The 72,089-nt window shown below is 39.9% G+C and overlaps 1 protein-coding gene across 3 annotated transcripts; it reads right to left on the bottom strand.

Moving 5' to 3' along the window:
- Window positions 1–2,095: 2,095 nt before the first annotated feature.
- On the bottom strand, window positions 2,096–60,615 carry VRK1 (VRK serine/threonine kinase 1). Of its 3 annotated transcripts, none has more exons than XM_006123752.5 (14): window positions 60,457–60,615; window positions 50,434–50,595; window positions 48,271–48,326; window positions 40,853–40,922; window positions 39,969–40,056; window positions 37,827–37,935; window positions 37,588–37,680; window positions 36,395–36,527; window positions 33,710–33,830; window positions 31,279–31,337; window positions 29,561–29,739; window positions 15,634–15,733; window positions 15,254–15,335; window positions 2,096–2,330 (listed from the first exon to the last, which is right to left on the bottom strand). In XM_006123752.5, the coding sequence occupies exons 2-14, from the start codon at window positions 50,588–50,590 to the stop codon at window positions 2,243–2,245; spliced, it is 1,335 nt and encodes a 444-aa protein (XP_006123814.2). In that variant the 5' UTR covers window positions 50,591–50,595; window positions 60,457–60,615; the 3' UTR covers window positions 2,096–2,242. The 3 variants fall into 3 exon arrangements, with proteins under 3 accessions (XP_006123814.2, XP_075782728.1, XP_006123815.2); XM_075926613.2 differs by lacking the exon at window positions 60,457–60,615 and adding an exon at window positions 60,197–60,358; XM_006123753.5 differs by lacking the exon at window positions 15,254–15,335.
- Window positions 60,616–72,089: the final 11,474 nt, after the last annotated feature.

The following is a 72,089-nucleotide window of genomic DNA, read 5'->3' on the forward strand; positions in this document are numbered from 1 at the left end:
TACCACACTTTTCAACCCAATCTTCTGCTTACTACTGTTGCCCACACTTAAAGTACCATGTAAGTTCACAGATAGCACATAGTGAGCTTCTTGACCTGTCGCTGCTTTTGCACCCTGGTCACAAAAAAGCTAAATAAGAGCAGAGAGTCTAAGAAGTCATTCACCTAGAGTCTAAAGCACCTTCACTTCCTAGAAGACTTTGAAATAACTACCTCACCTCAGAGACCATTCTTTTTTATTACAAAGAAATTAGCACAAACAAAAATATATTCATAAAATGTCTTTGTGAATGTAAATTTGATGTTGGTTATTACAAAATGAAAGCACTGGTCTTGACTACTAAGGAGAAATAGAAAATTAAAATTTACAAGTGTTTCATTCGATTTTTTAAAAAATGTTCAATAATCAATAAAGAACAAATGCATAAATAAAGCTAGCTTTGCACATTCCAAAATAGCAACAGAGATTAAAATTTATATTTGCTTGCCTGTAATATTTCTCTGGAGGGATTTTTGAGTGCTGTGCTTTTGAATTATTACTTTAGCTTTCATTTTAACTTTGGATAGTAAACTTTAATTGGAAAAAAGATTGAAATGTAAAGGCTGCCACAGCTTCTTACCTTCACTTCTGGAAAGATGCTCTCTAGACATTGAGGAGGAAAATCTGAGCTAATTAAAGCATTATCACATGGTGGTACTATACCTGACTTTAGCCACGTACCCATAATACATATGCACAGCAGAGTCCTATAAAAGCCTCATGTTTATTTCTTCCTTTACTCACTGAGAAAGCCACAAGTAAGAAAGCAGTAAGTGTTAAAATCTTGTAATTTCAAACATTAATTTCCCGGTTTTAAAAGAAAATCTTGGTCAACACCTAATCAATGCACTCTTGGCACTTTGTGTTAACATACCCATTTATTTCAGTATATGGGATACCTGGACAACTACTTCCTACAAGCATTTAAAATGGCAGAAATAAATAAAGATATACAGTACAGTATTCATAACTACTATTTAAACAGGTTAGCACACCACAATTTCCTTCTTGAGAACTATGTCTATGCCAAATTAAGAGGACTTTTTTGAATTACCCTAAATGCAAAAAAAAAAAAAAAAAATCCAAATAAAGCATACTCTTTTATTTCACTTAAGCTTTTTTTGTTTTGTTTTGTTTTGTTTTGTTTTGTTGGAGCCAAGAATCACTATGAGGAAATTTAGCATAAAAATACAGCTTTTTTTTAAAAAATGGAATTTCAAATGAGAATGTCATGTTGCCTATAAGCAAAAGTAAAACATCATTCTGATGTGACAAATATGAGAGCCAAGTCTTTCCAAGTAGAGGAAAAATGAATTTATACCCTTTCTTACTTCCATATGATATAAAAAGAAAGTCTGAGGAGTGTTTGGTTTGTAGGAGCAAGAGAGGTTACATCAGAAATTCTAGTCTTGCTTACCCACTCTCCAGGAAGACAACGAACAACAGAAGAACTGATACAAATACCATTCAAATGATACCTGATTAACTAAAACTCATCTATATTATAAAATGTAGACATGTCTAAAAAGGTTTTCACCAATGCACACTAGCTGAACACAGTTTACCTATAAGATGAAACAGCTAATGTGATTGCTGGAAATTATGTTCAGACTATTACATTTTGTTGTGTAAGACTTGAGAAGGGAAGTGATGTTTGTTCACTCTTTAAATGCTTCCGCTGATCCTATTTAATTCAAACACTCAAGAAATACTTGGAAAAAGAAATGTCTATACAGTGATTCAAAAAGCCCCTTCCTTCTCTTCCAATTAATGCTACGTCCATATTTTATACGTCCACAAAGACTTCATGCAAAAACAGGGAAGACGAGATGCGACAGTGCTATTTTTAAGGTAACAAGATGCAAATCCACAAAAACATTTTAATATAATTTCCGATTTTCTTGCTACAACAGAAAGGGGCAAAAAAGGCACAATTATCTCTTCTCTTCAAGTTCCTTCAAAAGCATGAAAAAATGCAAGTACTAAAAACAACCTTATTTCATAATTTGAAAACTTCTGCATTTATGGGTAGTGACTTGTACATGGAGTACACAAATGAACTTTAATAAAATATTTATTCTTCAAAATAAGGTACAAACTGCAATAGAGTCATTTTTCAGAGCCTGTAAAAATAAACATTAAAAGGGGGAGCAAAGATTCCAGGGCTACAGTAGCCAAACAAAGCAAAGCAAAGAGGGACATCTTATTCTGGTTCATCTATTTCTGGACTCTCTTTCTGGGTCTTGTGCTTTTCGGTGATCTCTTCTTCAGCATTTGGGTGGCTTCTGAATCTGTAGGTTTAAAAAAAAAAACAGAATCAAATTTTATCTTGACATAAAGATAGAAGTTTTATGAGAAGATAGTTTACAATATTAGCATTTTAAAAGGATAAAAACTCCAATTAGTTTGGATCTACTCTACAAATAACGTTTCCAATCCCAGGCTGTGGGCATCCTTCACAATCTCTTTAAAAATAAACAGTATTCAATTAAATGCAACTCTCACATTTACTCCCTGATTGCATCAGTTACTTTGCAATACTTTGGTAACAGTAAAGGTAACAAACACTGCCATCTACACAAGATTTAAATTTCCTGAAAATTTACTTAGTTTAATTTTTCTTTCAAAAAGCTCAGCCTTAAATGATAAAACAAGCCATGATAGTCTCTCAGACAGAGGCTCCAGCGCCTGTTTGAAAGCAGGAAGCAAACTGGAAAACCAGCTGGTCTAGTGTCAAAAGGAGCAGAACACAATGCGGAACCACTTCTGACAGCTTTCTTCCTGATGTACAGTGGTCAGGAGCTACATGCTCATGTGTGCTAGTAGTAACCACGACAGGAAAATAAAAGGAAAATAAACATACAGGCAGTCCCCGGGTTACGTACAAGATAGGGACTGTAGGTTTGTTCTTAAGTTGAATCTGTATGCAAGTCGGAACTGGCATCCAGATTCAGCCGCTGCTGAAACTGACCAGCAGCTGACTACAGGAAGCCCGAGGCAGAGTTGCTCTGCCCCGGGCTTCCTGGAATCAGCCGCTGATCAGTTTGAACAGGCTGAATCTGGACGCCAGTTCCGACTTACATACAGATTCAACTTAAGAACCCCAGGCGTCCCCAAGTCAGTTGCTGCTGAAACTGATCAGCGGCTGATTCCAGGAAGCCCGGGGCAGAGCAACTCTGCCTTGGGCTTCCTGTAGTCAGCGCTGGTCAGTTTCAGCAGCGGCTGACTTGAGGACGCCTGGGGCAGAGCAGCTTAGGTGCTGTCGGGTTGCTCCAGTAGCGCCGAGGAGCGGCGCTACTGGACCAACCGGCAGCGCCCCAGCTGCTGTACCACAGGCGTCCGGAGCAAAGCCGCGGAGCACGGGGGCAGCGGGACAGCCCAGACGTGCCGCGGCTGCCCTGCTGCCCGCGTGCTCTGCGGCTTTGCTCCCCGTCTCCCTGGTCTGCTGGTCTCCAGCAGACCAGCAGACCAGGGAGACGGGGAGCAAAGCCTCTGAGGATGCCGGCAGCGGGACAGCCTCAGAGGCTTTGCTCCCCGTCTCCCGGGTCTGCTGATCTCCAGCAGACCAGGGAGACGGGGAGCAAAGCCGCGGAGCACGTGGACAGCGGACAGCCCAGACGCGCCGCGCTGTCCCGCTGCCGGCGTCCTCCGAGGCTTTGCTCCCTGTCTCCCTGGTCTGCTGGAGACCAGCAGACGTGGAGCAAACCCCATTCATAACTGCGGATCCGACATAAGTCGGATCCGCGTAACTCGGGGACTGCCTGTAATTTATCTTTTCCAAAAATGCAGAGACCACCCACACTCTATATTGTTTTGGCTCCCAAGTCTCTACTACAACCCTTTTGAACATGGTCCTGTCTTCTTCCCTTGAGTTCCTACAAGAAACTAACTATATACCTCTGGGCCTTTCTAAAGAAGCAGAATTACCCACGTTGTCTCAATTCCTGTGACTGCTTACTGATGCAAGAATGACTAACCTAGTTCAAGCTGGACTTTGTGTGTCCACTGAAAATTGTTTTAAGAGAATGGCCAACTGTTAACCAGAAGAAGCCAGTATTATGAAGTTAAGTTAGCTTTGTCTGCCCATCCTGGAACAGAGCAGTGGCCATTTATTTCAGTATCCCACGTGAAGTCAATAACACCTGCTTTAGAAGCAGGTGCAAGCAACTCTGAAAGGGGAAACTATGGAATTACCCTCCCATTATCAATCCTTCCTTCCTAACCCATCAGTGAAAAGCTGACTTAAATCCTGGGAAGGGTTTATATCCCTTTCAAACTTAACAACATATAGCTTATGTAATTGTCTATGTTCTCATTAAACACGTGTCCAAATTTTTTAGGCCTACAAAGTTTTTAAATTGAATGATTATCTTGTGGCAATGAGTTAAAACAGAATCAGTGGTCTATAAAAACAATTCCTTTTATCAGTTTGACTTCAGGTTCACTGAGATTCTTTTAACTTTTGTATTGTGATGAAAGGTACACAGGAGTGCCTGAATCATGCCGTCCTTGGCAGGAAAGGGAGGAAAATAAACTAATCTTCACCCTTCCAGTGACAGACACTGAAATCCCACCCCAGATTTAGCTGAGCAGCTTCCTTTACATGAGTGCCTTGCACAGAAAGGAAAAAGAAATGGGAATATTTTCTTCTACTCAAAAGGTGGGCTGGCTGGCTGAAATGCTGCAGAGAACATCCATTCATCCATATCTCAATATTAAAGAGGGCCTCTCAGCATGAAGATGTTAAGTGGAAAAATAAACTTTTTGGAAAAGATACAGGAATTCCTAACCTCTCCATTTAATGAGTTCAGTTGTCAAGGATTTCTAAATTAAACAAAAAGAGGAGGTGGGAAGAAGTTTCTTTGTCATGAAGTCCTAAATATCTGTCTTCTAGGAGCCTAAAAAGTAAAGCTCATTTTCATAACTAAGAAAATTTAACATCAAAGAATACATCTTGCGGGGATACTGTTGAAGAAGTTGCAACACGTTTCCTGAAAATGTACCATAGGGAAATACCCTGAATTGACAATAATGAGTCAGTGGTGTAATGAAAGCTGGTTTCAATCAGAGGCAAGGTGTCTAGAAAGTAAACTTAATTGAGCAGGTCTGGGACACAAAAGCTTACAAGAGAAAGAATTTTATGTGCCAAAGAAACATATGCATATTACCAAACATTCTGTTCTCTCTGACACAGGGGCAACAAGTACTGAATGCACCAGAGAATTTTAAGAAGCCCTAAGATGTATTCATAAAGGGCACTACCAATAGCTTTTTACCTGGGTTTCCTGGGGAGCTCCTTTATCTTAGACCATGGTAAAAAAAAGATGACTACCAGGGTAAAATGGAAGGGAACAGAACAGAAGAAAATGAAACCCAAAATGCAAGAGAAGCAGAAAGAGAAGGCCTGGAGTCAGACAGCAAAGACTTGGGAAGAGCTGAAGCCAAAGCGACACTGGACCAAAAAACTGCACCAGAATTAGACATACCGCTAAGACTGACCAATATGCAATCAAAATAATAAGGCAGATGGAGTAAGGGCCATTTTTCCTCTAAAGAGAGGGAATACAAGAGCTCTATTCTCCTTGGAAGAGTTCTCCCCCAAAAAAGCGTCCTTCAAAGAAAGCAGCATATTAATATAGAAAGCGTTGCAGTGCAATATTTCTTAAAAATTCCTGAGACAATGGAAACCTGTACAATCAAAGTAGGATCAACAGACCATATTTAGTTTTGCTCTTCTCTAGTAGCCATCTCCTAATGCTTTTTACCAATTACTAGAGGAAAAGTTGGAACTGGATTAAAAAAAGTGGGATAATGAATCCATGATTTCAGGAGGACAGAAGAAAGAAAAACTAAAGGACTGAGGAGCAACATTTCCTCTAATCTTTTCCTTCCATATGTGGATTTTTTTCCATCTATTGTGGGATACATTTTATATGTGCACTGAGGCATGTGAATGTGCACTACCAGTAGAAATAAAAAATACATAGATGTGGGCACTCTGCCAATCAGCTGGGTGGCATGTGAATCTATTCTGAGTGGTCACAAAAGTGCACAACTTACAGGGAATACTGCTGAGGAGTCTTGCTTTTATATACTCTTCTTTTCATTCGTCTTTTCTTCTGTGCTTCTTGGTAGATGATCCCATAACACAGAGAGAGTGGAATTTTTCATAAAATGAGGATATTGTGGGAAAAGGAGCACAAGAACAAAGTATGGTTCCATGATCCTGTCCTGTATATGCTATAGGACTATGTCTGGGGTTTCAAATGTTTTATTACAAAATGAACTAAAAATATTAAGCTGCTTAAATCTAGCTACTTTCAGAATTGCAAACAAAAAAAAGCCCCTTTATTTCAGTTATAGTATTGAAAACATACCAACCAATTCTGCTTCTGACAGTGATCAATATCAAATGTTTCAGAGGAAGTGACAAGACCAATAAACCCAATTATCGGGAAAACTATCCATTTAAAGAGTTACTTCCCACATCCTATCAGTTAATAGCGCATATTCTGATATAGGCCCAAGAAAGAAAAGGATCACATGATCTATCTTCTGCAGTACCTTGTGGATCACCAAATTCATGTCCATATTACTTAAATGTTGGAGAAATGTAAGTCTAAGCTGAATGAAAATAATATCACCTAAAGATTTATAAGACAATTCAGTATCTATTTTATTTAGTGCTATGCTGTACAAAAAGCCAAAAGCTAAGTTCCTTTTAATTAAGAGAGGCAGTTGAACATGCATTTTTGACTTCCTAGTTAACTATTTATTTGTATAATCTTATTCTTAATGTCACTAGTATAGGTTGAAACTCCATAATCCCTAGTTTCCTAGTCCGGCAACACCCCGGTCCGGCATTGTCAGGGATAAGCCAGCGGGTTCAGACTAGTACTGTTTCCAGACTAGAAGGCCTAGAGCACGGGTTCCCAAACTGGGGGGCGTGAAGAAATTTCACGGGGAGTGTGAGGTGACCCACCCCTCCCCCTTAAGTTTTGCTGCTCAACAAGTTTTGATGCTAATGGAGGGGTGGGGGAAGGGGCATGAGGGTTTCTCAAAAATCAAAAACTGGGCGTGATGCCAAAAAGTTTGGGAACCACTGGCCTAGAGAGTGGAGTCCCAGGTGGCAGCAGCCCTTCTCCACCCCCCAAGTGGCAGCATGGGAGCTGCCATAGAGAGCCCTGAGCTCCAGGCAGCAATGCGCCCCCTCCTCCCCAGAGAAAAGCAGAACCACGGGGGAAAAGCAGTGCCTCCCACCTGTAGGGAGAAAGCAAAACTGTGGAGAAAGGGGCTCTGCTTCCTGAACCCCCCTGTCTGCTGTGGGGAGGGCAGAGATCCTAGTGGCAGGAGGACAGCAAGGAGGAAAAATGGAGTCCCTAGTGCACTGAACTCCCATGGTCTGACAAATTCCCAGGTTCAAAAACTGTCAGGTCCCAAGGGTGCCGGACCAGAGATGGTCAAAGCTGTAGTTGACTATGTCTTCTCAGTTACCTTTTAAATATTTATAATTCAGGACACACCAGAATCAGGATCACGACCTCCCTGTGCTAGGCGCCATATACAAAGACATGATCCTAGCTGTTATAAGATGTACAATCCAAAAGACTTCTCTAAAGGAAGAGGGGGAAACTTTCTTATAGTAATTTCATTATCACAACTCAAAATGTGTCAGGTGTTTTGAGAGATTTGCATACTTTACATTCCTTAGCAATGCTCACCATTTTATTAATCTATATAAGCAATACCAGCATTGAAGATAGAAGTATTGATTTTTTTTCCTCCTGAACTATTAGAAATCAATAAGAAAAAAAATTAAGCTATATGACAAGTCTTAATCCAACACTAGGGATGTAAAATACTGTTTAAATGGTTAACCAGTTAAACATGTTTAACTGATTAAGGGGCATGGGCTCCCCCCCGACCGACATACACACACATACACACGTACGTAAGGGATGCTCCAGCCCTCCCCTGACCATAGTGGGCTTCTACTCCAATGTCAGGTGTGTTATATTCCTTGAAAGAACACATGTTAAAACACATGGTTTCCAAAGAAAGTATCTCTGCATCACATAAACCCAATTAGTTAAAACTATAAGAAAAAAAATAAAATTTTGTTTTCTCATCTGCTAGCACAGCCCATACACCTTCTTTTAGCAGGCTAGCAAATTAATTTTAAAAGCTTTCAGAATACATCCTTATACAACCACCCTCTAATTACTACAATAGATTTATGCGCACATTTCTTGATACATATAATATAAAAGAAGTTACAGTTAAATACAAAATCTAAATACTGATCTTTAACATCCTCTTCAAGGTTACCATGTTGTTAAAATTCAAAGCTTCTAATACCAATTATATGGTGATAATATTAGAGATTTTTCTTTTTTTCTTTAATGCGGGTCCAAGAATCAGAAGGCAACTGCTACTTTCCCTATAGTAACTGTGGTTACAGATGTTGCAGTCAGCCTGGATCTCGTACTATGGGGCCTTACTGCATGACTTGGTAAGAATGCTGATGCTGTTGAGCAGTCCCTATACACGGGGAGCTTGGATCCCCTTTGGACAGCAGCTACTCCCAACCTGCACAACTGTCTCTGTATCAGAGGCAGCAGCGTGGGGCGGCAGGCAGGTGCCAGTCTGCACAGGAAGCTGGTTTGTGTGGGAAGCCGGTTTGTAGAGGGAGTGGGGCCAGAAACGTACTGGATGCCAGCCTTGCCCCTGGGGACTATCAAATTGTGTAACTACTAAAATTTGATGCGGTTACACGACTATTTAATTACACAATATCTAACCTCTCTAGAACTTGGTAACTTTTCTAAGTAGCAATGTCTCCCAGGACAGTACATGCACTGTGTTGCCTCCTGCTCCCATAAGAGAACATAAAGGGTGAAGTGGTCACATCTTTCTCCTCTGTTCTCTTGCAAATCAATGCCCCTGACTGCTGAATACTCCAAGAAGCAAAGACGATGTGTCATATCCACACTGACTACATCTCCTGAAAGAACCAATTACTATAAGGTAAGCATTCTTCCAGTACGTGTCAACAGTAAATCCCACTGTAGGTGTCTGGCAAACTGTATCCTGGATTGTGGAAATGAGTGAAAATGCATAGCCCTATGAACAGCAAGAGACTGCCACAAAAAGACCAAGGAACAGTAAAAAGATTTGGGCCTGTCAATGTAATATTGAAGAGTTCTGGATAAGTCTAGAACATCCATCTTCTCCCCTTACATGGAATACCTCTTTGAAAACACAAGTTAACTGATCAGTTAAGTGGAACTCAAATGATCTTGGGAAACTTTTGCATGAAATTTCAGTATCCTTATGGAACAAATTATAGAGGGGCTCCACCATGAACAACTGAAGCTTGTTTATCTTCTTGGCTGAAGTAATGGTCTCCAAAAAGACCATTTTGAAGGTGAACTACTAGAACTCAAAGAGGGTGAAGGATGATCTTTGAGATCACATGGGAATATGTTCTTTGACTGATACATCAAGTATACATTAGGCCTTGGAGAAACCTGAAAACTGTTGGATAAAAAAAACAAAGAGGAAAATCAACCATACTGATGGATGATATGCCTATACGTCTGCCAGATGTAGCTCAACTGAACTCAAGTAAAGCAAAAAGCATGCTTGCTGTAGCAAACAATTGAGATTCTCCAGTACCAGGCTGTGCAGTACAGCTAAGCAGTGTTGTGCAGCCTATATTGAGAACTTTTTGTATTTTCCTGCTCTGTAATAGGATTTTCTTGAACTTAGAAGTAGTAAACTGCTTTAACCATGCTCGACCAAACAGCATCCAGTCCATCAAGTGTAGAGATTATGGTCTAGGTACTAAGCACAATGTCTGGCTGGTCACAAGCCCAACTGGTGACTGAATACCTGTTGTATTTACGTCTATCAACTAGAACTGACTCAGCCAACGGGGGAGCTATTATGATAAATATGGCTCAGTCTCACCTGACTGAGAATCACTTTGAAAGTTAGAGGAATCATTGGGAACGTACATACAAGTTCTCGATTACACTACAGAAGGAAAGCCATAAGTAACGAACCCTAGCTAGCATACTTTCTAGAATAGGAGTTTAGACACCTGGCAATGTCCTTGGAGGCAAATACATCAACAGCAGTGTCATCCAATAATAAAATATCAAATATGTGACTGAATCCTGAAGGGACCACTTGGGGCTGTGCAAGACGCCTGGATCACTGGGTACTTTCTACAGCTTGATTGTTCCTTTCAAGGGGGAAGGAGAAGGTATCCCCCTTGCTTCTTTATAAAATGCATACCCAGTATATTGTTTGTCAGTATCTGCACTATAGAATGCTGTAGGACAGTGAGAATTGTCTTTTATAAGCTTCCTTCCACCCTATATAGCAGAGCAAAGGATGTTCATTTTGACTAGGCCCATTTGGATCATGATGAGTCACAATGTTCTGTTTTATAATTAAAAGCACCATTTCAGGGCTGCAGGGGTGGGATGAGGCCACTGAGACTGCTGTAACTCCTCGTTGAGCTGCAAGAAATGGCCTCACTTTACTATCACTTCCAGGTCCAAGAGCTTGCTCAGTACCAACTCCCTACTACACCAGTCCATTGACACCACTCCACTGCTGGCCCATGCCCAGGCTACTGGTCCAGAACTACCTCAGAGAGGTGAGAGGCAGTGAGGAAGCATGGGGAAGGGAGCAGTGAGTGACGTACTGAGGGAATAAGGAAGGGGTGATGATATTCGGAATGAGAATTATAGAGAAGGTAACTAATGTAAGCTCAGTAGCTGTCAACCAATACCTTGTCTATTTTAGAGCCACTTTTCCCCTCGTCCAAGGAATTCAGTATCTCTCTCACCAATCAGCTATTGAAAGTGATGCTTATCTCCTCACTAGTAAGTGTCCCATCTACACAGTAGTATGATACCATAGCAAAACTATGGTGTTTATGCCTTCTCCTACTATGATGGAGGTGGCGCTGACACATTGGAGAGACTCTGTACCATCTCACAATGCATATAAGCAAGTCCATATCAGAGAAGGATGTGATTTCACAGTAGTCACTAATAACTGCAGCAAAAAGACATAAGAATAGCCGTAACAGCTCACACCTACAGTACATCTAGCCCAGTATCCTGACCTGATGGTGGACAATGCCAGAGGCTTCACAAGGAATGCAAAGAACAATTATGAAGTGATTTATCCTTAATCATCTACTTCCATCTTCTGAAAGTTAGAGGCTTAGAGCATCAGTTGAATCACTGGTTTTCTTATCTAATAACCATTGATAGACCTATCCTCCATGAACTTACCTAGTGGATTTTTTTTTTTTTAATCTCAGTTACAATTTTGGTCTTTACACAAAACTCAGTCAACATGTGGAAATCCTTGCCAGAGGATATCTGTCTGTTTTACACCTGCTGCTTAATTTTGTTGGGTGACTCCTGGTGTTTGTATTATGGAAAGGGACAAATAACACTTCCTTAATTACTTTCTACACCATACATAATTTTATAGACCTCTATCAAATCTTCCCTTTATTCATCTTTTCCAAACTGAGATGTCCCAGTCTTTTTAATTTTTCCTCATGTACAAGCTCCTCCATCTTCCTAATAAGTTTTATTGGTCTTCTCTGTACCTTTTCCAATTCTAATCTATCTTTTTTTTCGAGAACTGCACACAAAATATTCAAGTCATAGGCATACCATAGATTCATAGTGATATTATAATATATTCTGCCTTATCACTTTCCTAGTGGTTCCTAATACTCATAGCTCTTTTAACTTCCATCACACATTGAGCAAAACTTATTTTTCCCAGAGAACTATCCACAACAACTCCACATCTATTTCTTATGTGGTAACAGCCAATTTAGATCCATTATTTTATCTGTATAGTTGAAATTGTTTTTCAATGCGATTTACTTTAAAATCTCTCAAAAGTCAGGAAGACTCCCCTTACAATAGCGCCTACCAATTTGCAAAATAGCTCCATTCCCTTGAAGGATCCATAGTTGCCTGGACTTCTCAGAAACCCAGATAGCTGTAGCCACAAGAGACATCTTATTATGATTGCCATGGACGTAATCTAGCAGCTGTAACAGACTAATCCATTTGCTGCTATCTGGCTCTCTTCAATAACATCTCTGAACACTGATCCATAGTACAGTGGCTTAAATGGGAAGGAAAAATATCTTCAGCAAGGCCTGGCTGTTTGTGATACAGAATTGGAGTAAGGCAGATGAATCCAACTTCTGACAGAGAAGATATAAGGATCACAAGAAATTTTCTTTCAAAGTACCCTTAATGGACTGGGCTTTTTCTGCATCAGGTACTATCCAGGTGCTTATGTTAGTAATCCGGGTGCTATGCCTAGGAAAGTGTTCAAAGCGCTTAGAGTATTACTTGGTACTTTTCTACTTTGAGTCTAGTATACTCTTGTTAACTGGGGGGAGGGGGGAAATTCTTGATAGCACAAAGCAGCTGAGAACAACTTGTCTGTATTCCCTAGGATCAGTGTCTCCAAAATCAAGGTTTCAGATATCTTTGAGGAGCAGGTCTTGGAAGGCCCTAGCTTCAAGGGTTGGTGCAGGGGCTGAAGTGACTGTCTTATAAAGGAGAACTTAAAGACGTCTTTAGCGGGGAGGGAAGTCTCCACTTGCTTATAAGGGACTTCCTCCATTTCTGGTGAGAGGCCTAGCTATTTAAGTCAATGATGATGAAAACCACTGCCTTTTCCTGGCAACATGTGACCAGAGTATGCTCCTTGACACACAGGAAGGTATCTCTTAGTACGCCTATTAAAGTGAAGATGGAAAATTAAGGGTACTGGCTAGATTGGCATTGGACAAGTCAACACCAGTCACAAGAGTGCCCAGAATGGAGTATTTCCAGGACTCCCCCTCAGATCCTTTTATGGTCTAACAGGACAGGGTTCCCTAAGTGATGTAGGGGAGAATGAGTGAGTTGGAGATGGTGAAATGAAGTATTTCTCTGGGAAAAGAGACTCTGAGTAAATCCAGTGCCTGTCCTGGTAATAAGGAGATAGAAGATGGCAGTAACTCAAAAGGCATATATCAGAACTAATAATGGTTCTGGTGTCAAAATAAGCAACAGTAACATCGTATCTTGAATGATCTTCATAATCATTACCATGCTCCCAGCTCTCACAATCAAGGAGGACTTGGAAAATGAGTCTTTGGAGAAATGTTTTAATTCGTCCTGAAGGATGAACCCACTATATACTGTAACCTGCAATTGCATTTGTTGTGGGTCTGCTGCTTGGCACTCTGCGAAGCAGATGACATGGGTCTCTTTTCCTGGAGTCTGTACCAAAGCAGTCAGTGCAGAGTTCACGATGTCAGAGTGCACGTGTCAGGGCAGTCAGGGCCTTAAGTCTTTGTGTCAATGGCCTCGATGCCCTTTTTGAGGACTTCCTGCTGGAACAAGTGGTCAAGTGCCTGCTTTCTACAACACTTGCTGTGGATAATCTCCTCTATTCAGACTCCGTGAATCTCTCCTGTCCAGAATCAAATACGCTTTCATGGATTGCTCAAAGAGCTGTAATTTGATTCTTCTCTCTCTCGATATTTAAAATGTGGGCCAAGAAGAAACAACGGATTGAGCATCTGTCTTTTAAGGTGTGCCCCTCAGAACAGAAAAATCATCTGTGTGCCTGCTGATTAAGGGCAAAAGATCAGTTCACAGTGGACAGAGTTTAACCCAGATGGGTTGAGCCTCCACCATGACTGCTAGCATGAAATGTCTGAAGCCTCAAAGGGGTTACCCCCTGGCTTTTGTTTTAAATTTGTTGGAACATCCAAATCAATTAGAAACATGCAATAGAAGATGGTTTTCTTCATAAAATATTCAGATGCAAGTTTAAAGCTCAAGGTAGAATAGCAGATCAGACATTTGCTCTGATTTGTCTTTTTGGCACATTTGATAAGGAAGAGGAAGTTGAGGGAGTTTCACAGCCACTCCATTCTTTAAGCCCTTACATAAGAGCATGTAGTGACACAGGACACATATAGCCCCTGACAGAGTTGTTACTCATTCATAGGACACGTGCACTTTCAGAGAGATTCAAATCGATGCACACAAAGAACAACTGTTTATTACTTAACTCATATTTTAGAAGGCAATTCAATAAAGATATGCAGTAGTCATAAAAAAGATACCATGAATATTTTAACTAGGAAGAACCAAGAACAATCTTTTCAGATTTGGATCTGGTTTAGGCCAATACCTGGGGCAGTGACCAAACCACAGTTAGTGTACAGATTTGGTGGTCACAAAAATCATTAAACATTGTGTAAAATGATCTTAATTAAAATCTATTTAAACTAGAGAATAAAAAAGTCAGCATAAAACTAAATTATTTGGTGAATTCATAAAGTGTAATCTAGTTAATTAACAATCTTTCAGTCACTGAAGGACTGGAAAAAGTTACAAATAAATTGAAGTCAACAATACTGAAACATTCATATAAAATATGCACAAATAATTTTTACATTATCAGATTTCTCTGTAATGTAATCAGCTGAAACACGAAGGGCCATGTCAAACTTAGATATGAAACTAGTCTGACTGCTGTAGTTCATACTACTTAGGTATTTATACCAGGCTCAATTCATAAGCTACAAACAATTCTACTTCAAAGTGTAGCGTCATTTTTTCCCCTGCCTTCCTTCCTTTACTTCTGCATTTGCTATAAAATCAGTCTTGCTTGTTAAACCTCAAGTGTGTCTGGCTTTCCAGCCCAGCTCATATGAAGAAGCGGGTTTTGTCCATAGAAGCTCATTATACTATTTATATTTTTGTTAGTCTCTCAGGTGCCACAGGACTACTAATTGTTTTCCGTTGTTTTGTTGTTGTTGTTGTTATTATTATGCTTAGCCATGGACACTGCTTGCACTTTAATTTATAAAATATAATCCGAAATAAAAAATTCTTCAGAATAATGTACTAATTTTCCCCCTTATCTATGTGAGGGATGAATAGCATAGGCCAAAGCCAGAAACAGCATGAATACACACTACACAAGTTTTCCCAGACAGCTGTACTAGTGAATCTTAATCTTGGCTTATAATAAGTGTTTTTTCTCCTCTACGTAAATCAATTATGCCAAACTATACCAAATTATTTTAATTATATTTTCATAATTATCTAGCCTTAAGACTACTCCTTTCCTTTTCTTTAAATCCACTCACTGTTGTAAGCTGCTGCTGCTGCTGCTGCTAGCCTCTGGCTGTAACATGTTGTGATGAATTGGTCCTGAGGAGTCAGTGTTTCCTGACAGTGAATTGGACAAGATGGGAAGAGAAAAATGAAAAGGAAGGGGAGAATGACCAATGGCAAAAGGGGGAAGTGAGCAGCTTCTAATGCTTATCAACAGTCCCGTTAGCTTTATATAACAAGTAGCCACATTGAACGTATTCATATAATTCTATACATACGACAGATAACTTTGGGATGGGGGGAAGAAATTGAGACATATCTGCCACAAAAGCCAAAAATTTAAAGGTAGGAGTAATTCTCATCAGTAGACTGTGAACACCACAGATTAATGGAATTGTAGCTCTTGACTTACTACAACGAGCAGATCTCTTCTTTCGTGGACTTTCCACATTCTCCACATCTGTTCCAGTGCTCTCCTCTGTTGTGGCTGCTGCTGCAGCCTTTCTTTTCTTCTGTGAAAGAGTGAAGAAAAGTGGTTGAGACAACAGCAAAAATTCCAAGTATACAGACTAAATAAGATTACGGTAGAACCTATATTTACATATGTTACTCCATGATTCTAAGTCACCTAATCTCATTTTTCCCCACAATCTCTGTAACACCTGATATGAACATTCACTATACTCTATATGCAGAAGGCAACTGACTCAAAAATATTAATCTACAAGTTAGACACAGTACTAATCATAATATACAATTGCAAACAGTTCAGTTTTGCCTTTCCGCAAAAAGCTATCCATTCACATTTTAGGAATGTTTTTATTTTAAATTATAACAACAATCCACATTTCAAAAATCAAGGCCTAATTTTAGTAATAACTTAAATTGAATTATCACTACAGAGAAAGGATCCATCTTAATGTCCTAAAATAATATAGAAAATATTCTTACCAAAAACTAAAAATTAATTATATTTTAGCAATGAGCATGTACTGTATTAAATCAAACTTTATCTGAATCCATGTACTTGCTTACAGCCTTTTTTTGCACAGTATCTAACACCCGCGGACAGTGCATTTTCCATTGAAAAAGAACTTAGATGCCATTAAAGAGAAAGCTCAAGTTTATCCTAAACACATTATCTTAAAACTTCTGAATATACAGAACTGTTATCTATGTATTACAATTAATCCCATTGTTGCAAAGTATTCTTAAGATGCCTATATACACTTTTTTTTAAAGTCACATTTTATATAGGATCTGTTGGCCCACATACATAACTTTGCTAGTTTAACTTGCTTTTTTAGTAACTGAATAAGAATGAAATGTTTTATTAAAGTATTTTTTAAAAGTAGTATTACAACTTCACATAGCTGATAGAAGGGGAAAGCGCATTACATCTTTCCTTTCCAAAGTGTTGCTTCATGATTACCATCTAAACCCTGCTGGGCTGAACAGATTGGTTCGATAATTACATACAATAACTGCAGTGGGCAGGTAACCCTCAGCTGGCACAGGGCAGCTCCCCTGTGAGAACTTCCATATGCAAACTGCACTGATGGAGTGCATTAGGTACATCTTTCCTGCCGGTGCACAGGCCTGATTAACGCCAGCCAAGACTCCAAGGTTAGCATGTCAGCAGATTTGTGATGCATTAGGCAGGAATAAACACAGACACTTTTGTTCATTCTGACCAAAATTAAGGAGGAATATTTCAATACTGCATTGCCTTTATACAGGAGATAATGCATGCCTCCTGATTGTACAGTGAGAGATTTTAAATGCTCATCGTAAAAACAGATATCAATTACATTCTACACAAAAGCAAAGTACATTTATCTTGTTCCCAAGATTATTTAATAAAAAAAGCTCTCAATCTTGATGCAGGTGAACTGCATGGCAACAGAAATCAGGCAGTATTCATCTCACAAAAGCAACACCTGTGAGTTTGAAAAAGAATGGGAGAAGGAAGTCTGAATCACTAACCCATATTTCCACTTTTTATTTTCCAACAGTTATGGAGTGCCATCAGAATGCTAAAGCTCTGAAAAAACAAAGCATGGCCCTTACTCCAAGGGTGCGTCTAGACTGGCAAGATTTTGTGCAAAAGCAACTGCTTTTGCGCAAAAACTTGCCAGCTGTTTACACTGGTTGCTTGAACTTGCGCAAGAGCACTGACTTTGTAATGTACAAAATCAGTGCTTCCTGCGCAAATACTTTCACACTCCTGCTCGGGAAAAAGCCCTCTTGTGCAAGAATACTTGCGCAAGAGGGCCAGTGTAGACAGGGAAGAACTGTTTTGCGCAAAAAAGCCCCGATGGCTAAAATGGCGATTGGGGCTTTCTTGCGCAAAATCGCGTCTAGACTGGCCACGGATGCTTTTGTGCAAAAGCGCTTTTTGCGCAAAAGCATCCGTGCCAATCTAGACGCACTTTTGCGGAAATACTTTTAATGGAAAAACTTTTCCGTTAAAAGTATTTCTGCAAAATCATGCCAGTCTAGACGCAGCCCAGGAGTTTAGTTTAACAGTTATGGAGGTTTCCAATGGAATATAATGCTAATGCTGATAGCTTCTCATTATGCTAAAGCTGGTGGACAGAACAGAGCAATTACGGAGTGATCTGCCTATGTCTTCCACTCCCAGCATCTGTTGACCAGAGATTTAGGGTCACCCCAAGCATGAGTTTGCATCCCTTACTGTTTTGACCAACAAACACTAATCAATCTATCTTTTTATCCAGTTCTTTTTTTAAACTAGTTTTACTTTTGACCACAACAGTTCCAAAGATTAGTTGTGTATTGCGTAAGTAGTACTACCTCTTGTGTGTATTAAATCTGCTGACCATAAATTTCTTGGGGAAACCTCTGGTGTTTGTATTGTGTGAAAGAATAAATAACTTCTCTTCTCACTTTTTCCATGCTATTCATTATTTTATACACCTATCATTTCCTACTTTAGTTGTCTCTTTTCTGACTTGTGTGCACACCAGGGATTTATATAGTGGCATCATATTTTCCATCCCTTTCCCAATAGTTCCTAATATATTGTTAGTCTTTTTTTGAGCAGAATTTTTGTAAGAACCATTCATGATGATACCAAGATTTCTTTCTTTGAGGTTACACAGCTAATTTAGAACCCATCATTGGATATGTGTAGATGGGATTATTTTTCTCCCAAATGTGAATAATTTTACACTTAACACTGAATTTTATCTGAGTTTTGTTACCCAGTCATCCAGTTTTCTGAGATTTCTCCAACTCCTTGCAGTCTACTTTGCACTTACTATTGTTAGTTTGTGTGTCTTTAGCAGGTTGCTTCTCAAATGCTCTGTTTCTCTGACTTATAGTTTTATATTTTACTTGGCAGTGTTTGAGCTCCTTTCTATTTTCCTCATTAGCATCTGACCTCCACATTTTAAAGATGCCTTTTAGCCTCTAATGACCTCCACTACTCTGCTGTTTAGCAACTGTGGAATTCTAAGTATATAGAATCATAGAACACTAGGACTGGGAGGGTCCTCGAGAGGTCATCGAGTCCAGTCCCCTGACCTCCTGGCAGGACCCAGTACCATCTAGACAATCCCTGATAGATGTCTATCTAATCTGCTCTTAAACATCTCCAGAGATGGAGATTCCACAACCTCCCCAGGCAACTTAGTCCAGTGTTTAACCACCCAGTTAGGAAGTTTTTCCTAATGTCTAACCTAAACCTTCCTTGCTGCAGTTTAAGCCCATTGCTTCTTGTCCTATCCTCAGAGGCCAAGGAGAACAATTTTTCTCCCTCCTCCTTGTACACCATTTTAGATACCTGTAAATTGCTATCGTGTCTCTGGGCTTATCTAGACTATGCTAAAGTGTAGAAAGAGCATATGCAAATTCAGCAGGAGTTTGCATGTCTTCTTCCGATCTCACTTTCGAAAGCAGAGCTTTCAAAAGTGAAAGCAGTTTAGACGCAGCTTTTTGGGCGAACCTCCCTCTGTCGAAAAGCCGCGTAAACCTCATTTTTTCAGGAAGAGGCTTTCTGACAAAACGGGGGGAGGGATTCTCCAAAAAACACGCGTCTTAACTACTTTCACTTTTGAAAGCTCTGCTTTTGAATGTGAGATCTGAAGAAGATGCGCAAATTCTGGTGGCATTTACGTATCCTCTTTCGACACTTTATCATAGTCTAGATAAGCCCTCTCTGTCTTCTCTTTTCTAAACTGAACAAGCCCAATTCTTTCAGTCTTCCTTCATAGATCATGTTCTCTAGACTTCTAATCATTCTTGTTGCTCTTCTCTGGACCTTCTCCAAATCTTTCCTGAAAGGTGGTGCTCGGAAGTAGACACAATACTCCGAGTGAGGCCTAACCAGTGCAGAGTTGAGTGGAAGAATGACTGCTCGTGTCTTGCTTACAACACTCCTGTTAATGCACCGCAGAATCGTGTTTGCTTTTTTTGCAACAGCATCAACACTGTTGACTCAGTTAACTTGTGGTCCACTATGACTCCTAGATCCCTTTCTGCAGTACTCCTTCCTAGACAGTTGCTTCCCATTCTGTATGTGTGAGACTGACTGTTCCTTCTAAGTGAAGCACTTCGCATTTGTCCTTATTAAACTTCATCATATTTAGCTTAGACCATTTCTCCAGTTTGTCCAGATCATTTGGAATTATAATCCTATCCTCCAAAGCAGTTACAACCCCTCCCAGCTTCATATCTGCAAACTTAGTAAGTGTACTCTCTATGCCAATATCAAAATCGTTGATGAAGATATTGAACAGAACCGGTCCCAAAATAGACTCCTGTGGAACCCCACTTGTTATGCCCTTCCAGCAGGATTGTGAACCATTAATAACTACTCTGAGAACGGTTTTCTAGCCAATTATACACCCACATTATAGTAGCCTCATCTTAGTTGTATTTGCCTAGATTATTGATAAGAATATCATGTGAGACCGTATCAAATGCCTTACTAAAAACTGGGTATACCACATGCTGCGCTTCTCTTATCCACAAGACTTGTTATCCTATCAAAGAAAGCTATCAGGTTGGTTTGACATGATTTGTTCTTTACAAATTCATGCTGGCTGTTACCTATCACCTTATTATCTTCCAGGTGTTTTCAGATGAATTCCTTAATTACTTGCTCCATTATCTTTCCTGGCACAGAAGTTAAACTGTTTGTTCTGTAGTTTCCTGGGTCATTCCTATTTCCCTTTTATAGATGGGCTCTGTATTTTCCCTTTTCAGTCTTCTGGAATCTCTCCTGTCGTCCATGATTTTTCAAAGATGATATCTAATGAATCAGATACCTCCTCTATCAGTTCCTTGAGTATTCTAGGATGCATTTCATCAGGCCCTATACATTTAGCCTATGCCTCTATTAGAGTATTTTTAAGTCGTCTCCATGTTGTTTTTGATGGCTATTTTTAATTTCCAGTTAAGCAATTACATTACCAATTCTTGTTTAGGTTCCATTTTAGTTTTTGGTTGGTTGGTTTTGGTAGCATCCTATAAGTATGCTAAATTTATTTAGAGTATAGGCACTATTCCCAAGTGGTTCAACTACAAGTACCTTTTGGACGAGATCCTGTGTTTCACTTGGGATTAAATCAAGAATGTGGGTTCTAGGATTAGATTGCTATAAGCAGCAGCCATTTTTAGGGTCTAGAAACATTATCACTGAATCACACCGTAAGGTGACCTTTAACCCATCAATAAAATAATACATCATCTATTAGTGTGATTTCTAGTTTTGCAGCCACTCTCACTGCCCTTAGCATTTCAGAGTCATTATTACCATCATGGCCAGATGGTCAATAACATATTCCTACTACTGTATTATTTAAGCATGGAATTTGTTTCCCTCTAGAGATTCTAGAGTAGTTAAGATTCATTTAAGATTTTCACCTATTTACTGTACGTTTAAATACAAAACTAAACTAAAATCAGGGCCAGGTGGCCTATCAACATAACATATTTTGTATTTCCTATATATTTTGTACTCTGGTATCATTAAGTGTCTCATTATTTATCCTAATTTCACCAAGTTTCCATGATGCCTAATACATCAATGTCCTCACTTAATGCCAGGCATTCTAGTTCACCCATCTTATTATTTAACCTTCTAGCCTTTCTATATAAGCACTTGTACATTTTGTCAATAACTAGTTCCTTGCCTTCATGTGTTATGTTTAAATGAGACTTACGTGACTGTTACACGCTAGCTCTGACCTGTACCTTATCACTCTACATCTCCACTTGCTGTGCCAAAGATCGATCTTTTGGCATTCCATTTAGCAGGTCTAGAAAAGACCCACTAAACTGAATGCTGAGGGTACCCTGGTCAGCACCGGTACTCCTCGCAGATGCAAACGAGAGAGTTTGCTCTTGTCAGCCTCCCACTGTGCAGATGGCGCCAAGCTTAGCTTCAGGTACATCGATTCCAGCTACATTATTTATGTAGCTGGAGTTGTGCATCTTAAGCCGACGTTCCAAGTCCAGCACAGACCTGGCCTCACTGTCTTTTCTGAACTGCATACCAGTATACAGAGTTCTCCCTTCAATAAATTCATCATGAAATGTGTTCACCTCAAATATTAGGCTCCTCTGCACTTTCTGGTTTTCCTTTGGCCACTAGTTTAAAAAACCTCTACAACCATTTTAATTTTGTGCACTAGCAGCATGGTTCCATTTTGATTAAAGTGGAATCCACCCATCCTGCCAGTATAGACTCTTCCTTCCCCAGAAGGTTCCTACATATACGAGGACCACTGGTTCCTCCTCAGCGCTACCAACTAGCTATCTACCTGTATCAGGAGTGCCACTATCTTTGCACTCAGCAGGCAATTCACCATGCAGTTCTACAAGCCATTAAGCACACAACTTTCAGTAAAGGGGGACTTGCTTGCTGAGAACCAACCACTGCAATCTGTCATGCAAACCTTCTGCCAGTAGGAGTGGCACAGTCCTTTCCATTTCATCCTGGAGCCAAAGTTGAAATACTGGACCTAGAATCTAACATAGATGCAAGAGCTTTTGGGCATGGTATGTTACTGCAACAGAAAGCACACTTTGCCATACAGGTCAAATCTGAGTGGCAGTATGACCCTATGTGCCAAAGTTGCAATGAAGGAAGTAGGTGCAGCCATGCAGGACATGGGCTCTACTGCTGTGGGATTAATGCAGCAGGCTTGCTTTCTAATTCTCCCCGTCCCTGAAGGCTTCCTTTCTGAACTGGGCCAGGATTAGAGTTTTAGTGCTGTGATGCTAGTGCCCTGTTGGCAGAGGTGGTGATAGCAAAAGAGAAGGATGATGGCCTATCATTCTGGTCCACATCCATGAATCTGGACCCTGGGTGGGTTGCAAAAAACCCTGACAAAATGAAGATGGTAGGTTACATTAGTAAAAAGTTGGGAACCACTGAGCTAGAAAACCTATAATCTGCTCTAAATGTGTACAACAAAACCATGGCAAATGAATGAAAGCTGACTGTCCTATGGTATCCTACAAGACGACAAGACACAAATAATAACCTAAATGCTTGCAAACAAACTATAGTTAAGTAATGTCACCATCTAGGGAACATAGCTTAAAGAAAATACCTTGGGTTTTAACAGGGGCGACCCTAGACTAGCTGCCAGCAACTGGCGCCCTAGGAGAACCATGCAATTGGCGCCCCCACCTCCAAATGCCTCAGTGATATTATGTCACCATTTGGCGCCCCATTTAGCTTGGTGCCCTAGGCAACGGCCTAGTTCGCCTATATGGACGGACCGCCCCTGGGTTTTAAAAAACTAGGGCCTGATTCAATGGGAAATATATACAATCTGCTGTGCTGGACAAGGACAAACAAGATTCAGAAGGTCACAGATGTTGGCTCTGTAGCGGGCCAACCTAACACAGCAAAGTCAGCCAACAAACAAAGATTTTGTTCAGCATACAGATTCAAACCATACTGATCCACAGGGGGAGGAGAACTCATATTAACAAACTGTCCTTTCTGGGCAGATCTTCACACCTGATTGAGCAGAAATATTAAACAATGAAATTATGGTCATGCAATTTTTAACAAGGGCACTAGTGCTCATGCAAAATCATAGTTTAGGTCGGGTTGCCACTCAAGAAATTATGTTGCGCAGGCATGTGAGAAAAAAAAAAATCACCTCTGAGTGAAATAGCTTAAAATCGACCTAATGTGGTGGCTCCATTGTGCTATGGGAAAGCATCTCTTGCTGACAACTTACCTTCCACCTTTCAGTGAGGCAGAATACTGGATTAAATGGGAAAGTGTTCTGCTAATCAATTTATCATGTCTTCAAAGCCGCTAAATCAATACTGCTACAACGATGTAGAGACAGTGATTATCGTGCCACTGTGGACAAGCCCTTAGAAAAGCTTACAGTATTACTTACCGGAAACCTACCAACTGCTACACTTACATTCATGCCTCTAGCTTCCATCCAAGACACATTTTTCAATCTATTTTTTACAGGCAAGCCCTAAAACAGAACCAGATTTGCTCCAATCCCACAGACAGAGACAAACACCTACAGCAGTGGTCTCCAATCTTTCTAAGCACAGGATCACTTTTTGAATTTAAGTGCAATTGAAGATCTACCTCACCAAAATATCCTTTCCCTGCCTTCTTTGTACCTCTTCTCTGAGGCACCCCTGTCCCTGCACACTCCATCCTCCCTCCCCCATCCTCCCTCACTTTCACCAGGCTGGGGCTGAGGGTTGGGGTGCAGACTCTTGTCTTGGATTAAGGGATCTTGAGTATGAAAGAGGTTCTGAGCTGAGCTTGGGACAGGAAGCTGGGGTGCCGGAGGAGGTTCTAGGAGCAGGCTCTGGGAGGGTGTTTGGATGCAGTGGTGCTTGGGTCTGGGGTGGGGGACTGGAGTGCAGGAGGGGGTTCATGACTAGGGTAGGGTTTCAGGATGTGGGCTCCGACTGGGCCCTGCTGACCTCAGGTGGCTCCTGGGTGGTGGTGGTGCAGTGGGGCTAAGGCAGGCTCACCCCAGCCCTGGGCCTGGGCCTGGCCCTGGCCCTGCACCGCTCCCAAAAGCAGCCAGCAAACTCCATCCCAAGTCCTGTTGTGTCCCCTTTCTGTTCTGTGAAGATAGGATACAGAATGTGGAGGGGCACCCTGACACTGGCACCCTTCTCTCCCTCCCCTGCCCAGCAAGCAGGAAACTCCTGAGGGGACAGCTCCAAGGCAGAGGGCAGAAGCTGCACCACGGTGCAGGGAGGGGCAGCTCAAGTGCTGGAACTTGATAGCCTCTTGTCCAAACCAGTCAGGATCACCTGTCAGAGGCTCCAAGATCTACCAGTAGATCCTGATCTACTGGTTGGTGACCACTGACCTACAGGATCTATATAGAATCTTCTTACAAATGAAATACCCACCCAGGGAAGTGAAAAAACGGATCAGAAAAGTACCCAGACATGAGCTACTTCCAGGCATGCCAAGAACAGAATTCCACTTGTCATCACCTTTAGCCCATAACTTAAATCCCTCCAACACATTATCAACAATCTATAACCTATCTTGGAAAATAACCCTTCACACTTACAGGCCTTGGAAAAAGGCCAATCCTTGCCTACAAACAACCCCCTAATCCCAAACAAATTCTTTCCAGTAACCACGCAGCACATCTCCATCATAATCATTCAAGAACCCAACCCTGCAATCAGCCCCGGTGCCAACTCTGTCCATACATCTACACAGACGATTTCAACACTGGACCCAACCACATCAGGGGCTCATTTAATTGCACATCCACTAATGTGATCTATGCCATTAAATGCCAGCAATGCCCTCTGCCATGTATATTTGCCAAACTGGACAGTCTCTGGAAAGAATTAATGAACACAAATCAGAACTTCAAAAAGGCAACACACAGAAAGCTGTTGGAGAACACTTTAACCTGCCAAGGCACTCATTAAAGGATCTCAGAGTTACCATGTTGTTTCAGGCCAATTCCCCAAGCCAAATACACAGGGAAGCGTTGGAACTTAACTCTGTTTACAAGTTTGGGAGCCATCACAAAGGTATGAATAAAGATATTACCTGGCTAGCACACTGCCTTCCACATCCTAATGACTTGACCAACCAAACAATGGGTACTTAAGAACAATTTTCATCTTCTCTATCAGCTTCTTGTAAAATGATCACTCTAATTCACTATTTTTTCCCTTCTTTCCCCCTCCAAACTACCACCTATTTATTTTGGAACTGGACTTTTAATACGCCATTCACCTGAAGAAGTGTGTTGTACCCACAAAAGCTCATAATACCATCTACATATTTTGTTAGTCTTTAAGGTGCTGCTAGACTATTTGTTGTTTTTTAAGTTTTTCCAGTTACAGACTAACTCAGCTGCCCCTCTGAAGTAATACTGAAGTAAGAAGAACTTCAACCTCCTTAGCTTTTGATTTTGTTGTATACTTTTAGCATGACAACTAATGTATGGCTGACTTATGAGTTAATATTAGAAAATACCTTGTCAATCAATACTTGTAGAGCAGCATGTATACATACAATTCTGTTGAGATCAGAGCAGCCAAAAAATCCAATCTGCAAACATAGTGGTCTCTCCTTGATTTTACTGTCGTAAGTGGAGTCAGCATTTGTCTGTTATTTATAAGTCACTATTTATTATTACATTAAATGCAGTTTTAACATACTGCCACTACCATAAAGTGAAAAATTCTTAATTCTAAACTAACTTACAGGCAAAAAGGTATGTTTTGGAATAAAATTGCTTTGTATGACACAGGTCTGTACAAATGCATATGAGAATGATGTTTTAGTACGTAGGTCCCTCTTTCAATCACAGAAATTTATTGCTGAAAGGGACCTTGAACATTCATCTAGTCCAACCCACTGCACTAAGGCAGGACCAAGAAAATCTAGATCATTTTGCCCAACCTGTTCTTAAAAACCTTCAATGACAGGATTGCCAAGCACTCTGTGGTTAGCTACCCTAGCCAGTCTGAAATGGTGAGACCACTTTGGGCAGGAAAGCCAGATGTGGCCATAGCTAGGAAACTGCATAGGGTGGTTCTGAAGTAAGCACCCTAATCTCAGAGACAAGGTGGGCAGATGAGGGCAGGAGAAGAAGCCAGAGGCTCAAAGGGTAGGTCCCGTGAGCTGTGATAGCATGGGATTCAGGTCCCCTGGGTTACGGGATCCCTGGAATGCAGGTGGAGGTGCCTGAGACTCATGTCCAGTGTTCCCTGCGCGCTCACAGCTGGCAGCATGTATTTCTATTGATAGCGCACATCTGCACATACCTCAATGTACATAACACAATTTATTCCTCAAATGGATGGAAAAAATTATTGGGAACACTGGTCACGTCCTGGGTGAAAACAGAACTACTCCTGAACAGACCCGGACAGTTGAAAGGGACAGTCTTAGAGCCTCTGATGCAGAAAGATAATTCAAGATCAACTGCAGCAAGGCTTGCTCAATCAAATACCTTTGTCCGACGACCAACAATTGAACCACTTCCATTTGGCCATATGCACTGTTGGGCTATGTCTACAATACACAGTTATTTCAGAATACGTTATTCCGGAATAGTCACTCCGAAATAGCTTATTTCAAAATAGCACATCTACCCTGCAGGGAATCCTCAAAATTAGTCTGAGGCAGGCTTCCCTAATGTAGACATGCTATCTTAATTTAGAGCTCCATGAGGAATAACTTACAATGGCCCTGGGAAGGGACTATTTCGAAATAGCAGAAGTGAAGCGTCTACACACGCCTTATTTTGAAATAGCTGTTTTGCAATAGGCATTTTTCATAGAATGAGGTTTACAGAAGTCGGAACAAGCCATACATTATTTCGAAATTATTTCAAAATAACAAAATTGCTGTGTAGACACTTTCATAGTTATTTTAGAATAACAGCTGTATTCTGAAATAACTTTGCTGTGTAGACACACTCCAATTGGAGATTTTTGCTTTAGTGGTGTCCGCAGGGTCAGCTGCAGCATCCCCCTTGCTAGATGTAAGGGGTCTCATTTTGAGTCTCAGTCTTTCTGATTTGCTCTCTACAAGCTGTAGTAGGGTTTTGTATGTATTCCTCCAAAGCAATTTGTACTTGATTCTACATTCTGTAGGACTTCTTTCTGAATTTCAGTTAATTAAAGAGCTCCTAAAGGAGCCACAAAGGCCTCTTGCTCTTATCTTTCTTTTGCTTGGAATAGTCTGTTGTTGCACATTTAATCTCCTTGAGAAAATGCCAGCTCTTCGACTACTTTATCCCTCAGATTTTCTTCCCATCAGACTTTACATACCAGTTCTGAGTTGGTTGAAGTCTTCTTTTTTGAAGTTTACTGCCCCTATTCTACTTCTCTCATTCCTTTCTTTCCTTGGAATTATGACATCTATTATTTCATGATTGATTTCACCCACATTGCCTTCAACCTTAGCTTCGCAACCAATTCTTGTTAGTGAGAATCAAATCTAAAAAATGTCCATCTCCCAGGTACTTGCCCCAGCCTATCAAGTTTTGCCCTATTCAAGCAGTAACAGTAATACAGGCAGTCCCCAGGTTACGTACAAGATAGGGACTGTAGGTTTGTTCTTAAGTTGAATTTGTATGTAAGTCGGAACTGGTACATATTGTAGGAGAAACTCTAGCCAAACATTTCTCCAGAGCTCAGTTTTATTCTCCCACACCTCACTTCCCTCAGTCCTTTATTCTCAGGCTGAGGTGTCTGCTGAGAAAAGCCGCTCCGCGTCTCCCCGGTCTGCTGGCGGGGGGGGAGGGTGCTAGCTTCGCGTCTCCCTGGTCTGCTGGGAGGAAGCAGCTAGTGCGGGGTTGCCTCACCCCGTCTGTAAGTAGGGATCCGATGTAAGTCGGATCCATGTAACCTGGGGACTGCCTGTACTTTAGTAATCTAGCTTCAGTTGCATTTGTATTAGCTCCTTGGTATCACTCTTCATAAGATTAGCCACATTTTAACTTTTCCCACAAATTTAGGGTGAAGTTTTTATCAAATGATGAAATTTACATCTGTAAATAAATTTACCAGTGGCTTGTATGCATATGTATAGTACTTTAGCTTTCACTAAAAACTGGTTCCACTAGCATATATATCTTTTGTATAAACACACACAAGCAGTTGCATACTTACAATTGGAAATCATTATTCACAAGTATAGGATTAATACACTAAGATCCTTTGCTGAAATGTGTTAATTATAAAATCTCTTACATGGTGTAAGTATGATTGTACATTTTACTAATTGAAAAAGAGCTTCATGTGCAAGTGTTCTGCACAAGTTTTCATATATGAGAAAATTTAGAGTTCACTCTACTGAAATACAAGTACCTCTGTAAAGATTAAATTTGTGTCAGTAAACATCTATTTCATCATACACATAAACCAAAAAAAATATTTCAATTGATAATCTAGATGTACAAAGAAAAATGCTGCATAAGAACTTAAAAGTTCAATTTACAAAAATTTACTTTGTATCTTCTGATATGATACTAACAATCTGAATTTTAAGAGTGTAGTTATAAAGCTAATTTGTTGAATCTCAAAATCTACTGTCATTAAATAGTCTGCCACATCCACAATATCAATTTAAATGTTTATAGTCGGGAAAAAGTAAAAAATACTTAACAAGCTTTGATATTATTCATTAAAATTAATCAGATACAATTTAAAACTGCCATGCCTAAATAAAAAGATTAATATATTCCAATCTAGTATACAGTAAGTGTACATAAAGAATATCTTTGTGTTTTGCATCAGCCTACCACAATGCAGTCCTGGTCCATGACCGGTCTCCTAAGTGCTACAAAATACAAATAATAATAATACTGTACACAATATCTGAATTCTAGTAGCAAAACTGATGAAATAAGGATGTTCATTTAAAACTAAGTAGTTAGGATTAGTTATGTAAAGTACGAAACATGAAATGAAACCAAAAGGCTAACTAGATTTCTCATCTTACCTCACACTTTGGCCCATCTGGAATTTTTTAGACTCTTGAAAAAAAATGTGTAAATTAACTGAAATGTTCATCTGTTCAAATGTCATTACAACTAAATATACATTCTGTTTCTCAAGGTATTTACTGCATGTGAAAGTATACCTGCTAACATCATGCTATATTAAAAACTTTCAGAGCAATTAGTTAAATTAAAATTAGTACATGTGTCTGCTTCTGAAATATGCTGTAAAGCAAACAAACATTTAAAACTAACTTTCCTTTTTCTTTACTTCCCTCTTTGGGCTATGTATGACATCCATTTTCCATCTTATTTAATGTTTTTATTTAGTTTAATAAGATCCATTAAAAGCTGATTTAAAAAGTAAAAAGAAACCTTTTGTACAGGCTTGGTTTGCAAGTCTCCGTTCTCTGAAAAACTCAAGTCCAGTACTCCATCATCCCTTTGCCCAATAGCCTTTAGACCTTGCAAAAGTATTTCTCTGAAGTGCTGATAAAGAGGTTTCTCTTCATAGCTCAATAACTTCACCTTTTCCATGTATTTGGCTATTTCACCTGAGGAAGTGGTACATAAAATCAATTTCTATTTAAAATAGTTGGTAGTTAAGAAATTATCTAAAAATGAGATAAAATTAAGCATACATCCTTTTGAGGGTTCTTTGATATGGATATTTAAACATAACATTAGCTGCTTAATACAACATATTTTAGAAATAAGAAAAAAAAAATCAAACTAGGGTTCGCTAACAAATGATCAAAGCACCACTTTCCACATTCATTACAATGAGGGACATATTCAGCCTTTAAAAACTGGTTTTGAATATGCTTATCTTCTCTTCAGTGAGCCTTTTATTCAACTGATATTTCTTCCCAGCATTTAAGATCATCAGCTACATATGAAATAAGAGCCTGAGCCTAGAACTTTGCAAGGTAAGTCAAGAGGAAACCATTTTTCATTGATTTTAGTTTAATCAAATGCAAGCAATTTTTACCATTTCACCTTTCAAACTATGGTTGGTAAAATACTAATGAACAGGAAACAATCCTGTATTGACAATAGGATTGGATGATCAAAGAGAATTTTTCCAGTTCTAATTTCTGCAAAAAAGCATTTATAATTAATGTCAGGACTTTGAAAATCAACTAACCAACTCTCACATGGAAGTTATAAACTTTCCCAAACAAGTGCTTCTTGGGAATCTAATCTGATTACCAAAAATAATTTCCAGCCCTTACAATAGCAAAGATGTGTTTTCAAATATGAAATAAGCATGATCCAGTGCAATGCTGCCTTCCAGTTTGCAGACTAAACTAGTGATTACTACTTTTCACATCCTTCGTATAACAGAAAGAAAATTTACCTGCCTTGTAAATTTAACTACTGCTTTCAAAATTTTTATCAGTTTTACTTTACTGTTATCTGGGAAAGCAGAGGCTTCAGTCATGGGAAAGAACTTAAAAAGAGTGTGTCTACACAGCAGCTGAGTGGTAGGATACAATAGACAGACTCCATTAACATGCTAAAAACATTAGTGAGAACATTGCCACCAAGGTGCAACCCAGACAACCTGTGTCTGAGCTTGGGCAGCTAGCCTAAGCCACTGTACGTGCTGAAAAATCCACCCTGTTATTTTTGGCATACTAGTACAAGCTGAGCTAACATGAGTCTGTCCACCATACCAGGAATCACACCTAGCTGCAAGTGCAGATATAGTCAAAGAGGCAACAGGAGGAACAGAATAGCAGAAACACTCCTCCCAGATGGACTAGATGCTGACAACAATCTGATACCAACTAAATCTTTCCAAACAGCTGAATTGTCATCTGTCTGTGTTGGTATGCAACTCCATACAGAAGAAATTACTATACATACCCAAATATTGAAGTAGTTACTGCTGCATGAAAATAGGCACCTCAGATATGCTGTGAGTGCATTCCTGGGCCTAACTGAATAACCTGCCCCAATCAAAGTTAGCTGTTGCATGGTAGAGGTGGCAAAAGGTGGAGGTTTACCTTTTTTGAGAGAAACTAAGGATTAAATGTTCGTCTCATGCAGTAAAGCCGTACGTAACTAATATTTAAAAAACCTCTTACCTGGTTTTTCTGTCTCAGGAAAGCACTTGTTCATCAAATCTGTAATATTCTCACTATATCTGAGGGGAAAAAAGTGTATAGAGTAGATTAAACCACAGATAAATTATATTTAATGACAATTGCAAAATTGCCAATTTGTCTCTTTCAAAATATATTGTATTAAAACATTTAAAGAGAAAGTTTTAAATGCTGTCGTAAATAAAAAGGAGTTTTAATGTTTTATAATCCTTTTCTGATAGTTCTTTCGTTTTGATTCTGTAACCTTTTATTCTCGTGTCTGTGATTATAGCAAGGAACTTGAAAATTGGAATGTTCAATTTTGTTTCTATGTAACTGGCTCTTCGCACTACAATACCTGTGCCAGTCAAGGGAATCCACTTCTGTAAAGTGCTTTGAGATCTTTGAATAAAATGTGCAATACAAGCTCTTTAAATTCTACAGGATTCTTGTGACCACGTGATCTTCACTTCACCCAAACAAGGACATTATTTCTGCAGGGCCAGCTGAGTCTCTGCTGAATTGCAGTACTACATTGTTCCTGTGAAATTGACTTGATAAGCTAAAGAGACATTAAACCCAGATGCGAGAGAAGTAAAGGAATATATATAAAATACAGATCTATATAAAAATTGAAAGTCTTATATTTAGAGTGAGTTTTATCTTGAGAGTCTTTAAAGTGAAATGAAACTTTAAAAAGGCAAGCTGCATGATCTATAGCCCAGTTCCAGGTATTACTGTAAATTGTCTGTTTGAGACAACAGTGACAACATTGGTCATAGGTTATTTTTAATAAAATATATAAAAAATATAAATTTTTCATACTAAAGTTTCCATGAATATGTCAAAGACTTTTTGCTCTGGTAAGGTCATGCCAGCTTCCTCAAATGGTTTCATGTCTGCCATTTTTTTATATTTTTGGGTAGCTAACAGACTTTGAGGCCCAGTGGTATGTAAGACCCCAGATATTTTTAGAATTACTAGTTTAAAAGAGATAATTTCCAGAATTGACATAAGCTAATGACCTAATTCAAACCCGATTGCACCATGTTGCTGCATGGCTCCAAAACAGACCTTGGAAGGAGATGATGCTAAGATGAGTAAGCAAAGTTTGCAAACTATAATAATCAAGGGGAAAGCCAAGAAACCGTGAAGGATTAGCCACCATACAAGAACAGAATTATAAGAAAACAATTAGCTTGGAGCTGAGAGTCAGTTATTAGATTTTTCATGTCATTATTGAGTTTTTAAACCAATACTGAAATGAAAATACCTAATAACTGACTATTTCTAGAACTAACTTGATGATTTAACCAATTTTATGACTTGCTTCCAATCCAATGTTGAAACTAATTTATTGATTTGTTCCTGTACTGGTTTATTCTTATTTTAGTTTAATAATAAAAGTAGTGTAGCTTTACTAATGTTTAGTTTGTTTTTCTTGAAGTATTTTAATATAATATATTAAAAGGTGCACTTTATTCAATAAGCAACGTGGCAGACATGGCTGGATAGATCATCTAGTCAACGTAAAAGCCTTTGGCTCTCAAACCAACCTCTCCAAACTATATACAGAGGGGAAATTGTGACTCAGAAGGTATTCCATTTTAATCTCTCAAATACCAATTCCTTTTTCCATCCATGCATTGACAATCTCTGCTCTAGCCACTGCTTCTTAGAGCAATTACCACTACTTGTCCTTGCACTGCTGCCACTTTTCAGATCAACAACTAGAAGAGGAGAGAAGATACTGCTCTAAAAAACATTGAGGCAAGTGCTAACAGAAGGAACAAGAAGCTACTCCGAGTAGCGACTGCCAAGGAACGGTAGCAAAAGCAATACTGCCAGCACCTGACAGAACTTACTCTGTGCTAACATGGAGAACAGTGAACACAGGAAATGAGGGAGGATCCAGTGATTAGAAAACTGAACATGGCTCTCCATACTCCCTAATCTGCCACAGATTTCCAGTGTGACTTCATGTAGGCTATTTAGTCTCTGTGCCTCAGTTCCTCATCTGTAAAATGGGGACGACTGTGAAGTAGACCAAGCACTAAGTGCTGTCAGGATAAATACATTAAAGATTGCACGGTGTACAGAGTAACAAGGGATAACAAATATACTTAAAGAATCTTAAAAGGGATAGGACATTGATGAGTACAAAAGTTAAAGGGTATAGCTGGACAAGGCTTAATTATTATCTTGAAATGGTGGGATAGGAACAAAAGTAAGCAAATGTACTCAAAAAAGAGCAAGGTGGAGGTTGAAAGGGACATTGCAGTGTTATCTCAATTTCAGCCAGCAAGAGTAAACATAGTATTACCCAGCCACTCACAGATGATAAAGGATTGTTTATGCGCACACAGTATTGCTACACTGAAATATTTTTTTTATTTTTGCTTCAGTTTCAAATGAGAAAACCTAAGTTCCTTACCTAATTTTTGAATCTCTGACATAGTTGGGGTCTTTTAAATTGTCCTCCCATGGTAGATGGCCACTGAGCCAATGAATCATACAGTAACCTAGAATTTCCAAGTCACCACGTCTTGATGGAGCTACAAATACATACACAAATTTAAAGTTAAAAATTGAAAACATAGTAAGACAACTGGAAGCTAGTGCTAACGGCATTTAACTACAGAATGCTTCAAGTTCATTTCAGAGGGAAGCAGGAAGGAATGAAAAGAAGTAGTATTGCTCAAATGACTGGAATACTGATAAAGGAATTTGCAATTACAGGCAGTCCCCGACTTCTGAACGGGTTACGTTCTGAACACCTGGTCGTAACTTGATTTGGTCATAAGTCGGAAACACACTTAAACGTGCTGCCCACACTGATCGAAAAACTTGACGTACATGGTTCTCAACTTGAAAATATTGTAATGGGGTTAATGGTCATAAGTATGGATGGTCGTAAGTCGGAGAGTGGCGTAATCTCTTTCTTCTGCTCATGAATGTGAAATGCTGCAATTATCTCAATTTTGAAGCATTTTAAGACCTCATGGACTTTTCTGTTCAAAACATTTTTATATCCCCTTTCCCCAAAAACAGTGAACAGAGTTAAAAATGAGCTCTTCAAATTATTATTCCACAAATGGAAATATTTCAGATACTCTGAACACTGAAATGTTGCTTGCCGAAGATTCAGAAATTCTAGATGTTGACTAGGGATGTGAAAGACTAGTTGACTATCAGTCAAGCAAATGCTTATTGGATAGTCGACTAGTTGGTTCCTCACCCCTCCCCCTTACTGCCTCTATCAAAGAGAGGCAGCTGGGGGGGGGGGGGGGGAGGGTATTTCAAAGCAACTACATATGACCCCGGGCTCTACTTGGCACTGCCACTTTGAAACACCACGTGCAGCCCAGGGTGCAGCTGAGGTATCCCCAGGCTCCTTGTCGCGTTTCAAAGCAGCAGTGCGCATGAAGCCCGGAATCAGCTAGGGAGTCCCCTGCTGACCCCGGGCTCCATGCAGCACTTTCACCTTTGAAGTGTAGCACCAGCCTTAAGGCCAGTGCTACACTTCAAAGGCAGAGGTACCTTATCGACTAATCGAATAGTCGATGCAAAAATGCATTGACTATTTGATTAGTCAATATTTAACATTGTTAATGTTGGCAAGACAAGGGATGTAATAAATTTTTTCACATATTCCACAAGATATTGATTAAAATTTTATTTAATATATCAACAGGAAAATTGCATGTAAGATCTGAGTCAATTTTTATCCCAGGTGAGAATTTACATCCAAACCAGTTTAATTTTTAAATTAATACTTGTTCAAGATATCAAAAAATTTCCTAAATATTCAGACATGACAACACTTCTACTGCATTTCTACTTTAAAACTATGCTCTGAAGTGTTCCTAGCCTCTGTTTGCCAGTAACTTGAAATGGGAAATAGAGGATGGATCACTTGATTGACTATTCTGTTCATACCCTCTGATGCATCTGGTATTGGCTACTGTTAGAAGGCACTTTGTTTGGCTAGTTTATACCATCCTTGGACCACTGGGCAACCCAATTATGGCTGTTCTTATGTTCTTCATCGATTAAAAGCCATGTTACTAATTAAGGATGTTAAGAAGTGAGTAAATGACTAATCACATCAACTAATTGTGTGGACCACACGATTAGCTGATAAGGGGCCCTGTTGCAGCTCTGCTGTTTAAATGTAGTAGGAGCCAAGGAGCACAGGCAACCCAGCTTCTACTACATTTAAACTGCAGGGCCTCAGTGGGGGTAGGTTCAGAACCCAGCATGAGCTGAGACTGAGCAGTCCCGGTTCACACTATTTCCCGAACCGCTGCACCTCTGCCTTCCCTCTCCTCTCTCGCCCTATCCACGGTGGAGACTGTGTGCAGAAACGGGAGGAGGGACTGGCTTTTAAGCTGGCTCCCCCAGAACCAGCTCCTGCTTTCTACCCCTCCCTGCTTTCACCCGCTTGCTGCCTCTGATACAGGCTTACTAGGGATGTAAGCAACTAGTCAAGTAGTCAACTACCCAATATACCTAGGCTTATTGGGAGTCAAGTCACTACTCAACTACTCACTCCCCTCACCACTGCTGCCTCTGATCAGTAGTAGTCATATCAGGTAGTCGACTACTTGACTAGTCGCTTATATCCCAAGTTACTATGTTTAATATTTTTCACTTTTTGTTTTATTATTTTCAATGGAAACAGATTAGACTTAAAGGAACACTGAATCCATCAAATAGGTGTATATTTTCCCTTTAGAATCATCTCACATTTGTCCACTTACACAGTTAGCATCAATTTAATAAATGTCTCATACTAACAGATACACATGATCAATCTTAAGAGATTTGATAGGTTTCTTATTCAAAGGAGATCTAATCTTTTCTATATGAAAAGAAACACGAATGATTTCCACTACTACAGCAAAGCAACAACTGTTCTAATTCTATTGCCCAGCAAATTTCAGAATAAAACAAAACTGAAGTTCTGCTACACAATTGGAATATTTAGTTTTCAAAACAGTGTTAGGACTCCACAGTAAACAGAAACCTATTTTAAAAATGGATTATAAAATATTTTGTAATTAAAATAAAAATAGTGCTGTATGAAATAAAGTGAATTAAAGTTTTGATTACTTACCTACACCTTTATGTGCATCAATACTAGTATATTCAATTGTACCATCATGACATCTTTTAGGGTCTTCTTTATATTTTTTGTGCACTCCTTCTGGACAGTATCGATATGCAAGGCCATAATCAACCAAGTATACCTATTAAATCCCACATACCATATAGAAATTAAAAAAAAAAACTATTAATATAGAAGAGTTCATATACAAAAAATACTAGAGACAACTCTCCGAACTTCTTTAAAACAAAAACTGCAAAACGTCAGCTCTTTGGATTACAAAGCTCATTTATTAATTCTTAAGCGAGACGTGTATATACCATTCTGAAAGCGACAACAAATTTTCAGTCTTTGTATGTACTATATGAAAAATGACAACCAGTTTTAAATATCATTTATTGTTGATCTAGACGCAGTGCCAAGAAAAATGTTCAGTTCTTATCTAGGAGCATGCTGGATTACAGTGGTCTATGGGACAACTGTAAGGGAGGCTCACAGTATTGATATCAGGGATTAGAACACATTTATGATACTGTATTTCTTTAATATACATATAAAGCTAGTTCTGCTGATCTATTACAACAAAAGGGGTTCTGCAAAATAATAGACGCCAGGTATTACTCTTCATTATTCCCTGGTTACTTCTAAATAGACTGACATTCGTTTTTCTATTTTGTCAGGTAAACCATTTGGACAAGGAAATCTGCAGAAGTAGGGAAATTAAATGCACACTTTCCAAATACTAAAGGGTTTAAATATTAGAAAATGAAATATATTTCTGAAAAATCAATTGATTTGAATAATCAACATGTTAAGAGACCAAATTTTCCAAGTAACAGAACACTTGTATTTGATGGATTCTTAAACAAAGGAAATAAAAAGTGACAAAAGCAGACAGGCAAACATAATTCTTTGGTGTACTATATAATTTTAAGCTTCCACCACCAAATAGCTATTTGAAATTCATTTTGTATTACAAGCCCTCCTCCTGAATATTATTTAGGGCAGAATAGCCAACTTGATAATGTGCCAACAAACAGCATCAAAAATGTAGAATATTAAATATTTCTGCTTGACATTTATATCACTGTATACACTCTTAAAAATAAGACTTCTACAAAGGTTCATAGGTTCAAAGCATCTCAGTTTGTTTTCAAACAACAGAATTTAAACAGGAGAAATGAAGCACGGATATCAAATACCTGATTAAGATTCTTGTAGCTCAGGAGAAGGTTTGAGGCCTTGATGTCTCCATGCACATATTCGTGCTCATGGATATATTCCAGAATATCAAGCTAACAAAACACAATGTACAGGAGCATCAGTGTAGTACCCAACTCCAGCCAGCAGAGGACCACTATTCAGCACAAATTGCCTTTCAGCAAAAAGCTATATTAGGAAGATGAATTTTAAAAATGCTTTAGGAATTACTATTACTTACTATTCTCAAACTTAACTTTAACACAGTTTTGTGTGCAAATTGCTTCGCATTCTCTTCATAAATTTTCTGAAGATCTTTCCCAAATCGGTCCATTACCATAAACCTATAGCTGAAATTCAAATCAGAGAACAAGTTACTGAACTGAAGTTAGTACAATATTTTACATGTGTATTTTATCCTATTGCACTAATGACTGAATTCAACCATTTTATTTTTACAATAAAAATCAGCTATGCAGGCAAACAAACATTTATAAACACTAGAATTTTTTGTACTACACTTCAACCCTAATACATTTGAACCTCCTTAATCTGGCAACCCTTGGAAACAGGGTATGCCGAATTAAAGATTTTGGTGGACCAGAGAGGGCACTGTGGGGTCTGGGTGTGAGGGGGATAAGTTCCCTGCTCTCAGGGCCACATGTGGCTCTGCCTCCCCTCTCCTCCTCCTCCTGCAATGCTCCCAGGCACCCACCATGGGAGTGACAGGGGAATAGACGCAGGTGAAGTGAGTCGCATTGCTGCTATCCCCCTTAGCTGTAATGTTATACTTTCTTTTGCATCCCAACATCACCTGAATTGAATTACTTTACATCAGATTACTGGATGATGCAAGGTCCCATTCAGACAAACGTAGGTCTTCTCACACTTAAGGCTATTTGCACTAATTGAATTGACCTGCCATTGAAAGTTAACACTGCTGTGCAAGGTGTACCAGATCCCAGACTCTACAAATTCCACAACTACTTGTCACGGATCTCTCTTCCTCCACCACTTTTTCTGCTCATGTCATCCAGCCCGCTAGAGTAACCACTACTGTTAGCTAGGCCCATACCATCTCCATTAGCTCTCAGCAGAGTACCTATTTGTAATTCCAAAATTTCTAAGAGCATGCTTTCATTGAAGTGTAGATCACAGATGGACTTTTTTTGGAGAAAATGGAAGAGAAGGATCTGTCCCTAATCACCATATATAAAGGGATGAGGGAAACCAAAGTAAAAAGGGGTCCTTTTCTTGTTCCTTTACCACATTTGGCATGGATACAAAAGTAGAAAGATACACTTCGGCTCTATGGGCCTCCTCTTAAACTACATAGAACTGCAATGGCCACCTGACTCCTTTAAGATGGTTTCCTAGTTGAACTCTCCCACTTTTCCTCTCAATTCTAATAGCAGGATGCTAGGAAGGACAATTAGGGAGATACAGCAATTGCTTAGTAAATCCCATATTGTTATTCCCATTGACTACATGACTGGCTGAACAAGAAGAAGTACTGAGTGGACTTTAGGTTCTTAAGCTCTATTGTTTACATTAGCTGTGAGTGCTTCCTTGGAAGGGTATGCTTTTGGGCAGCCATATAAAAAAAGATTTGGTTCTTTCCCAAAAGCCTCTATGGGTATTGCAGCAGCTGACAACTGTCAGGACACAAAGTCACCCAAGCTCCTGCTTCTCCCCACATCCAGAGTATGCCCAAACCTCTGGTGTGGGGAAAAGGCAGATACATATAACTGATTCTCTGGCAATACAGAGAAGCTAAAATCATGTTTATCCCTGACTTACTTAATTCCTCAGACTCACATGAAATAATATAGAAACCTAGCCTCAAATTTCTGATATAAGAATTGGACTGTCTACAGCTCACAGATGAAATAAAAAAGACTTTCGATCTCAAGAATAAAACTGATTATAAAACTACTAAGTGTAGTTAAGTAATGCATTGCCTTCTTTATACATGTGAATTAAAAGACTAATTCTGCACCCATGTTCAGGAAAATTAAAAGAAAAATTTTTGAATTTGGCTCAATGGTCAAGGATTAATGAATTAAAAGCTGGACTCTGAGATGGATATATATTTCACAAGACTGAAAGGCAACTCCTAATACATAAATATATTACAGTATGTACATTCATATTACCATTGCCTGATAAATGAACAAGGAAAAAGAAATGGCTCAAATTACATACTCAGAAAAATTATGCAAATAAAAATATGACTCAATGTAAACGTGTCTATTCTGTAGGCATATGAAACTAACGGGAGTAATATGCTCAAAATTCACACTAACGTATAAGAATTTATAAAAGTAGTAGTGGTTGTGAGTGTAGAAATGTTAATATGTTCTTAATACAGGATGTACTGTACCTGTTTCCATTTTTTTGATGCAAGCCAGAGCCCCAGTACTTCGGTACACCTAGGTATTTCAGTTTATGGGAACTAGTCCATTTCTGAACTACAAATACAAATAAAAACTGAGATTATGAACTTGTACTGCATGAGTACTGTGGAAAAGATTACTTATAAAATATTGAAAATGTACATATGTAAGATCTGATCATGAGAAGTCATGAACCAAGTATATCAGCCAACAGGTAGTCTCTTCTACCTATGGCTAAATTTGGTAATGAAACCTCTCCTAACCTGAACAGGTTTTGATAAAGGAGATCCAATATAAAGAATCCCAATATTAACACAACTACAAGTAGTGTTGTTAATTACATACAAAAAATGTAACTGCAAGACTACAACTTATTGCTTATTGATTTAGTTGGGTTATTCCCCCAAACAATGCCTCAGCTATATTTAAGTTATTTCAGATTACTATTTTTTCTTCTAATATCATTAAAATCTCGTGTGGCTTTAAACACTAAGAAAATCCTGTTTGTTCCTGTGATATTACAAGCTGACCCACAAAGATCTGACCTTAGGTGTGAGAAAAAGCACTAGAGTATCAGTTCTACTCCAGTAACTCTTGTTTCTAAACAATTATCTTCAATAATTATCCATTTAGAAAAAAAAACAGTGTCACTGTAAAAAGAAACAACCATTTATGACTGAGGAATACAATTAAGAATTGTAAGTGAATACAAGGTCATTTAAAAAAAAAAAAGGATCTAAACCGACTCTCTTGATGAGTCAACTAACATTTAACTTTAAAGGCTACCACTTAGTCTTTTTTTTTAATAATCAACAAAATTATTATTTATATGGAAACATGGCTTTCTAGTTCATTCTGATGGACTACTTACTTTGCTCTGGTTTGGCTGCTCGCATGTAGAACTTTAATTCAGTAAAAAGAGGTCCATTTTGGCTGGGTTCCTTTAAAACAGTAATTTAAAAATAGTTAGCTTTAACTGTTTGAGCTATTCAGAATTACATCTCTTAAAAACCAAACAAGTGATATATACCCACATATAAGCATATCACTCTTTACCACACAACATTGGATAGTTTAATTTTAGAATTCACTAAGAATTCATTCCCTGTGTACAAAAAAAGAGTTTTAACAGACATTGTTCAAAAAGTACTTAGTGTAAAGAAGATCAGGAAAGTATCCCTCCAACCTGCTCTTTAATCTGTATTGGGTAAACTGGTCATATTTTTCTTTAACTTTGTCAGAGGAGTGCCTTAGGTGGTGTTATTAAATACACTTTTGTCATCATCTTTAGGTTCTCTGAATGAAGGAAAATCTCAAATTTTAAAATGGTTGGAGTAAGAAGTATACAAAACTGCACTCTAAATATTTTTGCTTAGAGTACACCACCCCTTAGAAGTCTTGAAGCCCTGGGTCGTTACAACTGTATGTCCTTACAAGGTAATGCCTGCTAGTATTAGGGATGTTAAGCATGTTTATTTACGTAAACATGAAACCACTAACTTTTTCCAGCAGTTACACATTTACAGGCAGGGAGCAGCATGTATCAATACAGAAGCAGCAGCATGGCGCGGAGGATGGGAGCCAGTACACAGAGGGAACCAGTTTGGAAGCAGTCTTCTCATGTGTACCAGCTTTCACTTACCCCCCTTATCACTCCCATGTTGCTGCCTCTCTATTAGAGGCAGCAAGAGGGTAGAGCAGAAGCCAGTGCTGGGGGGAGCTGGCTTAAAAGCCAGTTTCTCCCAGCACGATCGCTAGTCACGATGTTAACTAGCAGTTAATTTACTAGTCGAGTAGTCGATGGAATTTCCATCAACTACTTGACTAGTTGACAGGCACTTCTGCTTTCTTCCTTTAAAATGTACAAGAACCCCTGTTGGTGCTTTTCCAACCACAGAGATGTTAAATTTTATTACATTATGGTCATTATTTCCAAGTACTCTATACTTGTCTTTGTTGAACCTCAGATTTCTTTTGGTCTAATCCTCCAATTTGTCCAGTTCACTCTGAACCCTATCCCTTCCCTCCAGCATCTCTCTCTCTCTCCCCCCCTCGGTTAGTGTCATCCGCAAACTTGCTGAGGGTGCAACCATCCCCCAGTCCAGGTCATTCTTCCCTTTTTTAAAGATGGGCACTACATTTGCCTTTTTCCATTTGTCCAGGACCGCACCCAATCACCACAAGTTTTCAAAGATAATGGCCAATAGTTCTGCAATCCTATCAGCCAACTCCCTCAGCACCCTCAGATACACAAATCCATGGGGCTGGATCTAATGCATGTCCAGCTTTTCTAAATAGTTCTTAACTTGTTCTTCCTCCACTGAGGGCTGCCCACCTTCTTCCCATACTGTTCTGCCTAGTGCAGCAATCTGAGAGCTGACCTTGTCTGTGAAGAGAGGCAATAAAAAAAAGCATTGAGTACTTCAAGTTTTCCCACATCATCTGTCACTAGGTTACCTCCCTCATCCAATAAGGGTCCCACATCTTCCCTGACTACCCTCTTATTGCTTATATGCCTATAGAAACACTTCTTGTTTCTCTTCACATTGCTTGTTAACTGCAATTCCAATTGTACTTTGACCTTCCTGATGACACCCCTGCATGCTCGAGCAATATATTTATCCTCTTCGCATGTCATCTGTCCAAATTTCCACTTCTTGTAAGTTTCCTTTTTACGTTTAAGCTCGCCAAAGTTTTCACTGTTAAGCCAAACTGATTGCCTACCATATTTGCTTTTTGCACTGCACAGCAGGATGGTTTGTTTCTACACCTTCAATAAGACTTCTTTAAAATACAACCAGCTCTCCTGGATTCCTTTCTCCTTCATGTTAGCATCCCAGGGGATCCTGCACATCAGTTCCCTGAGGGAGTCAAAGTCTGCTTTCTCAAGTTCACAGTCTATATTTTGATGCTCTCTTTTCTTCCTTAGTCATCTCATAATCACTGCTGCCCAAGCTGCCACCCACATCAACTTCCCATAATTCCTCCTTGTTTGTGAGCTGTAGGTCAAGGTGACCATGGGCGCTGGCTGGTTTCTTCAGCACTTGTATCAGGAAGTTGTCCCCAACATCCTCCAAATCTTCCCGGATTGTCTGTGTACTGCTATATTGATTTCCCAACAAATGTCAAGGTGACTGAAGTCCCTTATAAGAACCAGGGCCTAACCTCAACCCCCGTCTTCTTTTCTCGTGACTAAATATGCTTAGATTTTTTTTTACAACCTTTCCTCATAGGTCAGGTTTTTTAAACATTTATAATTATTTTTGTTGCTCTCACCCAGATTATCTCTAATTGCCTATATCTTTCTGCAAATCTGGCACCCAGAATTGGACACACATATGCCAACTGAGGTCTCACAAAGTACAAAGGAGGACACGGCAATTATCTCCCTCTCTTACATACAACTCTCTTGGTAATACACTCTCAAATTGTATTAACCTTTTTCACACTGACAGCTCATTCCATTTGTGATCTACTAAAATCCCCAGATCCTTTCCAGTGGTATTACTACCCAGCAAATTATTCACCATTTTTAAGTTGTGTACTCAACTTTTCCTTCCTAACTATTGTACTTTATCATCTTTGCTGAACTTCACCTTGTTGTATTCAGATCAGCTGTCCAATTTGTTAATGTCATTTTAAATTTTAATCCTGTCTTCCAAAGTTCTAGCAACCCCTCCCACTTTGGTGTCACCCAGATTTTTAAGTATATACTCCATTCCATTATCCAAGTCATTGATGAAAATACTAAATAGTACTAAATCCAAAATGGGTGCTTATGGATCTCCACTGCTTATATCTCTAGATGCTTACAAACTGATTGCTTAATTATTTGTTCCAGTATTTTTTCAGGTACTGAAGTTATTACCTAGGGCCTCTATTTTTTCCCTTCTTAAAGAGAGAGATGTTTGTCCTTCTGCAGTCTTCTGGGAGCTCACCCATTCTTCAGGAGTGCTTCAAGGTAACTGCTAACAGTTTTAAGATTGCTTCAGCTAGCTCCTCAAGTACCCTAGGATGAATTTAATCAGACCTTAATTTGCAATTATTTATTGATTTAGAAGTCTGTTAAGAAGATCAGCACAAATGTGAAGGATTGGACAAGAGGAGACCATTTCCAAGACCTAATATTCCTGCACTTTCAAAATTTCTCCAGTGATCCTTAACTCAGTCCCCCAAGTCAGTAGTTCCCAACTGCCTGTCTGCAGACCTGTGCCAGTCCGAGAACCGCTGGCTGCCAGAGCTCAAGCTGTTTTTTTGTGGTGGCTCAACTCAGCAGCTGTGGTAGCTAATTTTGCCCGGCACTGGAGCTGAGGCGGTAGCAGGAAGCAGAGGAGCAGGAGGCACTTCCCTCTCTCCTCTCACCCACGTAAAGCAGCAGCCCAACTGTGGTTTTGCACTCCCCCGCACCTCTACCCACAGGGGCGCAAAACACGCTTGGGGAGTGTGGGGACGTGAAGGAGGAGGGAGTGTGCACACTGACAATGGCTGCTCCCTCTTCCCATGTGGCAGTAATAGTCACATTCCCTAGAGGGGGCAGTGGAGCTCTGCGGAGTGTGGGGGTGGGGTGGGGTTAAAGGGCAGAGGGTGTAGAGGTGTCAGTCAAAGAGTGTTAGGCACTGGGGACCAAGGAGCTGGGCTGGGGGTAAGCAGACCGACAACATATTATTTGCATATTCATTATTTACATAACAAACATGCAAATAAAATGTTGCTGGTCCACCAAAAGAGTTTGTGAATGGGTTTGCCTATCCGCAATATAAAAAAGGTTGGGAACCACTACCCCACCTTGGTTTACAGTTGGCCGAGGCTGAACTGTGATGGACAATTTTTCCAGTTACTGATACCCAGGCTGGCAGGCAATCATGGAACCTTTAAAGATCAATTGTGCCAAGTAATCTACCTCTGAGAACTCTAGCATTGATCCAGTCTTCTTTAGATCACCCTCATTATAACAAACAGAATTGTCACATACAATCTTGTAGAAAAAGGATGGTGATTGGCTGGATATCACAACAGACCCAGCCACCTGAGCTGCTGACTTGACCATATATTTGCCTATGCAGCTGTAATAATTAAACATGATAATTAAGCTTAACAACAATTTTTTCAAACACAGATCAGGTACAAGATTTCAATTAATTTCAACTCCATAGAAGGCTTGAAGAGTTTTCTGTTACAAAGATCATTTGTAACAAAAAAGGCTGACCAATTAATTTTAAAATGTGTGATTTTGCTTTAAAAATAGCATTTTAAACCAAACAAATTTACCTATACATTATCAGAAAATATATTCTGCACATAGATTAAGTGCAACAAGTTAGGGATCATTCATGTAGATATAACAAACATCAGCAGAACAGAATGTTTGAATTAATAGAGTGGGAGAGAAGAAAAAAGGGTACTAACTGCTTAACAAGTAGAGAAGACAGCAACAATACAATAATTTGGGTGCTAAGCACTTCATACTGGTGCAAAAATATCCTGAATACATAGTAATAAAAACAAGTGAATAATTTTCAGGGAGTTTATTAGTAGAAGTACTACAAACACAGTCAAATGGCAATTCGGTTATTAAAGCACAACAAAAGAGTGTTATAATATCTTGTATTTCTTATCATGTAAAATGCCACTTTGCAGCTAATGATTATTTCCAACCACAAGCTCACAACCAATTGTCAAAAAAGGATATTTTATAGTTCACATGACATGACACACTGCTTCTGAAGTGATATACTGATCAAAATGGACTGTTTTATTCTAAATTAATTTGATCTTTAAATTGGAATAAAATCTACTATAACATTTATACTTTTTCACAGTAGGTCTACTAGTGCAGTAGATTTCACTGCTGCTGTACAAATGAGAAGACAGAGGGAAAATAAAGTGATATAAATCAGACTCAGGAAAAAAGTTCATACAGGGTGAACCTCTCTAGCCTGGCACTCTGGAGCGGCAATATCTGTGGTCTGACATGATTTTAGTTAGCTACATGTCCACTTATCATGGATGTAGCCAAGTTTCCTGTAGTCCCATAAAATTTGTTTAGAGCCACTAGTCCTCACACACAGTGTTCTTTGCTGTTATTTAGCCCTAATTTACCCCTAAATGTCTTTTAAGAGCCCAGTAAGGCTACGTCTACAATACACACCTTTTTCGAAAAATACTTTCAAAAGATACTTTTGAAAAAGAGCATCTAGACTACAATCGGTACTTTCGAAAAAGTAAGCAATCAAGTCTGGATGCTCTCTTTCGAAAAAGCTCAGTTTGCATTACATAGCGCCTTTTTTCGAAAGAGCACTTTCGAAAAAGGCATTATTCCTCATAAAACAAGGTTTTCCACAGTCAACAAAACAGCTGCGTTCTTTCAATTTACTGTTGACAGAACACGGTGGCAGTCTAGACAAAGGTAAGATTTTTCAAAAAAAGGCCACTTTTTTTGAAAAATCCCTGTAGTCTAGACATACCCTCTGTAGCGGAAGTGTTGGTAATGCTGTTATATATTATTGACCTCCTCTAGTTCAGCAAATAAGAGTGGATCAAATTAGGGACACATTCAGAGTAATCCAATGTAACCTACTTCTCAACAAGGTTGGGAAAAGAGCATGTTAAACTGGAAAAACATTAATGTAATACTTATTACTACAAACTTTAGCCAATAGTTGCAAGAATTTATTATCATTAACTACGAAGTACTATATAGTTTATTTTCTCCATTGGGAGCAACCAAAACATAATTTTATGTATACTTTTTCTCCATTCCAGAACTAGGTGAAAAAACTAAATAGCAACACTTTTTCTGATTCAAAGGTTAGATATTCACTTATACTTCAGTATTTAAACTAAGGGGTTTTTTTGGTTACAAACTCATACTAGGCTCAGTTCTCTTGTGTCTGAGTTCCATCTTGGCACAAGATATAGACACACACAAAAATTAGCTGCAACTCTAATTCAGCACCCTAACACTAGTTGGTGCAGTCATAGCGCTAGTCTAATTTATGCCTACTATAAAATTCCTGAAGGACGTTAGTGTAGGATTGGTGCAGCAAAGCTGTGCAATTCCCCTGGCCTTCACCCCATTTACTCCTGAAACAAGGGGAAGAGGCTAATAGGCACATTTTTTTTTTGTAAACATGTAACGGCTGAATTTTTCAGCCGTTACATGTTCACATGCAGGGAAGGGGGGGGGGGGGGGCACCACGGCAGCAGCAGGGCAGGGGAGAGCAGGCAGGAGCCAGTTCCCTGAAAGCCCCGGCTCCTGCAGAGCTGTCTCCCCCTCCACTCCTGTGCGGCTGTCTAGGTTCATCGGTTAACCATTTAAATGTAAACACTATCACATACCTACTGTCTATACCAATTTTACACCAGAAGGAAGATCTCCAGTAGTCATTTGCTGTCATTTAATCCAGTCTGTGCTGCCTGAGTGGTGTAAAGTAAACAGTTGTGCTGCATGATCTGGGTCATTTTATCAACTACCGGATTTGTGCTGGTGACTTTCAGACCTGCCCTTTTACTTCTGATCTGTCACTTTTTATTACATCTCAACCTGTCTTGATATCTTGTCATTAACTTAAAATTAACACTAAATTCCTGATGTTCCCTCTGTAATCCTAATTTCTTCCTCCATTCTGCCACTTTTAATAACATTATCATTCTAAGCGTCATTCAGAACCATAACCTTCAGGTCATTTTCAATTCCTTATCAACTGCCCTATATACCCAGGCTGTGTTCAGACTTTACCAACTGCCCGAATCAGTCCCGGCTCATGCCAGCTCCGGGACCTACCCCTGCTGTGGCTCTGCATTTAAAGTGTATTAAGAGCCAGGCAAGCAGGCAGCCCAGCTCAGTTCTGGCTTGCACTGGGTCCAGGAGCTCAGATTCCCCCATAGACAGGGGCTGCTGCCACCCCACACTGCCTCTTCATTAGAGGCAGCAGCACAGAGCGACAAATAGCCAGTCCACGAAGAGAGCTGGGTTTTAAACCGGCTCCCCTCGCGGACCAGCTCCCGCCTGGCATTCTGCGCTGCTGCCTCTGATATAGAGGCAGCAGCATGGAGTGGCAGGGGGCTATCCAGGAGTGAGGCTGGAGTGCAATGCCTTCTGGCGCAACCCTCGGGGACTACAGAATAGTCAACTAACCGATAAGAATTCATTAAGTTACTCGACTATTCAATTAACCGATATTTAACATCCCTAACTCACACTGTATGACAATACTCATTCCTGCTGAGGGGATGTTTCATGGTAAATATACTATATGAGAGAATAAATAAATTCAAAGTTTCTCTTACCACTTTTATAACATAGGGTGCATCACTGCCAACCGATTTTGAAGAATTAACATCAGCTGTTAAAATATGAAGTGTATCAGTAGAATGAGATGCAACTATCATAAAACAAATACAACTATTACAGGTTGAACCTCTCTAATCTGACGCTCTTTAGTCCAGCAACATCTGTGGTCTGGAATTATTTTAATTAACCAGATGTCCACTTATCATAGGTGTGGCCAAGTTTCCCGCAGTCCCATAAAGTCTGTTTACAATCACCAGTCCTGGCTCTCAGTGTGCTGATCTGATATTTAGCTCTAATTTATCCCTAAATGTCTTCTAAGAGTCCTGTAAGCAGTGTAAGTGTTGGTAATGCTGCTGGACAAGAGAGACCTCCCATGGTTTGGCAAATCCTCTGGTTTGGCAGCAGTCAGGTCCTGAGGTTGCTGGACTAGAGAGGTTCGTGTTATGTCATTTGGGTAACTATTCTGCAAAATAATTAAATATTAATACAAGTATGAAGTGTTCAGTAGCTTGATGGTAGAATTATGCAGAAAACCAAGTTAAATTTCTGTCTTGATTTCTCCCACTACAGACATATAAAATGATGAAGTATTCCACCCAACTCCTTGCCATTCAGTTGTATCATCACCAGTGACTTACAGGTAATGCGTAATTTACAGTATGGCATACACATAGTAAGCAAGATCTCACATATCCAAAAATACTTTTTTGCTATTTTCCAATTCTCAGCTTGTCTGACTTATAGAAACTCCACAGGTGGAGTGTTAATGGGGGATTCCATGACAGACAATTTTAAAATACCAGATATACAGGGAGACTGGGCACAGGAAAAGAGGCTCTCTCAGAGGGAGCATGATTATGCTTGAAGGAAAAGGCAACTAATTAATGCACACAACTGTATAAAATGAGCAGAGGTCTACAAGCGGAATGGGCAAAACATGCAGCAATGGTAAGCTAGAAACCCTGCTTGGCATCTGCCTTCTCTTCAAGACAGTGCTTAATCCTCTCCTACTGTTACCAATTCTTGTTAGGAGCACTTTGATTTACCAAATGATTTTGTAATCAATTACTGACTACATGCCACAGAATTCAATGCAATCATGACACAAACATTGGGAAGAGAGGCAAGACATCATGTCACACACTTGACTGAATATACTACAGTCAAAAGGGTCCTTGCCTAGTGTATGCGTCTAAATTTTCATCCCCTCAGCATTGGTGTGTAGAATGACAGCCATGACAGGAAGATCTTCATACTGTCCATTTATTCAAACAACAGATACATTTAAGGATTAGGTGCTATATTAAAGAAAAATGCATTATTTTCTGCACATTTTCTCATAGTCAAATAGACAGCATTACAAAATGAAATCCAAGAATTTCACTGTCAGGGTATTTCATACATATTGCAGGGAATTGGTTATGTAATATCAAGCACTTGACCCAGGTTCAAATGCAACCCTGCAAAGAAGCGGAATGCTGTCATCTGTTGGCTGGTCAACATCCTGTATCAAATGAGTCAGTAGTCTCAAATTTAGTATTTAGGTACCAAGTATCCTTATGACAAATAAAACCAGCAGACAGAAATTAAAGATCAAATTATCATGGAGACTGAGCTATCATCTCATGTCTACAGATAGTCCTCCAAAGTCAGAGTTGATATGCCATGCCAGGGCAGAGTGGGGATACCTGAAATGCTGGTGCCACACCACAAGCTCTCACAAGTACTAAATTTTAATTAAAAGTGCAATAGCAATTAAGATACTAAGCTAATTAAATATGGGGAAGGGGAAATTATTAAATCTATCTACAAACATTTGAAAAATAGTATAAAGAAAATGAATGATTTATATGGAAGAGAGACTGTCACTTCAGCTAAGAAAAAAATATGATTTCTCATATGACGTAGCTAGGGATAGAGTAAGAACCATGAGGGACTTCCAAACAACTTATTCATGACTATATCTTTAATACCCTCTAATAACTATCTTCACCTACATCTCTCCATTCTGCAAGAAAAAAAAAACTAAACATCAGCTCTAACAAAAATGCTGTTAGTTTGAAGACTGTCTTTATAATCTATTATCCCAATTTTGAAGAGGAGAGAAACACTTCAAACCTTCATTTTAGAAAGAGATAGTTTGGTTCACAGAAGCTTACCAAGATACAGGCATCCAAAGCCACCTTGACCTATAGGCAGGCCTAATTTCCACTCTTTTTTTGACGTGTCTGTTAACACCTCTCCAGGAGCAAACTCTTCTGCAAGCTTCCTCTTCACAGGACCTCTTTTTCCAGATGTCTTCTTTATATATGGCATTTTCACTATAAGAAGTAAATGCCAGGGTTATAAACTGAGCAGATTTTCCTTTCACATCCTTATTATACTCCATATGCCAGTTTTTTATGCTTTCTTTGCTCATTACAGACTTCCACACAGCAATGATGGGTTGTTTAAATTGCCAAATTGTTACTTTTTAACAATTTAAAGAAATGTGCAAGGTAATCCTGTAGGCATGAATCCTAGGTGAAAAGCAATGCATATTTCTTCAGGGATCAGAAAAAAAAATTTCAGATTATTAAAAATCTGATAAAAAGTAAAAGAGGAAGCTTCAAAACAAAAGATTCTGTATTAGCAGGCTTTGCATAACTTAATTCATACTGGAGAATTACAGAATCTATTTCATTTGATAATTAATTATGAGCTAACAATATGAAAATATATTTAGCTGTGATATAAAGGCTTCATAAAGCTTATTGTATTTACAAATGTTTCATGTAGTCCATTTCTTCAAAAATAGGAGTCCTGAAGCTAGAAAAAGAGCCTAAAAAAAGAACTCTCAACTTTCTCCATAACCATGTTTTCAGTAAACTTTGTGATTGGCATTATGCCACAAAGATCAAACACCTGTAAGAACTATTCAAGTAATCATCTAATGTTCTCCCAGAAATCTGAATCTATCAAAAATGCAACAGTTGACTTACTGTAACTCAGAAAAACATTTACAATAATCTAGAAAGCTCAACACTTAAAAAGATAGCCTCTTGTTTAAAAGTTCTGAATAAAAACTTTATTTTTGCCTCCTGACCTTAAAATCACAGGTTAGGAAAACAACACTTTGAAACTATTAACTTAGTGGCTTCATCACAGTTAAATAAATATGTCACCCTTCAGAAGGGCCGAGACCCTTCACTAGACAATAAGCCTGTTTGAGTTCTCCAATGAGACAAGAATCAAATTTTCATTTAATCAATTATTTCTGTGTCTTGACTGTTTGGACATTACGTGTCAAGGAATGCATATACATCATTCATGTGAAAAGGCCTTCTTAATGTGTTTTACATAGAACTTGATCTGTATCTTCTTTAGGATAATGACAGCAGCAATATAATCGCACCCAAAGCCTACTTATAAAAAAAAATACTGTTATAACTGGGCTTTATAACAACAATGCTCAATTTGGGAGGTTCCTAGACAGCAGAATAATGATTTGTATTGCTTCTATGTTATCCTAGTTCTTAAGTAGTCCTATGATGTCTGTGTCATATTTGCGACGAAGTGGAAAGTGTTTCATTCCCACATTTCAGCAACTTCCTCTCTGGATCCCCGGTGCCCTCTTTTTCCTTGTCTCTTCTCCCCCTGGGTGTTGCTGGACTTCTGTTCCCGCCTCATCAGCTTCCCCTCCTGGCTGTAAGACACTTATGAGGCCCTCTCTCCAGCTCCCCACATCACAGAAACTGCATGCCTTCCAACTGTAGCAGTAGTCCCAAGCATCATAGTCCCTTCCTGCAGTTCCCTGGTCTGAATAGCAACTCCTTTTCCCCCCAAGCAGCCTAGTGCCATGTCAGACTAAGCAACAGTCTCCTGGAATCATGGAGTATAAGTATCATGTTCCCATCAGCTGCGAGCACCAGTTACTGGCAAATAAGTCATGCCCCCTACCTAAAAATTCGGCATCCAGGAAATGGGCCACTTAGAGGAAAAAGAAAATGTCTTAAAAATGCTTTCATGTCCCATTCCCAAAGTAAAAGAAATAATATATTGTTCTACTCTACAGGAGCATCCTAAACATGCACAATTTCATTAGATAATAGAAATACACTTAACTCATAGCACACGTACACACATCAGCAAAGAACAAATTAGAAATCACTACCACAAGATAAGGGTACCTCTAAAATTATTGCTAAGAGCCATTCAATACTATTACTCACACCTGTCACAGCTGAACCTTCTAGTATCCAAAATGCAGGTTTTTAAACTTTTAATTGATATCCAATATTTCAAGCTATTACTGTAACACCAAATTTTATATATATTCCAGATACAGCTTTGTGACACTTTATTTTAATTTATAAAACAGAAGTTTACCCAAATTTGCATTTGGTCCTCTTAAAATGTTTCTCTTAATCCTTGCGTTTTTTTCTTAAAGAGATACAATAGTATAGGATTCAAGTTAAAGATTTTCCCCCCATTTATAACCGAGGAGAAATCTGACTTGTGTGATTTGTACAAATTAAAATGTTACATGATCTAACCTGGCTGGTCTGAAAGAGACTGATCCACAAACACCAGGAACTACTACTACTTCTTCCCCACCATAATATACCTGACTTCAGAAAATGATTTAGTGACCAGTGCTGCCACATTTTCACAAAGAGATAGAATCTGAGCAGCTTATATTCAACATATATATTATTAGCTTTATTAATCAAGAGTTAATCAATCTATTCCACCATGTAATGTCACCATTAGATCTGCTGCTGACAAACTTGCTTACAAGGAGCAAAACAGTTTATTCAACTAACCCCACAAGAGGGCTTAGCAAAGAGTGCTTCCTCCCCCAAGTTTTCATCATCCAAAAGTTAAATACGAAAATTAAAGACAGTCAACATGACATCCCTTTAACCATAAAAGTGAAAGCTCGGAATGGACAGAGATTGACTGTTTCCAGCTGAGAATCATACACTTAAATACACTAGATACGCATAGATGGGCATGAATGTAGACAGTCAACTAAACCATGTGTTAGGATGGCATTGTGCCCACTCACAAGTTGGTCAAGCTATCACTGGGTCAGATGCCATGCAACTGTAGTTTTAAAAGGACAAAACACAAAAGACAAGCACTGTTTTGCAAAAAACCTGGCCTTTGGAAGTACTGAAGCTCTGGCTCCCCATACTTCTGCATTTGAGATCATGTGTTCAGGTATGAACCTTCTCAGAAGTAATCCAGTATACATACAGGAAGATTTTGGGAGTGGAAGCAATTGTAGCCAATTACAACATATTATTAAGACAAAAACATTTGAAGAGACAAGGTAAACATCAAAAAAAGGAAAGAAAATAAAATGCCTTTTATTGCTACTTTTGGTGTTGTACATAATTTGCTAAGATTGAATGGACGTTAAAAGTTGTGGACCACTGTACTTTTAATTTAATTTTAGATACATCACTGGACTATTTCCCTCGGCATATCTGAAGGACATCCCTTGTCTCAAAGCATCTCTCTCTCTGTCAGTCATATACAATTAACCACGAAATAAAATTTGCATATTTAAAAATAAATATTAATTCCATATTATCTTAAAATGCTTTACAAAATGATGCCCCAAAATCACTCACCTTTAGGGAGGACTACTGCAGTTATTTTACAATATACAAGCAGTCCCCGGGTTACATGGATCCAACTTACATCGGATCCCTACTTACAAACGGGGTGAGGCAACCCCGCACTAGCTGCTTCCCCCCAGCAGACCAGGGAGACGTAGAGCGGCTTTTCTCAGCAGACACCTCAGCTTGAGAATAAAGGACTGAGGGAAGTGAGGTGTGGGAGAATAAAACTGAGCTCTGGAGAAATGTTTGGCTAGAGTTTCCCCTACAATATGTACCAGTTCCAACTTACATACAAATTCAACTTAAGAACAAACCTACAGTCCCTATCTTGTACGTAACCCGGGGACTGCCTGTAGTAGTATCAGTATTTACATAGCAGGAAAATTATAACAAAATGAAAGTGTAGGGGGGGTGTTAAGGTATGAACAAATAAAATGTATTCAAATTAGAGTAAAAAAATCACACATACAGAACAGCATAATACCCAACTAACACCACAGTAGGACATATGTTTAATACAGACTTAGACAACTTGAAATTTCCTACATCATCATAGATTTTTTGGTTCCTGAAGTGTCCCACAATGAGAGACAGTCAAAGATCTCAGGCTCAAACATCTACACATCAACTGTAGCCCCACAGACTGACCACCAGGAGCCCCAAGATAGCCACAGCCAGAGCACAGGTATTTTATTTCAGTGTAAACATAACCTTTGCGAGGAAAAATAATCTATTGCCCCCAATAAACATATTGTTTAACCAGTTAACTGATTAAATGAGGATGGTTGGTGGTGCAGGGGGCTGCTCCAGCCCAGTCAGAGCAGCCCCTGCCTGTGGGGGGAGGGAAGGGCGCTATGAAAAGAGGCTGCTCTGGATGACCGGAGCATCCCCTGCTCATGGCAGGACCCCTGCAGGGCTAGAACTGCCCTGGCAAGGAACTGCTCCAGTCTCCACTGGTTAACTGGCTAAACAGTTACATCCCTAGCCTATAATGATACATAGTGTCATACGATGAAGTTTTCTATACAGTAAGTCACCTGTCTACACCTAAGTCAAAGTGGGCAATAATTTTTGAAGGGGGGCCACTTCAAAATGTTTTTGAAGTGTTTGCGGGCTGCCCTGGAAGGAGTGAAGCCTTTAAATAGCAGGAGTTGAAAGGGCTCCCACCTCCCCTGCACTCCCAGGCATCACGCTAGCAGGGGGTGGGAGCTACGAGCCCTTTCAACTCCTGCTTTTGAAAGGGTTTGCTGCACCTGGCCTCCCTGCTAGTGCATTGCCTAAGAGGTGGCATACTAGAGCTCTTTCAACTGCTTCTATTTAAAAGGGCTCATGCCTTCCCTATGGCTGACATCGCCTAACAGCTGTGAGGACGGCACAAGCTCTTTCAATAGAAGTTGAAAGGGCTTTTGCATCCCTGGATTTCAAGCAACACACTAGCTCTGGGGCCGGGAGCCACGAGCCTTTTTAACCGCTACTATTTAAAGGACTCGCATGAGACTAAAGGAGGGAGGGCCAGGAACTGTTGCAAGGGCTGGATCAAAGAGCTAAGAGGGCCTGGCCTGCTGACAGGCTTTTACCCACCCCTGACCTAAGTGCTTCAAGAAACCAACCACTATGCAGTGCAGTATCACTACTAGATTGGTGAGTACCTGTATACTGTTTTATACTTTCATTTTTATTGTATACTAATCCTTTGAAAATTGGTATTCCATTGGTAATTATAACTGTTAACCAACCAGAATGTTTGGCTAACCAGCACCTCCCATTTCTCCAAAGAGAGATAACAAAGGTTTCTATTTTCTACCTCTCAAGAATATTGTGAAACTTAATTGCATTCACACTCAAAGTGCTTTGAAATCCTTGGATGTACAATGCTATGTAGATGTCATATATTATACTGTCTCTGAAGTACTGAAAATATTTGACCCTGCTAACTGACAGGAATATATTTTTAAAGAATATGGTTGCCCCACTGTAGAGGGCTGTGTGCTCAGAAATTGCATAGAATTATATTATATTTTGCTCCTAACAAATAGAAAAATTACAACAGAAGTAGAGGGATGTTTGAACTCTTCTCCAAAACCACTTTAGAGAATACAAGGTCACTGCTTCTCCACATGCTATGCTTGAGATGTACATACAATTTAGCAATTTTATCTCATCAGTGATCTTTTTATAAATGCAATCTGTACTACTGTTGTGCTCTTAAATAAGCTTGAGTAGGCATTTCCCAGGTTGTGTTTTCTACCATTCTCAGTAGAAGTCAAATGAATATAAATCAAATTCATTTTAAGGAAGTATTTCTGTATGTGGCCATTCAGAATGACTATACTGCTGAATTCTTTTCTGATCTGGTTCTTTCCTAATTGTCTAAAAACTGTCATTTTTAGATTTGATTATTTCAATAGGATCTTTCAGCATAGAGAGGACAGTGCTGCTAACCTATGATCCTTTTAGTCAATAGGCAGTTATAGAAAGACATGAAATCTGCACATTATTTATACCACTTACTCATTGCAGAATTTGGGATGCAATAGTGTAGTCCATTAATGGACGAGCAAAAGCGTATCGGTTAATGCTATAGGCTACATGCATCCCTTCCCCTCTCCCACCCAATAATTTTTTTTAGCAGGCTGTCCAGCAGCCCAGCTCAGTCCTAGCTTGCACTGGGTCCAGGACCTACCCCTGCTGTGGCTCTGTCTTTAAAGTGTATTAGGAGCCAGATAGGCAGGTAGCCCACCTCAGTCTGGGTCTGGGAGCTCAGACCCCACTGGACAGGGGCTTCTGCCATCCTGTGCTGTTGCCTCTGTATCAGAGGCAGCAGAGTGGGATGAGACAGACAGTCCACGAGGGGAGTTGGTTTTTAAACTGGTTCCCCTCATGGACCAGCTCCTCAAGAGTGAGCCCCTGGGGACTATGGAATAACCAAGTAACCCATAAGAATTCATGACGTTAATCGACTATTCAATTAACTGACATTTAACATCCCTATGGAGAACTCCTCAAATCTTCCAGAAAAAAAAATCCTTCCTCTTCTCCACAAAAAGACACTTTTTAAACTTCTGAAATACTTCATTTAAATTGTGTGCAGTTTTAGAATTTGAGGTTTTATTCAAAACAAGGGATGTATTCTTGATGATTTCTTAAAGGCACCATAATAGCCACAAATATTTCATATATTTCCAGAATCAAAACCAGTAATTTTTACTAGGGATGTTAGATATTGTGAAACTGAATAGATGTGTAACAGCATGAAATATTAGTGGCTACAGACTATTCGATTGTCCTCGGAGGCAGGGCTGGCAGCCAGTGTGATCTCGGCCTCACTCCCAGGATGCTCCCTGCCACCCCGCGCTGCTCGCTCGCTCGCTCTCTCTCTCTCTATCAGAGGCAGCAGCACAGGATAACAGGCAGGAGATGGACTGCCAAGGTAGCCAATTTAAAAAACACCTCCCCACGCAGACAGCTGCCTGCCACCCCACGCTGCTACCTCTGATACAGAGGTAGCAGTGCAGCAGCAGTCCCTGTCCGCAGGGCACCCAAGCTCCCCACACACAAGAGTCTAGTCCACAGCAGCAGCCTCTGTCCCTGGGGACCTCAGACCCCCTGCGGACAGAGGATGCTGCTGCTGACCAGCTCCTGTTCATGGAAGCAGCACAGAGAGTGAGAGGGCAGTATGAAGCAGATACACATGGGGAGACTGCTTTCAAGCAGGCTCCTCTTGTGTGCCCGCTCTGGGGACCCACCTGCCCCCCCCACTGCTGCCTCCTACACAGGTAACAAGGGGGGGACAGGCAAGAGATGGTGTTGGGGGGAGCCAGCTTAAAAGCCAGTTCCCCGCAGCCCCAGCTTCATGGTGTCGCCTGCCCCTCCACCCTGCTGTCTTTATCAAAGGCAGCGGCGGCGACAGGGGAGGCTGCCGCAAAGCAGCCTCTATCCACAGTGGCCTGGGTTCACTGCAGACAGAGGTTGGTCCACAGCAGAAGCCCCTGTTCATGGGGGGTCCAAGCACCCCATGAAGGGAAGCCACTCTGCCTCTCACAGAACCGCCTGTCTGTGGCTAGTCTGGGCCCACCATGGACAGAGTCTCGTCTGTGGCAGCAGCTCCTGTCCGCAGGAGGTCCAAGCTCCCCACAGACAGAGACTGTTGCTGTGGACCAACCTCTGTCCATAGGGAGTACAAGACGGGGGGACTCGGTAAAGGTGATTTCCCCCAGTACCATCTCTGCAGGAGGCTGGGGAGGCAGAGGCACAGTGGGAAATGGCGTGAGCAGGGACTGCTTCAGTCCCCACTTGTGCCAGTTCCCACTGCGGGTGCTTCTGCTTTTGAAACGTGCAAAAAAGAAGTGCTGCAGGAAGCACAGGGTTAGCAGGGACTCAAGCAGTCCCTGCTCACCCAGTGCTCTCTGTAGTACCCCTCCCTTCTTGCTGTCTCTCTGAGAGGCAGTAATGGGGACAAAAGGAGTTGGCACTAGGGGAATCTGGTTTAAAAGCCGGCTCCCCCCAGAACAATCTCCAGGGTGCCGTATACCCCCCTCCCCACCTCCGGCCTCTGTTGCGGCCAAGCAACCCCTGTTTGCAGCAGCTAGGGGTGGACGTGGGTAGGGGAACATTCAGGAAGCATCTCCTGTCTGCAGCCAATCCTGGCTGCCATGAAAAAGGGCTGGTGCCAGAGCAGTCTCTGTTTATAGTGGCCAGCCCTGGCTGCTGCAAACAGTCCCAGTTCGTGCTAATCGCCCAGCAGCTCTTACTACATTTAAAACGCAGAGCTGCAGCATAGGTGGATCTGGAGCTGGCACAAGCCAGGACTGCTCAATCCCAGTTCAAGTTGGCTTCTCTGGAGCTACCCCCGCTGTAGCTGTGGTGCTTATCAACTAATAGACTATACAATTAACCAGATAATTGCATTTTAACATCCTTAGCTCCCACTACTCCCACCTCGTTGCTGCAGGGGGAGGGTGGGGAAAGGGGGAATGCGTGTAGTCAATAGGATTAACCGATAAGTTGAAATTTATCGGTTAACCATATAGTCGACTACATGTTGACATCCCTATTTTCTACAGCAAATGAAGGTCTAATTTATACAATAATTTTTTTCCTCCCTCAGGCCTTCTGTTACATGTTTAGAATAATGCTGCACATCTCAGATTAACTGGGGTTATTAAAAATCAATTGGCAGCAAAGTAATTGCTTCAGTTACAGCTATTTAAAAGTTCTTGCCTCTCAGTATTTATGTTCAAACTAAGCAGGGTGAACCTATATCGGTAGCTTTTAAAATATTTTATAAGGAAAGCAGAAGGCTGGGGAAACTGGACACAGACCTCTTCTCCCACAGGCAAAGACATTTTATTTTTGAATCCCTCAATACAGCTCAGACCTGCCAAACCTAGATCTTTTAGAAGCAACCTCCCTGATTCTGGATTTAAACCATCTCCAGACATCATTAATCTTTTGTACTTCAATGACATTTCAGATCTCCCTCAACTTTCTGACATCCATTCATACAATACTCAGACTGATAAATCCTTTCATATATTTTTATCACCTGGAAACATGTCTAGAAGCCATATTAGATATAACCCCAAAACCTCCACATCTCTGGACCAGCACTCAACACCCACACTACAAAGGAGCCCTTAAGAAGTATTTGGGGTAATTCTACAAGGAGTGGGTGGACTGCTGTTTTAATCATCATTTAGGGCCCCAAATGACCTGGAAAGTCAATGTTGATTAAGTGGTGGAATACATGTCTGTCTCAAGCAGCAATGACTTCAGTGAGGGTAACTTATATCAGGAAGAAGACTTAGTCTTCAAACACCACAAAACATTTTTCACCAGAAGAAACTCAAAATTCCCATACCAATGACAGAGAACATGTCTGGAAGGGCTCTCTTTTGAAATCCTTTGGGGACAAAGGGCTTGAGCCTACACCTGTACAACTCTGAGTCCTACAAAGGCTTTTAAAAAAAAAAAGCCAACTCATCTCCACTCTCCCAGCTGCAATAGGATAGACGTCCCCGATCCTAACACATTTGGGCAGGATTTTAAGGATATATTTCTAATAAGGTAAAAATTATGTTTTTCTCCCCTTCAGTGGTGATGGATTTCACGTGTGTGTCCCCCTCCTTGGTCCCCCCAGAGAAGAAACACGCTTCGCCCTTATCTGCACGGGCCCTGTGGCCCTGTGTACACGTGACCCGCCTCCAACCCCACGGCCAGGGCGGGGCCCAAGCTGAGAAGCGGGGAACCGCGGGGTCGGGGGCGATGCAAGTCCCACCCATGGGGAAGGGGCCGGAATGACGCTCCACACCTTCCAGTCAAGCCTCCGCGTGGGGTGTAAATGGGCGCGGGAGGGGGAGCCAGCCGGGATCGGCCCCCAGGGCGGGCGAGGGAGGCTGTTCCTCGGCGGGATGCGAGTGGGGCCAAACCTTTTCTTCGGGGGGGGAGACAGCTACAGCCTCCCCCTTCCCTTTCCCGGACCGGAGCCCAGCTCCCGAGTGGGGGGGGGGGGGGAGAGGCTGAAGGTCCAGCCGGCTGCGCCCGCCTCCCCAGAGCCCCAGCGTCAAGTACCTCCTGGGTCTCAGGAGCCGGGCCCGGGCCGACTGCTCCTTCTGCCCTCTGAAATTCCCGCACTGCCCGAGCCCTCAGGCAGCCCGCCCGCCAGGCTACGCACATCCCACTATCGCCCTAGCCTATTGGCTATGTACCCGACAGAGCCCGCCTACACGGGAACAGAGGCTCCCGCGGACCGCATCGGCCACCGTTGCTCCCTCATTCTTCCCCGCCCCCTATGAGCCCGGTGCATCTTGGGGGTTGTAGTTTTTGCTCACCTGGCAGCGCCAGCCTGCGCTGTCCCTATGCGAAAGCATCACGAGCCGCAGAAGGGAGCCGCGTTCGGGAACGCCAGCTCGGAGCAGCTCGGCTATCTAATGAGTACGCCCAGGAGGCAAATGGAAAATGCAGCCAAGGAGGATGCATCTGCATAATTGCCAGCCGCAGGGACTCACAAATCCTGGGACTGGCTTCAAAGCATGAGATTTAACACTAAATGGGAGGTTCCCCCATGTCAAAGTCGCCACTCTCCTTCCATGCCAATACCAGACTCTAGCACGTGGATGAATTTCTGCATGTAACTGGATATAAGATAATATTAACGGATCTTTTTATTTTCTGTGGTTCTATGAGTACAACTTCATGAATTTCACAAATAAATCATTATGATGAATTATTTCATTTGTTTGATGTGCTGAGGAATTTTTCATTCAACCTTAAAGTTAGCTCGTTAGGCTCTAAATTCTCTGTTCAAAATTCAAATTCTGCATAATATTTTTTCATATATATCAACTTTACAAAATTCATGATACAGTTACAGACAGAATGAGATGAAGTGATAAAATGCAACAATATGGTTTGCTCCTTACAGAGCTTTCACAGGGTCAGAGCAGATTGTCCTCACCCAATATTGGTTTTATGAGTCAAACTCTGCTTGAAATCTCTCGATCTACTTGTCAACAGATATTACTACATTTTATTCCTTTATTGTTAGAGAACAATCAAATCACATCCACACTTACTTCTACCAAGTTGTGAATCTGGAAGATACATATAGCAGGACCGAACAGAATTGAAGGAACGCCAAGAAGGGAAGAAAAACAGCTTTCAAGGGTGGAGGTTTTGCGCAAAGATCCCTAAACAGAGATGAATTGCTGGATACTCTTTTAATAAGCAGAAAATTAGAATGTGTTGATTGATCAAACTGTAATATGTCCATGATTATGGTACCTAGACATCTATTCTGTTTGAAAACCCTACCCCTCAGGTGCTCCCATATAATGTATTTTTACTGCTTTTCAACAAACTGCTTTGAATTCTATACCTTGCAGCCTGCTTAGCAAACTCAAAGAAAAATCAGAAAAATAAAAGTAAAGAAAGCAAAAGGTACTATGCACTGTAGCACTACCCATAAGATCATTCTTACAATGATTATGGAGGGGCACAGAGGCCAAATCTCATTGGGTGGCATTGTGACCCGAAATCATGTTCCTCCTGAAATTCAAAGGTGTTGGCACCTTCAATTCAAAATGTTGCTCCATCTCTAATTTTTGCATAACTGAATTAGAGAAAGCTCTTTTTGAAACATGTGGCCTTACAGTCTGAGCTGGAAACTCCATTGGACTCCTCTCACATGGGACCATTCCCTTAGGTTTTCTGCTTTGCTTTCCCCTCTTCGTAATGGGAATATTTCTTATGTATCTCTCAGAGATGTTGCAATAATATCTGTAGAGTGCTGTAAAGATACAATTAATATGATGCTGGATCATGCTTAAAATGGCTCAGACCAAATAGGATTATAATCCTGGCCAAAGAAAACAGAGCTCAGAGGTGCAAGCCAGATTTGTGAGAGGACATTGATACAGCTGGTCTGTAGTGATTCTTAACTGCCAAATACAACACATCATTAACAGAAAACCTGCAGGGTATGAATGGCAAGTACATTGTTACTTTGAGTATATCTGCACTGCATAGTATTGTCATGTGGTTTGATTTATTTTAGATCTGAGGGAAACCAGGACACTCCAGAGAGACTTGACCACTTTCTTATTTATTGCAAACTTTAAGCAGTTAATATAGTTGTTTAAATTTTACAAGCCTTAAAAATAATTACTATACAATTTAAACTTTAAATGCTATACATTCTAAACCAATTAGTACAGCATACAACAATGCAAAAGCAATTAATAGAAAATTTATTATATTACAATAATTAAGCTTAGTTCACTTAAACTTTACCTATATGCTGCTACAGTACCAGGCAGGAGCTCGTGGTCACTTTTACTTCCACTTTTCAGGACACCATGCACTACTATAGTCAGTGTAAAGAGTCTATTTACTTCTAGTTACAACAAACAGGACCTGTGGGTCAATCCTGCTCACTACCTACCATCAATTCTTCTTATTATGCTCATTTTATAGCAAAGCAATACTTGATTGTTCTAATAATATTTATCAATTGATTACGCATTGTGTAGGATACCTAAAATGCCCAATACTCTTATTTCGGGTACATCCTGCTACTCAGGATGTTGCAAAAACTATGTGCATAGTTAACAGTTTTATGGCTGTATCTGGAATTTTTGCTTATAAGAAATAGAAGTACCAGTACAAGGTTGATTGTCCTGTGTTCATGATGCGGTCTTGATGTATGATGCTTAACCTGCATGATTGTGCAAAACATTTCTGCCTCCCAAAGCTCCCTCCCTACCCTCCAAGCCTTGCCTGCGTGCTTACGTGCACCAGACTTGAGACAGGCCTAGGTTTTGCTTGTTAGAGATCCGCACTGTGGTGGTCAAGGCAAACATTATTGTCAAGGCAGGGCCGTCCAGGCTCCTCTACAAGTATTTGCAGGTCTAGTACCCACGCATAATGACCCACACGATTTTCTAGCTCACTTTTGACTTCCCAAACCACAGTTCAGGACATGCTGCTTCCATTCATATCTGTGACAGGTTTTGTTCATACTAAAAAAATGTAGTTCCTGCACTTTTCCTCACCTTTCCATTTTATACTGTTTTCTTCAGTGCATGTATAAAATAACTGAATACTTAATTTTTTATTTTATTTTTAAATAAAATACAGGCAGTCCCCGGGTTACGTACAAGATAGGGACTGTAGGTTTGTTCTTAAGTTGAATCTGTATGTAAGTCGGAACAGGCGCGCTTGGGCTGTCCCCCTATGGGCGTGTTCCGCGGCTTTGCTCCCCGTCTCCCTGGTCTGCAGGGAGACGGGGAGCAAACCTTGGAGCACACCCGCAGCGGGACAGCCCAGGTGCGCTGCAGCTGTCCCCCTGCGGGCGTGCTCCGAGGCTTTGCTCCCCGTCTCCCTGCAGACCAGGGAGACGGGGAGCAGCTTTTCTCGCCCCGGAGGACATCTCGCATCTGGGCGTCCCGCCGCTCCCGTCCTCCGGGGCGAGAAAAGCCCCATTCGAAACTGCGGATCCGACATAAGTCGGATCCGCGTAACTCGGGGACTGCCTGTAGTTGGGCTTGATAGAATTCAGTGGGGATTTACTTTGGTTCTGATCGATAATATCAATGTTTATTTTTAAGCTTTTTTAGATTTATCTATTTAAGTTTGCACATGTGTGCAAAATCATGGGTTTTAAATAAAAAGAACAAATATTAAAATTATCACAGTTGTCAAAAGTGATAGGGCAGTCAGACTATTTAATGACTATAGACATTAAGGTTCAAAAAGCTATAAGCTATATAACTGTTGCAACACAAACTGTCATAACACAAAATATACAAATTAAGCATTCTTAAAACAAATTTAAGAATAAATCCTGCTTGAGAATTTACTACTTTGCCTATCTGAAATTTCAATATTAGATTAATCATTTTTTCTTTACTTTGAATGGGTATAGTAAAATAGACATTTACAGATAAAAATCTAATCTTTTTAAGCCTAAATATAGTATAAGAGCAACAGAACACTCCAGAGCCTTGTTGATCCATTAGTATACAAGGCAATCTGCCCAATGACCTCATGATGCTCCAAGATGTACCATGTATTAATAGGTGATTATTATTAATATATTAATATCCTATTGTGTTTTAGTGCTATTAATAACTAGTTAGAAACAAAATTGTTCCTGACACATACTTAAGGATTTCCCCATGTGTCCTTTCCAGTGACAGATTTAGAGTTAGTGGGACCCTGTGCTTTATTTAAAAATAATAATAATAGTAACCTTTCCTCAGTCCACCTGAATGGAGTTTTCAGAGCAAAGTTTGAGAACTTCTGGTCTAGATGAAAACTTGTATTTGCATTAAGCCAACATGAAAAATGTGTAAAAATAAAATGTATAGAGGACGCATGAATGGAAAAATAAAAGTTAACTCCCTCTGAAGAAATGTGTTCAATTTGAAAAAAAATCAGCTAGCTTTCTTTCTATACTTTTTCTTTGCAAAATTGTCAAATAAGTCTTCCTAAGTGATATTTTGTAAAGAGGCACTTTCAATTGTCAATATTGCTGAACTTGTCAAATGTTCCTCCTTGTTCTCCTGCACCCCCCACTGCCCTCTCTGCAGAGGGACTGCCACTCACAGAGCAGCCACACCTCTGTGCATGGGTGGCAGGGAAGAGGACAGGGATTTGTCAGATCCAGTGTTGGACTGCCTAGCACTCAGGGCCCCGTGTCATTGAGGGAGCCTGTGCCAGGGCAAAGTATATTTCATTGAAAATCCACCCCAGGTCCTTTCATTAGCAGCAGCTAGCAAATTTAACAAATTATTCTATTATATTTAAACAAAGTTTTTACAAGATGAAGAACACAGTTCTCATTGATTAAGAAGCTAGATGAAGCTGAAAACATTGTGCTGAGGGTGAATGTAACTGATATGAAAAGAGAGGTGTAAAACTAAAAAGTTTCATGTTTTATTCCATCTCTAACAAAAAGACATGAGGGTAAAAGCATTAATGCCCTTAATCTAGGATTTAATGAAAGATATTTTCCTGCAAAGGAAAGTGAATGATTAAAATGTATAATTTGCATTTCTCCAACACCACCTACTTCCACTCCTCTAAGCAGTTTATAAATACAGTGAAAGCTTTGTTATCCAGCACTTTGTTAACAACAAATCTTTGTTAACCAGCATTGCCCCAACCACAATACTGCCATCTCTTCAGGTGCACACAACTGACTCCCGCCTGCCCAGCTGGCCATTGCAGGGCTTCTGACAGCTGATGTCATCAGCAAGCACCTCCCTCCGACTCAGTCTGCTTTGAGCTGCCAAGAACCAGATCGGTCAGTAAGGGGTGGGGCAGAACAATAAGCTTTGTACTCAGGGGCAGCCAGAGGCGGGCTGCCAGCAGCTGGTGCCCCAGGCGTAATGCACGATCGGCACCCCCGCACCCCAGGCAGAATGAATGATTGGCGCCCCCGCCTCCACAGCCCTGAATGGTGTGACGTCATCATTGGCGCCCCGTTTAACGCGGCGCCCTAGGCGACGGCCTAGTCGGCCTATACGCACGGGCCGCCCCTGTTTGTACTCTGGCAATTCAATTAATGAGCAACTCCCATTCCCCATGAGTGCCTGATAACAAAGCTTTCACTGTAGTGACTTAAGCTTCAGCAAGATGTTGAAGTAAACAGACATTATCCTCATTTTACACATGAAGAAACTGAGGCAAAGAAAGGATGAGATAGTAGCTGTGTCCCGGTCCATGGAGCTTCCTGCTGCTTGCATTGGCTGCGATCCTCCGATACCTGCTGAGATGCAGGTAAATATAGTGGTGGTGGCTCACCAGGGACTAACCCTGTGGGGTTGTGGTTTTTTTTATTTCCCACCCCGGATGTAACCTGTTCTTAAATATCTCCAATGATGGAGATTCCACAACCTCAAGAATAGTCTTCTGGAAAATTTTATAAATCTTCAGTTTTCTACTAAATTCCTACCAAAACCATAGTCCTTAGTGAACTGTTTAGTTTTTCATTCTTCTGCTTGAAGAAAATACATACAGTTTGGAATCATCAGCAATCTCCAAAAATATTGAGCAGAAAACTGAATGATTTTTGCTCCCAAATTTAAAATGAATAAATTTTTTATTGATTTGGCAGAGGGCATTGTCCATTTTCAGTGATTTGGTTCTTCCGCAGCATTGTTGGTATACTACTTCAAAGATATAATTTTACTTCTTACAAAAACCTTATAAAACAATCAAATTATTAATTTTAATGATAAGAACATTATTTTTAAAATGGTTGGGGAAACAGCAATGCATATGACTTCTGTAGATATAAACAAAATACTAAACAGGGCATTAAAATATTCTGCAAGTACAACATGGATTAGTCAGTATTTAAACAGAGAGTGAAAGTCACCTTACACCTTCTAGAGCTGAAGTGCTATGCAGGGCTTGTGTAGCATGCACTGAGGTAAATCTCTTTGAGATGAGAAATTCGGGAAGAGTCCATATGTTAAGATAGGGAACTTTATTGACTTGAATGGAATTACACAGTCGGGTGACTGAAGACTGAGTATGGCTTAAGATACATAAAGTAAATGAATAAAGAAGGTGAAAGAAGGGTTTGGGTCCTGGGAAAACATTACTGCATAACCACTATTGCCTGTGTGGAAAAGCTGCTAAAGAAAGACCATTTAGAAAGTTTCTCTTTTCCTGTTTGTGATGCTAACAGGCAGATGATATAAAGTTGTGAGAGATTCATTTTAACTAACATGAAGCTTCCAAGACTAGAGTCTCTTTGAAGTGCACAGAATTCATCCAACTTAAAGGGCTTTCATGATTTTTCATTTTTAAAGAGCTTGAATATTTAGTTTGGTGGTGGTCCAAAGTTTATACGGGGCAAGACTTTATATTTTCATTTATCCACCTTAAGATGAAGTGTTTTCGCTCGCCTTAGTTTGGACAAGTTTTAATAGGGAGCGTATCCACTATATATATATATAGAGAGAGAGAGAGAGAGAGAGAGAATATCATGTCTGATAGATATATTATAGTACAAACACAAATACATGGGGTCTTACTATAACGGTACAAAGAACTTCTGTTTATCATCAAACATTTCATATATCCCATTACATGTGAAAGAATTATTATCTATCCTGTTGCAGTGAAATACTTTTTTCCTATAATGGAATTTTACTCTAGTAATTTATTTTGGTATTAAAAGGTTCCACTTTATAATGTCTATGGTTCAATCAGTGATCTAAAAGGCACTTATATGCTTTGAACAAGATACATAAAACGCTTTTATTGCAACAGCTTTGCTGTATCTACCAATTTTACCATTGATCTCTTTCCATGTAAGGCAGTTCTGGAAGCTGCCCGTGATGTATAAAATCACATGGTGGCTTTTGATCTCCAGCTGGTGATTAAAGCACATTATGGAGGTTTGAAATTTTCTTGTGTCCATTAGCATACCTCTAAACAATTTGCTATTAAACAGTAGCAATGATTTTAATACATGTTATTTCAACAAAAAAACAGGAATCTATAAGCTTAGTGTTTACTGTGCTTTGTAGCTTTGAGGACACTGATCCCTGAAGTGAAGCGGGTTTGGTTTTAGTGGCACACTGATCAAACAATGACTTGTTGAGATAACTAGTCTCAAGCAAAATGCAATGAAGAATAGAGATATGCATTTACTTTTAAACCCTTATTTGATGCAAACAAGCAGAGCCCTGGGCTGTGCAGGACCTTACATAAAGAGACTGGTATCCTTACTGCCATACTGCCTGCTGTTTAATGATCTCATCCCCATTTCTGAGGTTATCAGGCTGTCATGGTTTTGCCATGGTGGGTGTTTCAGTACCAACTTTATTTCTTATTCTTTCCCATTTTTAAAAAATGTCTCCAGGAAGAGTTTACCTTCCCTTTCAATTATTGCCTTTAGAAAAATCAGGCTCCCCCTCATTTTTATTGTATTGTGTTTTTTATTCTTTACTGTTTATATGATGGTAGCAATGTAAGTACTAGGTGCCCCCCGGATACCTAGGAAGACGTAGTCCCAGACAAAGAGCTCCAATATTTGTTCTATGATCCTCCCAAATTATAAATAAAAGTAAATTAATCTTTCTGTTTACTCAGTTTTTATAGGCATGACAATAAAAGTAAGCTCTGAAAGAGGTGTGAGTATTGACCTGGAAAGGATGTTCCAGCTGTAGTGAGCAGCATATGGAAAAGCACAGCAACCACTGTGGGAGAGTAGACAAAGGAACATCAAGGCTTGCAATCACTGGCAAATTGAGGGAGCCACACAATAAAAGACATCTTTGTTTTGATCCTACATTATATAATGCCTTTAACACTGGGGCAAGACACAATATAGATATTTGTGCCCAATTAATCTCATGCTCACATCATAGTATCATCAGACTTTGATAAAAGCAGAAGTCCAGAGCAGACACATCTATGTAAAGCAACTTTCCCCTATCATTTATGTGATATTAGCACTGTAAAATAAGCAAGGCACTGTACAGACGCAAGATACCATAGTTTCCATCCCAAAGAGCTTACGATCCAAGAAGAAAAATATAAGAAGGGCAAGTTGATGCAGAATACAATATACAAAATACATGCAAAATACAATATACAACCAAACAGCATGTTTAGCAGACTGGCTGCACCATCTGAACTTTCCAGTTAGTAAAAAGGTCATCTTCCTTTAAGAAATTCCTGATATTGCCCATAGGATAGCAAAAACATTTACCTTAATGGCTACATTATACCCTGTTACTATAGGAATCCCCATGTTACTGGCCCCTGGCAGACTAACTAGAAGTGCCTAGAGAACAGCAATAGTTCTTGCTGCTCTCCTGTACTCAAACCTAACAAGCAGTCCTCTCCGTTACACTGCTCTACACATACTTCTGACATTCATGGTTATGGTAATTTACAAATAATTTACATAACATGTAAACAAAAATCTACAATTTACATAAAAATTGTCTCAGTCCCAAATGGTACCAATTTTTCTAAGAAACTATAAGTAACTCCACCACTAGGTGGCCCATTGGTTACAAAAACTTCAACCTAGGAGTAAGAAACGCTCAACAAAATTTAACAAAAATGCAGTTAATTACCACTGACATTCTCTCCTTCATTACACAAGCACACCCTGAGTTTAATCACATGCATTTTATTGTAATCAACCTGTCAATCACATTTTGAAATATTTCATTTTTGACATAATTACAGTAGAATCCCTGCAGCCCGTCTAAATCATGGATATGGCAAGACTGATATTGTGTTGCAAAATGCGATCTGACAAAAAATTGATGCTTCTGCACAGAAATTAAAGAAACATTGAACTGCTAATGGTTTTGCCCTGCAAATATGTTACATTAGGTAGACTGTCAAGAGTTAATATAACGGCTGCCCACACACTGAAGAACATGTTGATTCCTGTCATTCTTTAAATGCCTAAACACTGTCCATGTCAATTTTTAAAAGGCTTCTGTGACTATATTTTGTTTAATTGGCATGATTTGTGTAGGGATCTGCTGCTTTAAATGGACCTGGTTTATAGCCTAGCAGATGAGGGGGAAAAGTAATGAACCAAGCATCAAGAAAGTGGGATACTGGGAAAGGAGTTGACCAAGAAAAAGAACTTTTCTAAGGTGGTCTTTACATAGAAAAAGTTGGACATCTATACTGGAATAGATAGAGATCAGCGGTTTGCAAATGGATTATGCTCAATATAAAACTCACATAACATGCTGATCACTGTTTCAGGAATAGTAGTTTGTTTTGGGATCCAATCGAAAGCACCTTTTGATGTTTAAAATTAATCTTCTAAACACATGAACTATTTATAGAGGTAGGAAATGCTTAACGAAGGATACCCATCTGTTAAGTACTGCAAACTTTTTTTTATTACAGAATTAGATATCTCTGGCACAGATGACAGGTAATGAGATACGGAGTCTTAATTGCTGGACATTAATTCATACCTGAACTAAGCCAGTAATCTCCAGAAATTGTTACCATTGTTAAATGAATCTGTGGTCCCAATCCACTTTTTTATGCAGACAGATATCTCCCTTCCCAAAATACACAATGGACATTGGTCATCACACTTGCTGGCACACTGAGCAATGGAGCTAGGGACTGATCAGTTTGGAGAGTGAGAAATCTTAAAATAAAGGTGGCACATTGTCAAGACATTGGAGGTTACTTGCAAAAATTTTCTACAAGAATGGAAGATTTCTGTTTGCAACATTGGCATTTGTAGCACTTTTCACATAAGCAGTGTCATTCACTTTAATAAACCAATTTATCTAGGTACTTCCAGAGAAGAGTTCAAATGAAATCATTTGATATAATTGTATATGAATAATTTCATCTCTTATGTGAGGCCAAATTATCTTTTCTCTTTAACATTTTTTTCGTTTAAACTCTAAGGCTATGTCTACACGGCAGTGTTATTTCATAATAACTGACATTATTCTGAAATAACAAAGAGCGCATCTACACTGAAAGCCATTATTTTGAAATAAAGGCAAGCTGGAGGACTTCTTACTCCGACGCCTGTAATTTTACAAGGAGTAAGGGTTCTTCCTTTGACTTCCTGCTGTGTAGATGGTGCCAAAAGCCGAGTGAAGCTATTTCGACTTAAGCTATGCAATTGACATAACTCAAGTTGTGTAGCTTATTTCGCCCTGCTGTGTAAACGTGTACTTTAGTGCTGAACTAACAGTCCTCTGTCAAGCCTTAGAATAGACCTAAAACTTTGCAGGCCTTCCCTATAACATCCTTTAACTGGAGAGACCTCTTATAGTTGTGACTGATTTCCTCTGCACATCCATTATGTGAGAGTGACATGCTGAAGCCCCTGGTTGATAACTATAGTGGTAGCTTTTATAATGTGGACATGTCGTTTTAACTAAAACTGATGATTGGTGCAATTGAGAAAATTAACATTTTATTTGGCAATTTCCTCACTTCCTAAGAACCCTATCTGTTATTGCTAATTGAGTTTCCATACCCTGCACACAGACATCTGCTTGAGGCAATTAATGAATTAATAAATGAATAGCGAATAAGGAAGTAAGGATCAGTCAACTTTGTTCTTTGCCACAATGTGACTGTTGATCATTTCAAGTGCATGTAGAAATTCTCATGGTGTCTACACTAAGGCTACAGCTGCACTATGAATTTTGCTGAAAGAGGCAACGCAAATGAAGTGCAGATTAGCATTTTCTTGTGCTTCATTTGCATAATCTCTTTCGGTCTGTTTTTGCACAAGGAGGTTTTGCTCAAAAACAAGCAGTGTGAACGTTTCCTTTTTGTGCAAAAACCCCTTTTTGCGCAAGATCTTTATGCCTCTCCCTGGTAAAAAAGCACAAAAAGGTTTTGAGTTTGAGAAACAGGTGTACAGAACTGCTCCATCTCCCTCCCATGTTTATTGAAAAGAAATTTGCTTCTATGACATACCAGGTCAAGAGTTCTATATGCTTTATGGCAAAGCATGCTACCTACCTGATAGACTCTGGCACCCTTTGTTACAGCAGAGATCAAACTCTGTTCTCCTTGTCTGTGCCCACTTGAGAGGGGCAAGGAGGAAGCAGTTTGTCACCCACTATTAAAATGATTAATTTTCTTGATAAGGACAAGGGCCTAGAGAGCATTAAAATGACTAAGTCCACCATAATGAAATAAAAAAGCAAGTTCTGCAGTTT

This window comes from Pelodiscus sinensis, chromosome 5, assembly GCF_052426305.1.
Source record: "Pelodiscus sinensis isolate ZL-2025 chromosome 5, ASM5242630v1, whole genome shotgun sequence".
Classification (NCBI taxonomy): Eukaryota; Metazoa; Chordata; order Testudines; family Trionychidae; genus Pelodiscus; species Pelodiscus sinensis.

Excerpts from the sequence above, each read along its gene's own strand:
- VRK1 (XM_006123752.5), bottom strand. The coding sequence starts at position 50,590 with ATGCCATATATAAAGAAGACATCTGGAAAAAGAGGTCCTGTGAAGAGG. Across the intron at positions 31,338-33,709 it reads GTCAGAGATTCAAAAATTAG|ATATAGTGAGAATATTACAG; the intron begins GTAAGGAACTTA and ends TTTTCCCCTCAG. Across the intron at positions 15,336-15,633 it reads GAAGAGATCTGCTCGTTGTA|GAAACACTGACTCCTCAGGA; the intron begins GTAAGTCAAGAG and ends ATTCACTGTCAG.